Raw genomic sequence first — 72089 nt, forward strand, 5'->3', positions numbered from 1 at the left:
GGTGGTGGCAATGGCATCTATGAAGCCATTTACCATGGGATTCCCATGGTGGGACTCCCCATGTTTGTTGATCAACCTCATAACATTGCTCACATGGAGGCCAAGGGAGCAGCTATTAGATTGGACTTTAACACAATGTCAAGTATAGATTTTTCTCAATGCACTGAAGACTGTCATTAATGACCCTTCATGAGTGCAGCATTTTTTTTTAACTAGGTAGTGTTTATAGATAGGTTCTCTTTTCAGCAGTGAGTGTAAGTGTTGTCTTATTGTTAAGAGGCTAATTTTGAAATCATTAAAATGGTATAACCAATCGAAAATTCACTTTTACATCCAACCAGACCGTTTTTTCAAAGATGCATTTTAATCCTATAGATGTCATGGGCAACCAATTAGTGCAACAATCTTCTATGTAAAAAATTTTAAAAGTTATGTAGTTTACTGTAAGAAGCACAAATTTTAAAAATGTGACTCAATTCACAGAAATAAAACTGATGAATGTGAAAGAAATATCAGAAAATATTTCAATTCGTTACTTAAAATTTCTAAAACTATAAAAATATTTTTGCTAAAAAAATTATTTTTTACTAATATAATTATTTTAATAGATTATGTAGTGAGATAAAATTTACTTACCATAACGTTTATCTCTTTAAAGTGTAAAATTCAAATATATTCGGTTTAGAGAGTTATGAAACCTTCACCACATCATCAGAATCTAATTTTAGAACATTTTAATTACCCCAAAAAGAAAACTTATACCCCTTAATCACTCTCCATAGCTTCATACACCTAAGCAAGATAGACAGATGATTGATGGATAGATAGATAGACAGACAGATAGAGATAGATAGATAGATAACTGCGAATACACATTTTTCAAAAGCATATGTAATAAAATACCAGAATTGACCATATATTTGTCCATAAACCAAGACTCAGCAAATCTGAAAAGATTCAATTCATACAGTGTGTTCCCCAGGTCATACTGGAATTTAGTTAGAGATCACCAAAACAATTTTTTTCATCTAAATTTTTGAAATTAAGAAATTTTCTTCTAATAATTCAAAGTCAATGAAAGATTCATAACGGAAATTTTAATATATCTAACTAAATGAGAATGAAAATTAAACATACCAAGGTTTGTGGAATGCTGCAAAAGCTGTACTTAAATAGAAATTTAGATCCTAAAATGCACATGTATTACAAAAGTAAAAAGTCTAATAAGCAATGATCTAAGCTTACATTTCAAAATCTGAGAAAAACAACAGCAAATTAAACCAATGTAGAGGGAAGAAATGAACACAATAGGAAAATTAATTAATATAACACAAACATACAATGACGATGATCAATGAGTACAAAAATTGGCTCTTTAAACAGACCAACAAAATTTATGAACTCCTGGCAAGTTGAATCAAGAATGAAATAAAGCAAGTACAAATTACCAATATCAGGAATAAAGAAATGACATTAATACAGAGCCATCAGACATTAAAATTTTTCATAACAGTGTATTAGGTGCAGCTATATAAACAATATTCTATATGATGAAAAAAAATAGTATAAAACACAATAGCATAAAAAGTGATGCCAGGAGAAATCGAAAATTTGATTTGCCTAATATCCATTAAAGAAATTGAATCTTTGTTAAAACTATGAAAACTTGCAAGTGAGTCTTTGTTAGAACTTCCAACAAAGGAAATTCCTATCCCAGATCCCTTCACCAGTGACTATTTCCAAATATTTAAGAATGAAATACCATCAATTTTACACAAACTCTTCTAGATAACGTCAAACATATTAACACTTTTCAAGTCATTTTATGAGGCCATAATATCCTTATGGCCATAATATCAAAATAAGACAAGGACATCACAGGAAAAGAAAATTTGAAAACAATTCCTTTTCTAAATCAAATATTAGGTCACTAAATAGAGTACCTTTAAAAAAGAATAAAACATCATTACCAAAATAGGTTTATTCCAGGATTGAAAGTTTGCTTAAATGTTTGAAAATCAATTAATTTAATACAATAAATTGTCAACATGAAAGAGAAAAATATTATGACCATTTCAATGGTTAAAGAAAAATTTGGTAAAAGTCAATATCTGTTCATTATATTCAAAAAAACCCAAAAACCTTTTGCAAACTAGAAATAGAAAGAAACTTCCTTAATCTGATAATGATTATTAACAGCAACAACAAAAAAACTATGCAAAATATTACACTTACTGGCAAAAAATATACAGCTTTATCCTCTTCCTCAGTCATCAGGATATGTAAGTTAAAACCTCACTATTAATTCATCAGAAGAGCTAAAATTTAAAAAGACTAACACAACCAAGTCTTGACAAGGATGTGGAGAAACAGAGACTCTCGCACACTTCTGGTGGGAACACAAATTAATAAACCACTTTAGAAAACTGTTTAGTAACATCAATGAGACCCAAACATACATGGACTTTTCTCTCAGCAATTCCACTCCTAGATATACGACTAACAAAAATGTGCAAATATGTAAACCAAAAGACATATGCAAGAATTATAACCACATTACTAGTAATGGCCAGAAAACTGTTAACATCCCAAATTTCCATGGATTAAAGAATGAATAAATAATTTGTGGTATTGTCATACAAAAGAATACTATACAACAATGGAATTAACGAACATCTGTTACATAAAAGACAGACACAAATGAGTACACACTATATGATTTCAGTATATGTACAAACAAATCTACTCTATGATATTAGAAAAAGGCTAGTATTTAATTTGGGGAAGAGAGTAGTGGCTGGAAGTGTCCACAAAGAAAGAGTGCTTCTGGGGAGCTTCTGATTCTGTATATCGTGATCTGGATAGTATTAGACTAGTCTTTTACCTTGTGATAATTTTCTAGCTAATTTTGAATTTCAATAGGTTTGGAATTTATTCTAAATGGGATGAGAAGCCAGATGGAAATCTTGAGCAAAGGGGTGTAATAATCTGATATGTGTTTGAAAAAAATCCTTCTGGCTACCAGTGGAAAAAAGACAGTAGAAGGTAGAAGAGTAAAAAGCACAGGGACCAGTGAGGAGGCATTTCATCCTCCAGGACACTATTCCCCATTAAAAACTTCAAAAGCATCATGCTAAAATTGCATTTCCACCATCTGACCTACAGTGCTTATAACGGCTTGTATCATTCCCTCTGCTAGAAAAGATTTAACTTTCCTAACCTGGTCTTCTTTTTCATTTTTTAACGTTTGTCAATCAGAAAATTCCAATTTAACAGCCAAACCCTCTATGAGACCCAAATAAAAATATACTATTGCTTCTGCAATTCTATGACATTTGAATTATTTGTATGATACTTTTCAAAAACCATTAATGGAATTGATATGCTTAGACAAGTTAACTTCCTTTCAATGTTGCTATCTCTGTGTTTCTCCTTTAGATATAAAGAAAATGCTATGAAATTATCAAGAATTCACCATGATCAGCCAACGAAGCCTCTAGATCGAGCTGTCTTCTGGATAGTTTGTCATGCGCCACAAAGGAGCCAAACACCTTCGAGTTGCAGCCCATGACCTCACCTGGTTCCAGTACCACTCTTTGGATGTGGTTGGGTTCCTAATGGCCTGTGTAGCAACTGCTATATTTGTCATCGCAAAATGCTGTCTGTTTTGTTGCCAGAAGTTTAGTAAAACAGGAAAGGAAAAAAGGGAATAGTTGTATCTGAGGCCTGAAGCTGGTGTGCGTCATAGATAAGGTTCCTCCAGTTTATTCCAGCAAGAAGTTGTGATGTAAATCTCCCTTCCTCAGGTAACAAAATGACTTTTCACAATTTAGCTTCTCAGATAGAAATTTGTTTTCAAGGGATTTAATACCCATTTAAGAGTTAGAAATATTTCATAACAAAAGAAAGAAAACTGGGGAAAAATAAAAGTCAAAGACAACCATATGGGCTTATATTGGAATTTACAGTTCTAATTCACAATTTATACTAAAAAATATGTATTGAACTTAACTATGTTTCTAACATCGTGCATGGACACAAGAACATTTGCAAATTCTCAGAATATTTTAACTTCATGTTGGTGCAGAAATTTGTAGCTTTGTCTTTTGCTCAAGAAATGATTCAATAATTACAATTCTGTAGAAAGACTCACCCTTCCATTTCCTTTTGGGAGACCACTAATGCTGCTTGGCTTTTACTGTGTGTCCAGCCTCAGCATCACTCCTTACCTAAAGACATGGCAAGGCGTTGTTTCTTTTCTTTACTTTTTTTTTTTTTTTTTGTGAGGAAGATCAACCCTGAGCTAACATCCATGCCAATCCTCCTCTTTTTGCTGAGGAAGACTGGCCCTGGGCTAACATTCGTGCCAATCTTCCTCCACTTTATGTGGGACGCCGCCACAGCATGGCCTGACAAGCGGTGCATCTGTGCGCACCCGGGATCTGAACCCGGGCCGCCAGCAGTGGAGCGCACACACTTAACTGCTATGCTACCTGGCCGGCCCCAAGGCATTGCTTTCATTCAGCTTAAATCATTTCCCAGTAGAATGTATGTGGATATAGAAATATATCCACTGCCGACTGCTTCCTACTATAAATTTGAGCTGTTTGGGAAAGTCTTTGGTTTCACTAGTTTATTCTCCTTACCTCACAGCCCTTTAAAAACATTCATCTGGTTGCTTTCACTCTCATTTTCGACCTTGGATAATGGACATAAGGTCCCAGTTGAAGGTTTGATAATATAGAGACTGTACTCTAAAGGGATTTATTAAATTTTCATTCTCTTCAAATGTGTATGTACATACATATATCCACTGCTTTCAATAAAAGACACAGAATCACTTAGTTACTTACAGATATGTTACAAATTCATTGTGTAAATTCATTGCGTTTGCTGAAGACAATTAATGATTGTTGTACTATAAAACCATACTAGATCAGCATGTCTCATTTCTTTCTCTCTTTTCTCAGAAGGCTGTTATCCTATCCCTCCCATTACCATAATATAAAAACATTAAATCATTTGGTATGACAAAAAATAATACAATTACAATTTTCTTTTAAACCTAGGCATGATATGACTGACCATAATTGATAGCAATGCAAAGAATACAAAATTCTGCAATTTGGGGAGGAAATAGGTAAATCAAACCAGAAGGATTCTCAAGGCCCTCCCAAAACCAGCACGTCAGAGAATCACTTTATGATCGAAGTGATCCAGGTTGAGAAAAACATATCTGTCTTTATTGACCAAGAAGACCATCATCAAAGTATCATAACAAACAGCCTAAAATATCTGAATTTATTTTTAGAAAGAATTAAAACTTTGATGTTAAGGGAATTATAGGAAAAGTTTACAGCAGAATTTTCCACAGAATTCATCTAGATAACTGACATATTTTTAAAGAAATATACAACCAATATTGTGCTATAGTATATAATAATGTTAAAACATACATATAGGCTTGAATTAATTTTCTTCAAATCTATCCTGCAACACATGTAACAGAAAAAGGATTGGTATTCACTGCATAGTGAGAAATCCTACACATCCCAAACAAAAAGATAGTCCAAAATGAAAAGAGATGAAGGATTTGAAGAGGAAATTCACAGAAGTAAAAATGGCCTATAACATATGAAAAGATGATAAATCACTGATGGTTAGGGAAATGAAAATTAAATCAATTAATTATTTTCCCATGGAAGATTTGTCAAACAAGAATCTGAGAAAACTATTTTCGAGGGAGTATCGTGGGAATAACACTTTCAAATAAAATTTAAACACACTACTTAATGCTGCAATTCTACAAGTAGAAATTTGTCATGCAGAAATACTTATACATGTACATATTTATGTGCGGCACTTAAATGGCTGTCAGTAAATGAACACGTTTACTTCCAATGAAAGTCATAAGATATACAGCAATCACAGAAAACAGGTAGATTATGGGCAATATTGTTGAATGCTCCTTGTGTCACAATGCTAAATAAACAATAAGTTCCATGAAAAAATACTCTTCTTTTGAAATAAAACAAAATGTGTGTAAATTTGTATAAATACAGAGGAAATCTTCTGGAAGAAAACACTGCATTTCCAATGATAGGAATTTAAATTTTTACTGTGTCTTCATTGTTTGACCTTTAACAATACTGTTTTTGTGTATTAATTGTGTGATTTAAAAATTTTTTAGTTGACTGGAGGGTGGGATGGAGAGCTAGGAGGTGCCACCATTCATCTCCCCCACAAAAACAACAAAAATAATCACTAAAAAACTACTAACTGGCAAAAACAGCTCAGGCAAAGCTCTGAACTACAATATGTAAGCAGCACAAGCCCTGCAGAGCTCAGAAAATGAGGATGACTGCATAGAAAAACGTAGGAAGCATTTTCCTGCATCACCCCACATCCCAGTCCAGAGAATCTCTACACCAGGAGGGATCCCCTGAGAGGAATCTCATCCCATGGGAGAAAAGAGATCAGGAGAACATCAGCAAGCCTCACTGTTGCAGCTTCTGCTACCTAGGACTCCCACAGTGTTTACCAGTGCTTATCCTAGCTGACAGAGCTACTCAAAGTCCCCGTCACTGCATCTCCTCCCAGAACTGACACTGCAGTGAGACCGGCCCCCAGGGGTGCCTATCACTGATGTCGCCCACTCTCTGGGATTGGAACACAATGCCTTGCTATATAAAGGACCAGATCTGCTGCTTCTCTAAGCTCCACTCCCAGTCCCAGGTCATGGCTTTGTCCCACCATTACCATTACTGGGATGGACACTGCTGCTCTGAACCTCTAGGTTCCAAGTCATGCTTTGAGTGCCATTACTGAGGCCACAGTGCCACTGCTCTGAGCCCCACCCTGTGGTTCCCAGGTCACAGCTCCGGCCCATCCTTGCTGGGGCTATGCTGCCACTGATCTGAAACTTGCCCCTGGATCCCAACAGATGACTTTAACTGGCCACCACTGGGGATATGATGCTGCTATTCTGAACTGCCTGCTGGAGCCAGAGTTGCGACTTTGACCCGCAACCCCCAGGCTGTACTGTTACTGCACCCTACACATGGGCCCAAGACACTGCTGCACCATGTCATTCCAGAACTTATGCTGCCTCTGCATTCCATCTTCTCACCACCGGCACAAGTTACTGTGATGAGCCCCAGACCCAGGCGGTGGTTCCACAAGAGATCTGCACATGCCAGCACCTTTAGACACCAGTGTCACCACTACAGAAAGTGCACCTGTGCCTCAGGACCCAGGTGCAGTGGTGGTTCTGCTCGCACCTGATCCCAGGACCCTGGCTCTGCTACTGCTCTGAGTACCAGTGCCCCAGAGCAGGTGACAAGAAGGATCCCCTAGACTAGAACTTCCTACCACAGGCAAAAAAAGAGAATAGGATGACTCCAGCAGCCTTCATCTCTAAGGATCTCAATAGCCCTAGTTATCACTACCACCTCCAGGACGTCCACATCTTTGGCCACAGAAGACCCCTGCAGTCTGCATCAATGTTGGCCTCAGCTGACAGAGTTTCACAGAGACTATGCTGCTGTTCCCTCCCAGGAGCCAAAACACTGCGCCCCTCACTGCCAGTACCCTCACAGCCACCTTCAGGTGAAAGTCTTCCCACACTGAAGCCAGTCTGAAAAGGCTGGAAAAGGTGACTACTCTTTCAAATGCACAGAAATCAATGCAATGCCATCAGAAACATAAAAGAAAACAAGGAAACAGGACACCATCAAAGGAACACAATAATTTTCCAGTAATTGATCCCAAAGAAGTGCAGATCTGTAAGTCACCAGAAAAAGAATTCAAAATAATTATTTTAAGGAAGCTCAGTGAAATTTAAGAGAACACAGACTAACAATTTAACGAAATCAGGAAAACAATGCATGAACAAAAGGAGAAGTACAAAAAAGAGATAGAAATTGTAAAAAAGAACCAAACAGAAATTCTAGAACTGAAGAATACAATGAATGATGAAAAGATGTTCAATATCACTAATTATCCGGGAAATGAAAACAAAACTGCAATGGAATATCACCTCATACCTGTCAGAAAGGCTATAAATGACAAGACAGGAAATAACAAGTGTTGGAGAGGATATGGAGAAAAGGGAACTCTCATAGACTATTGGTGGGAGTGCAAACTGGAAAACAGTATGGAGATTCCTCAAAAAATTATGTATAGAACTGCCATTCAATCCAGCTATTCCACTACTGGATATTTATCCAAGGAACAGGAAAACACAAAAGTGTAAAGATACATGCACCCCTATGTTCATTGTAGCATGCATTGTAGCATGATTCACAACAGTCAATACTTGGAAGCAACCTAAGTGCCCATCAAAGGACAAATTGATAAAGAAGATGTGGTATATACTCACAATGGAATACTACTCAGCCATAAAAAAGGATGATATCTTGTCATTTGTGATCACATGGATAGACCTTGAGGGTATTATGCTAAGCAAAATAAGTCAGAGGGAGAAGGTCAAATACCATATTATTTCACTCATAAATAGAAGAGAAAAACAACAAAAAACAAACCCATAGAGACAGAGATTGGATTGGTGGTTACCAGAGGGGAAGGGGGAGGGACAGGGCAAAACGGGTGATTAGGCACATGTGTATGGTGATGTATTGTTATTAGTATTTGAGTGGTGAACATGATGTAATCTACACAGAAATTGAAGTATAATGATGTAAACCCAAAATTTGTATAATGTTATAAACCAATGTTACTGCAGTAAATAAATAAATAAATAAATAAATAAAATAACAGCTACTGCAAAAAAAAAAAGGAAAATAGAACTTCTGTTCTAAGGGAAGATATGCAAATTAGGATAGTGCTTAATTATAGACAATTGATAAAAATTTGAATGCTCATGGGTAGTTGTTTCTGGAGAGAGAAAGAAAAATCTAGTGTTGGAATAGATTGCCAAAATGTATACAGTTATCTGTGACTTCTTCTCAGTGTGTTCCTTTACAATGAGACTTTGTAGCTCCTCCCATCCAGATGAGGCCTATTTCTCTAGGCTTTGTGACTTTCTTTGGCTAGCAGTCACACATAGGACTTGGAGTGTGTGGCAGCTCATGGGTATTCATATGACCCCATCTAGATGCAAAAGAAATAGATAACTTTATAGTATGCAAAGTAAAGATGATTTTACCACATTCCTCCGTATAGCATCTACTCATCTGTTGAAATTCAATTTCACTGTTTTTCTGGTGGAAAATCCTGCCCATTCATAGCAAGTTTGTATTTAAGTTGTCTTTTGGAGCTACTTATGCTTTTCCAAGATCTTTTTTCTTAATATCAGCCTTTTAAAAACTATAATGCTACTTTATGACCTATATGCTTTCTCTCATAAAGAAAAATAAGTTAGGAAAACTCATAATTTATCTCCATAATTAGACTTTTCAGTCTATCTCGATGTGGTTGGCTTCATCATCCTAGTGAAAGTAAATCAGCAACTCTTATACCATGTGAATGTGATACCCGTGGTGAACATATACAATCTCATAATCTTGAAGGATCCTATTAAACATGTTCCAATGAGAACTATGATTCCCTGAAATTAATAAAGATTTGGAGAAAGTATGATTCTCTGAACTTGCTCTGTGCTTTGAACAAATTTATAAGCAATATGGCAAGTTTCTCAGGTCCCCAGTTAAGAGGAATAGAGTGGTTCCATTGACTGTCCTTTTGGAGATGGAAATCGCTGATTCATTCACTCGATTGCATCAAGATGCATATCACACACTGCCGATGCCCCCCCACACCTCCTTGGTCCACTCAAGTTCACTTGCATCTGTAAAGCAAGAAGACTTTCCAGTGTACTGGCATCTATACACACCCCAGGTATGGGTGTCTCTTCTCAGCCTGAGGCTTTCTTGGATCCACATGAACCTGCATGACTGCACATAGAGAGTTACCAAGGTTATGGAAATGAAAATTTCTGAGGGTATCCCTAAAATAATAGGGCATGGGAGTTGGTGGGTAAATGGGCTTTCTCACATACTCAACTGGGCTGATTCTGAGTGTTCCACACAGCTTCTCAGAGATTCCCCCAGGGGGAGTGAGCATAAACTTGCTCATTAATGTCACTGTGTGTGGCTTTCCTAACTTCCTTGTTTCATTTCCCCACTTTCTCATTTCTGTTTCTTGGGACTGTCTTCCAAATAAACCATGTCATTTAAAAAAAATAATAAAAAATAAAATAAAATGGCCATCCTTAGTCTTGGGGTCCATCAGGTTTTCATAAACTCCTAGCTGGATCCTATAGCTCCCACAAAACCACTTTTGTCTGTGGATGGCGGCCAAATTATTGTTACTATGGGTGGACTTGAGTGAGAGACCTCCTATTCTGCAATCTTGCCGACATGTCTTGCCTAGCTATGCACATTTTGATAATTATAAAATTTGAATCAAGGCTCTTAGATCACTCCCTAATATAGCAAACAATAACCCATCCTATTCTGTATTGAGCAAACTACATTTCCAGAATCACGTTCACATTCTAAATGCTGCAATCAAGAATTACATTTAAAAACAGAATTCTTGGGGCCGGCCCCGTGACTTAGTGGTTAAGTGCTCGTGCTCCGCTACTGGCGGCCCGGCTTCGGATCCCGGGAGCACACCGACGCACTGCTTCTCCGGCCATGCTGAGGCCGTGTCCCACATACGGTAACTAGAAGTATGCAACTATGACACACAACTATCTACTGGGGATTTGGGGAAAAAAAGGAGGAGGATTGGCAATAGGTGTTAGCTCAGAGCCGATCTTCCTCAGCAAAAAGAGGAGGATTAGCACAGATGTTAGCTCAGGGCTGATCTTCCTCACACACACAAAAAACAAATAAATAAATAAATAAAAACAGAATTCTTTGCAGACCAGAATTTCTGGCAGCAAAGAATAGTGGGACTGAGAATTTACCTCAGATGAAAAATATTAGTGGAGCTATATGAGACTTTATCATGAAGAAAATAAGTGTTGGTGTTTGAAGTTTGACACTTATCTGTCATGAGGATATGTTATAGAATGTATTTAGAGAAAAGTTGCCAACCAGCGTAGGTGTACTTTATTCTCAAGCAATGTTTGTGATATTTGCAGTTGGAAAAAATAAAATTAATCTTTGAGAATTTGATGGCAGTAGTAGTCACTGGGTATGGAAATATGGTTTGCAAACAGATCTCTGTTTAAGACTTGTCAGGGAAGACAATTTTATTGTTTTATTTTTCTTTTGAAGAGTAAAATTATTGCTACAGTATAAATCTATTCATTTCTCTGGACTTTAATGAATGAGAAATATTTGTGATCCAGTAATAACCAACAATGTGAAAGTAATTATAAAAATTGAGGTTTTTGGATCTTTCTCCTGTGGTTTGATATTGATATAATGTAACATATTATACTTATATTATTATAATTATTTTAAAACACTTATGTATATACATCCTGTCATAATGACTATATAAGTGTATATGAGTGTGTGTGTGAGTATATATGTGTGTGTTTCCTTTAATGGACACTCTAGCAGGAGTTATCTAACATATGGCACGCCCTAATTAGATTACTTACATCCCAGGGGAAATTCCTAAAGAAACTCTTGCTCTTACTAAACCTGGGCTCAAACCAAACATAGGAATATCACAGTGCAGAGTCACCATCAACTTCTCATCCAGTTGATTGTGAATGGGGCTGAACTTTGGACAGCCTGCCCATAACAATAGGTGAAATTGAATGTAGCTGCTCTGATGCAAAAGGCCAATAAAATTGAGCAACGTAGCTCAAACTTCCAAAAGCTTCCTAAAAGCTACATTTAGAGGATAGGAATTCAAGGGCTTAAAATTGAACATAAATCAAAGTAATTTCTAATTTCTAATTGAATCTAAAAAAAGTCCACCATCATGCCTTGCCTGTTAAAATATGATGGTTTGGGCTTTTTTCTTAAGATTCATTTGAATGTTCATTTGAGCAGAATATTTTATCCATCTCTTGTATTTTCTTAATATTGGGGAGATGCTAGGTGTATACTTTGAGGACTCATACTTTAATTTACTACTGTTTTTTTGGTCAAAATGTTTAATTTATTTTGAAATTTTAAATGTGGTTGTTATAGGCTGAAGTATGTTCCCCTCCAAAATGTCCTAACCGCCAGTACTTCAGAATGTAAATTTATTGGGAGATAGGGCATTTAAAGAGGAAATTAAGATAAAACGAGGTCATATATGGCCCACCCTATGTGGAGATTAGGACATAGACACATTCCTGGAGACCATGTGAAGACATCAGTGGAAGATAACCATCTGTAGCCCAAAAGAGAGGTCTTAGAAGAAACCAACTTTGTTGACACCTTGATCTTGGACTTGTAGCCTCCAGAATTGTGAGAAAATAAATTCCTGTTGTTTAAGCTACCCTGCTTGTGGTACTTTGTTATTGCAGCCCTAGCACACTTATACAGTGGTATATACGAATAAATTTGAATCTTGAATGTTGATGTGGTATATGCAATGAATTTTGAGAGTGTCAGGTTTGTATTAACATATGAAAGGTGGATTATGCACCATTTAGAAGATGATTCAGATATAACAAGCTAGATATGTTTATCAAACTTGTCATTTGAAAAAAGACCATCAATAATCTCTGGCATACTCAATCTTTATTTTCTGAGAAATCATCTGTATATCGAGTTGTTGCATCCCAGATTCTTGCTTAGCTTTCATAAATTTATAGTAGTAATAACCAAGAACTTCAAATTTATAAATATATTAGTTTCTCAATAATAAGAACAAGACATTGTGTATTTGGGAATATAGATACAGATGATTAAGATTAGGATAATCATCTTTTGCTAGAACAAACATCAAAGTTCAGAGTGGGTGAGTAATTAGGAGAGAAGGCAAATATATCTAGAGTTAATTAAGGAATAAAAACAGGTTAGATGTTTTTACATCTTTATACCACACACACCAACTTGAAGGAAACGGTTATTTTTGAAGTTTTAGTGGAATTTAAACAAGATAATATAGCAAGAATATTTCCATTTTTTTGGTGCTTATTTATTTATTTGTTTATTGATTGATTGATTGTGGTGAAAAACATAACATAAAATTTACCATCTTAAACATTTTTCAGTTTACATTTCAGCAGTATTAATTATATTCACATTATTGTGCAAAAAAGTTCTAGAACTTTTTCATCTTAGGTAACTGAAACTATACCATTGAACAACTTCCCATTTCCCCCATCTCCCCAGCCCTGGAAACCATCATTATATTTGATGTTTCTATGAATTTGACTAATCTACGTACCTCATATAAGTGGAATTATTTTTCTTTGTCTTTTTAGGACAGGCTTATTTCACTGAGTATAATGTCTTCCAGGGTCATCCATGTTATGTGAAGTGACATGATTTCCTTCTCTTTTTTTTAAATTATTTTATTGAGGTCATATTGGCTTATAACATTGTGTAAATTTCAGGTGTACATTACCATATATCAGTTTTTGTATAGACTGTATCAAGTTCACCACCACTAGTCTGGTTTATGTCTGTCACCATACATATGTGCGTCTTTTTTTTCTTTTTTAACTCTTTTTTTTTTTTTTGTGAGGAAGATCAGCCCTGAGCTAACATCCCTGCTAATCCTCCTCTTTTTGCTGAGGAAGACCGGCTCTGAGCTAACATCTATTGCCAATTCTCCTCCTTTCCCTCCCCGCCCCAAAGCCCCAGTAGATAGTTGTACGTCATAGCTGCACATCCTTCTAGTTGCTGTATGTGGGACACGGACTCAGCATGGCCTGAGACGCGGTGCCTCGGTGCGCGCCCGGGATCCGAACCCAGGCCGCCAGTAGCGGAGCGCGCGCATTTAACCTCTAAGCCACAGGGCCGGCCCCATATGTGCCTCTTTACCTCCTTTTCCTTCCCCTCATTCCCTTCCCCTCTGGTGACTGCTAATCAGTTCTCCTTATCCATGTATTTGTTTGTCTTCCCCATATGAGTGAAATCATATGGTATTTGTCTTTCTCAGTCTGGCTTATTTCGCTTAGCATAATACCCTCGAGGTCCACTTTTGTTGCAAATGGCACAATTTTGTCTTTTTTTTTCAAAGCTGAGTAGTATTTAATTGTATACATATACAACATTTACTTTATCCATTCATCTAATGATGGGCACTTGGGTTGCTTACACACCTTGGCTATTGTGAATAATTTTGCAATGAACAGAGTGATGCATAAATCTTTTTGAATTATTGATTTCATGTTCTTTAGGTAAATATCCAGTAGTAGGATAGCTGGATCATATAGTAATTCTACTTTTACTTTTTTGAGGAATCTCCATGCTGTTTTCCAGAATGGCTGCATCAATTTGCATCTCTTTAATACCCCTAACTGAATTATATTGCAAAGGGCCTTTCTCCATATAAAATCATCTTGATAGGTTTTGGGGGATAGGACTTGGACATATTATGGAGAGGGGCACTATTCAAGCTACTATATCCTTCCAATAGCTTCATTTAAAGATCTTAAATATTTAAAGGATACAGGAGGATAGACTTTATTATATCTCCAATAATTAATAGTCTGGCCACTGCAAAACTGACAGATCCTGGAGACTGATAATAGACTACTGAAAACTACTAAGCAGTCACATCCCTCTCTGCCTCTGTGCCAGATGTGGTATCTCTGCTAGAACAGATTAACTCAGTTTGATGTACATACATGGTACGAGGCCATTGCTTTGGTAAATGTGTTCTCCTCCATCACTATCTGAAAGGAGAATCAAAAAGAGTTCTCATTCTCTTGGAACAAACGTTGACATATATTTACAGAGTTTTGCCTCAGGACTACATAAAATAAATTTCCCTCATAAGATATCCCAAAGACATATAGATTCTCTGGACATCCTTCAGAAAACTGCCCTAGCACACCATATTGATGATATTATGCAAATAAGAAAAGACGGGCAAGAAGTGGCTAGTATTTCGGAGGTCTGTGAAGATACATTAGTACCAGAAAGTGAGAGATAAACTCTATGAATGTTAAAGTATCTGCCACATTAATAAAATTGTGATCCAGAGGTCAGGGACATTTGAGATCATCAATTCCAAATAAAGAATAGATTTTAACGTTTTCCTTTCTCTCCACAAAGAAAGAAGACAGTGAATTGTAGACCTTTTCTGGAATTGAAAGAAGTATGTTCCATACTCTGTCTCATATACCAGGTAACACAAAAGACTACCAGCCTTGAATGGGCCTAGAGCAAGAAAGGACTCTGCAGTAGTTTTAGCCTGTGAAGGACTGTATGACTAGGTGGGCCTTAACGGTATTAAAAATGTCAGTGGTGAGAGAAGATTCTGTGTGGAATTTATGACAAGCATAATAAGAGAATCACAACTCAACGAGACAATGGCATCTGGACTGAAGAATTACATGCATTTGGAAAACAAATTCTGGCATGCTATGGGGTCCTGTTAGATATGAAACAGTCATGGGGCACCATGTTAATGTTCACAAGAGAACATCCATCACAGAATAGGAGATAAACAATAAAGTAGAAAATAACAATAATCTGACTCAGCCAGTTTACATTAGCCAGCCTCTATCATCAACCATCCCAGTTCTGACCCCAAGAGCAAATTTTCAAAGTGGCCATGGTTGCAGAGAGTGAGGCTTCACAGGGCCTAGGTGAACAGACTCCCATTTACCAAAGCTGATCTAATTACTCCCAACCCCAAGTATCCAGAGTATCAAATCTGCTAGCAATAGAATCACACACTGAGTCCTTGATATGACACCATTGTTCGGGTAGACCAACTAGATACTTGGAGGCAAGATTTCTAAATTGGATCCCTTTCACTCTGGTTATTTCCCCTGATTGGAATAACCACTTTTACTGGGAATAACTTTATCTTATCTGCATGGCTTCTGTGAAAAGGTCACATTACTGGAATTTTAGCAGTTGACAAGGATGAAAGACATAAAAACAATATTAAAGAGAAGATACTTTAAGGCCACGTGTGAAAATTGACTTTAGCATGTCAAAACAAAGCCCTCTCTGAGTAGCTAATTTTTCATTAGAAAATAGGCTATTTTGAATTCCTAAATTATGCAGATCCTATTACAGATTCCTAGTCTCCTCAAACTCCATTTCATTTGCCTCATGCAGTGATACCCCCAGCTTCTGATGGAGATTCTATTCCTTGCAATAAAATCTGAAAAGTGGCTCTGGTGAGAAAGCTGGAGTGATGTTAGGCTTCACCTCATTAGTTCCTTTCTCTTAGTTGTCGTATTTCTGTGATGTCTAGTGTTCATTATGTGAAAATAATTGTTATATATATCTTTCCAGTTTTCTAGTTGTTTATGGCAGAGGATTAGTCTGTCTCTAGTTACATGATCATGGCCAGAAATGGAAGTCAAAACCTTAATTCTTAAGCACTCCAAACAACTTGAAACATTCTTTGAGTAGACAAATTAAAGAGGAAACTGGGGCCGGCCTGACGGCATAGTCGTTAAGTTCCGTGTGCTCCACTTTGGCAGCCCAGGTTCACAGGTTCAGATCCCAGGCATGGTAATACACCACTCATCAGCCATGCTGTGGCAGCGACCAACATACAAAATAGGGGAAGTTTGGCACAGATATTTCCTCTGGGCTTGTCTTCCTCAAGTGAAAAAAGAGGAAGATTGGCAACAGATGTTAGCTCAGGGTGAATCTTCCTCATCAAAAAAAAAGAAAAGCAGAAACTGAAGAAGCTTTGTAAAAAGAAAGGAATTTTCATAAGGTAGACCTGTAGCGACTATTAAACTCATATCTAAGAGACTGTAAATCCTCTTATATTTCCAGACTTGCTAAAATTATGAGAACAAAAATAAGCACTCTTTTTTTTTTCTGATAAAGAACCAATGGTTAACACCCAGGCCAGAATGTAACCACTAAAAGAAAGAGTAATACTGACAATGGATGAATTCACTGTTGTGGGTCAAAAGTCTTTAGCCCTTCTGTGGTGTATAACAAATATAATTCAGAAAAATGCTTGATTTGGGGAATTTTTATATAATCTAGCATTATTTTAAAATCTCAAATTTTTTCCAGCTTTATTGAAATATAATTACAAATAGCATTTTTTTTATTTTGAGGTTATTTGATACACTTATATATTGCAAATCATTACCACCTTATCATTAGTTAACATCTCTATTATGTCACATAAATAACATTTCTTTTTTGAGAAAGAGAAGCAAGAAAATCTAAAATCTATTCACTTAACAACTTGCAAGTATAATACAGTATTGTTAACAATAATCATTATGCTGTACATTAGATCACCAGAATTTATTCATTTTATAACTGAAAGTTTGTACCCTTTGACCAACATCTCATTTCCACCAAACTCCAGTAACTGGCAACCACTACTGTATTCTCTGTTTCTATGAGTTTGGCTTTTTTAGATTCCACGTATATGTGAGATCATACAGTATTTGTCTTTCTTTCTCTTATTTATTTCACTTACCATAATGCCCTCAAGGTCCATCTATGTTGTGGCAAATGGCAAAATTTTCATCTTTCTCATCGCTGATTACTATTCTCTTATACACATATACCACACCAACTTTACCCATTCATGTGTTGATGGACACTTATGTTGGTTCCGTATCTTGGCCATAGAGAATAATGCTGCAGTGAACATGGGAGTGCAGTTATCTCTTCTATGTCCTGTTTTAATTTCCTTTGGATAAATACTCAGACGTGGGATTGCTGGATAGTCGTTCTATTTCTAATTTTTTGAGGAAACTCCATATTGAACCAATTTATATTCCCAACAACAGTTCATAAGTGTTCCCTTTTCTCCACATCCACACTAACACTTGTCATATCCTGTTTCTGATGATAGCAATGTTAACAGGTGTGAGGTAACATATCATTGTGATTTTGACAACATTTCTGCGGTGATTAGTGATTTCAACCACTTTTTCATGCATCTGTTGGCCATTTTTACATATTCTTTGAAAAACGTCTATTCAATTCCTCAGACCATTTTTTAATCAGATTTTTTTTTTTGCTATTGAGTTGTATGAGATTCTTATATATTTTGAGTATTAATACCTTATCAGATATATGATTTGCAAAAATTTCCTCCACTCCATAGGTTGTCTTTTCATTTTGTTGCTTATTTCTTTTGCTGAGCAGAACTTATTAGTTTGATGTATTTCCACTTGTTTCTTTTTGCTTCTGTCGCTTGTGCTTTTAGTGTCATATTCAAAAAATCATTGGCAAGATAAATGTCAAAAAGCTTTTTTCTATGTTTTCTCTAGGAGGTTCACAGTTTTTGATGTTACATTTAAGTCTTTATTCATTTTGTGTTAATTTTTGCAAGTGGTGCAGTTTAGGGTCCAGTTTCTTTCTTCAGTATGTGGTTATCCAGTATTCCAACCCCATTTATTAAAGATACTATTCTATCCCGATTGAATATTCTTTGTTCCCTTGTCAAATATTAGTTGATCGTACATTCGAAGATTTTTTTCTGGACTCTATGTTCTGTTCCATTGATTTATGTGCATATTTTTATGCCAGTTCCATACTTTTTGATCACTATAGTTTCGTAGTATAGTTTGAAATCAGATATTTTCAACTTTGTTCTTGTTTCTCAGGATTTCTATGCCTATTTGAGGTGTTTTGTTCCTATAACAATTTCAGCAATGTTTTTTCTATTTCTGTGAAAACTCCTTGGAATTTTTATTGGGATAAAATCCCCAATTTGGGGAGCATGGACATTCTAACAATATTAATTCTACTGCTCCGTGTATACAGAATATCATTTCATCTTTTGTATCTTCTGCCATCTCTTTCATCAAAGTTTTCTATTTTTCAGTATAGTTTGCATTGCTTAAGGATGGGGATTAGTTCAGAGAAATGCATAATGGGGTGATTTTGTCATTGCACAAACATCGTAGAGTGTACTTGCACAAACCTAGACGGTATAGCGAACTACACACCTAGGCTATATGGTACTAATCTTATGGGATCATTGTTGTATATGTGGTCCATCATTGATGTACCATCAAAATGTTGTTATATGGTGCATGACTGTATACAGATATTTCATGTCCCTTGTCAAATTTACCCCTAAGCATTTTATTGTTTTTGACGCTATTGTGAATGGGAATGTTTTCCTTCCTTCTTTTGTAGCTGTTTCATTTTTAGTGTACAGAAGCACAACTCATTTCTGTATGTTGATTTTTGTATCCTGAAAAGTTACTGAATTCACTGATTAGTTCTAACAAGTTTTTTGGTGGAGACTTTAGGATTTTCTGAATGTAACACACATCATTTGCAAACAAAAATAATTTTACTTCTTCCTTTCCAATTTGGATGTCTATTATTTCTTTCCCTTGCCTGTTAGCCCTGACTAGGTCTTCCTACACTATGTTGAATAAAGTGGCAAGAGTGGGCAGAAGACTTGTTCTTGATTTTAGAGAAAAAGCTTTCAGCTTTTCACCATTGAGTGTGATGTTAGCTGTGGGCTTGTCATAGATGACCTTTATTATGTTGAGTATGTTCTGTTAATACCCAGTTTGTTGAGCATTTTTATCATGAAAGGATGTTTTATTTTTCAATTGTTTTTTCTGCATGTATAGAGATGATCATACGATTCTTGACTTTCATTCTAATAATGTAGAGTATCAAATTTATTGATTTGCTTATGTTAAACCATCTTTGTATCTCAGGAACAAATCTCCCTGATCATAGCGTATGATCCTTTTAATATGCTGTTAAATTTGGTTTGCTAATATTTTGTTGAGAATTTTGCTTCTAAATACATCAGGGGTATTGGTCTGAAGTATTCTTTTCTCCACTGACGAGATAATTTCAAATGACTATCCTTTGAGTTCCCAGATTCTTTCTCCTGCTTGATTGAGTCTGCTGTTGATGATCCGTATTCATTTCCTATTCCATTCATTGTACTCTTTAGCTCCAAGATTTCTGTGTTTTTTTGTTTGTCCTCATCTAAACAAATAATCTCTTTAATGTTTTTCAGCTTTATGTTTGATTCATTTTATGATTTCTGTGTGTGTTGAACCTCCTATTTTGTATGTATAGTGTTTTCCTGATTTCATTGAGTCGTCTCTGTGTTCTTTTATAGCTCACTCAGCTTCCTTAAGCAATTTAACTTAAATTCATCTGAAGCAATTCATAGATTTTCATATTTTTGCTGTATGTCACTGGGAAATTATTGTGTTCCTTTGGAGGTGTCATATTTCCTCGATTTTTCATGTCTCTTGAAGTCTTACATTGGTATTCACATTTGATGAAGGAGTTGCTTCCTCCAGTCTTTATGGACTGGCTTCAGGAGAGAGATACCTTTCCTTATGAGTCTGACTAGAAATTCTGAGGTGTTCTCAGAACTTGTCTATGGATACCCTTGCTCTATACTTCTTGTTCTAACCTGAGGGTGATTTATTCAGATGATATGACTTTTCTCGATCCCACAGAGCCAGAACAAGTTTTGAGAGCCTCCCATTTGATTTCCCTAGGGCAGAAGCTTGATATACTCAAGGTTATGAGAACACTCCTCAGCTCACATATTTGGGCTGACCTTCTGCACTTGCTTACTAGCTGTCTACAAAGGCTCACTCTCACCATCAATGGATGCACACACCTGGAGACATCGGGGTAATGGGAGTGAAGTGTATGGAATGTGGGGGGCCAGTTAGGGGTGGTCTGCAGGTGAGGTGTCCTCAGTGGTTTGTGGGCAGACTTTCTAATGGAGTCAGCAAATTCTTTAGTAGAAAGGACCACAAAGTGGTTTGTAGCATCCCTTTGATGAGTTCTGAGCTCTGGCTTTGATGCCAGCCTCTTTTAGCCCCTCAGCCTTGCAGATTTCCTCAGTAATCTAAGTAAGGCAAGAAAGAAGTGGGGCTCTTGCAAAGCATCCTGAATGACTAGGGAAGCTAAGTACTCACTCACATGATCACATTTTCTGCAGTAGTAGAAATCAAAGGTCACACTCTTCTCTCTTGGCACTGAGTCATGCTGCATTTGGGGAGGAGGAATACAGACAAAGTGCAAATGTTCTTTTTACCATCTTCATCTATTCTTGGAATGTTTTGTTCCATGGTGAGTTGAAATTTCCCCATTGGACTCCTGGATTCCAACGGGTACTCTCATCCCTGGATGGCTGTCAAAATCACTTTTCTGTCGTGGGGATGACAGTAGAGAACTCCTATTCTCCAATCTTTTGATGTCACTCCAGAAAAGACCTTCTTATAATCGAAAAGCTCAAAGGAAGTTGATATGGTTTACAGGAGGAAAGTGGAACAACATTTGATTAGAAAACTAGTCAGAATCTTGGGGGCTATTTCAGACAATGTAGTTTTTTTTTAATTTAATTTAATTTTTTTCCTCCAAAGCCCCAGTGGATAGTTGTATGTCATAGCTGCACATCCTTCTAGTTGCTGTACGTGGGACGCGGCCTCAGCATGGCTGGAGAAGCAGTGCTTTGGTGCGTGCCCGGGATCCGAACCTGGGCTGCCAACAGGGGAGCACGCACACTTAACCGCTAAGCCACGGGGCCGGCCCGACAATGTAGATTTTAACATATACAAAAAAGAAAATTATTAAAATATTTTGCTCAAAAATGACATTCTCTGAAAGAGAATTTTTTGAAAATCAGAAAAGTTTCAGGGTAGAAAGTGGGATTCAGGTGTGCAAAAGTGAAAGCAAGAATATCAGAAAACTATTGCCATGAGTCTAGGTTAGATATGAAAACGGCAAGGATTAGATTGATGATAGTGAAGACTGATAAAGGAGAATAGATTGATATATAATTTGGGGTAGAATTTATAGATATAATGATCAATTGAATAATTACTGAATCTTATTTCTTATTAGCCAATTATTCTTATAATAATAAAAATGATAGTGTTATTATCATTACATATTCCTATTGATTAATTGCTTGAGGAAAAATCAACTTTTTAAGCAAAAAATTATAGATGAAGTTATTGTCCTAAATACCATTGGACCAATTTCTACTTGGTGTAGTGGCTTCCAGGTGTGAGGATCCAAGCAAAAAAATGGAATTTTACATTATAAAATGTCTCTTAGATTGAAAAAGCAAATAGAATGAATGTGCTGGAAGGAGGGATAAGATTATTGTTCTCCTCTTCATGACTTGCCTTTTCAACTCCAAGATATCTCTTCTCAATATAACATTAATCTAACCTAGAATCAGAACTTAAACTTACATCTGCAGTAACAGTAAAAAAAAAAATTATTGTTTTTCTCTTAAAGTTCAACGTGATTTAGCAGAAACAGCACTAAATTTAGCATTAGAATATTTGGATTTAAGTCTTCTCACTGCATTAATGCCTCTTACAGTGCACATATTCTCTCCTTCTGGCATTAGATGATAGCCTTCTTCCTGTCTAGAATATCTAGCAGAGTTATCACTAAGAGAAATACTAGAGAGATGATTCTGTTCAAATGCACATCAAATGAAACCAGAGAAAAAGATACAAAAAAATCCAATCTTTATTGAATATGCATCACATGGTGGTGGATTTTCTTAACATTATTTAGAAATTATTTTAGATTTGTGTTTAACTTTAAGCCTTGTTTTTTTCATGTCCTCTAAAAGTTTTGAAACTCTGATTATGAGTATTTTCTTCCTTACTCGTGTTATTGACATGACTTTGTTTTATCAAAGCAGTTGCATTTAATTTTAATCAATAATATAAAGTTCACCGCGACCTACTATAAATTGGCTGAGAGGGTCAGAGAAGAGTTCTTTGGATCATGAACTTTATGCCCTTGGTTTAAGCCCAGGTTTTGTTCCAGCAGGAGCTAATCATGAAGACTGTGAAAACCTTCTGTGTCCTTTTCATGTTGCATCTGTGCTTCTTCGACTCTGGAAGGTCTGGGAAAGTACTTGTATGGCCCACGGATTTTAGTCATTGGATTAATTTAAAAGTTATCCTGGAAGAACTCCATCTTCGTGGGCATGAAATAACCATCCTGGTACCTTCACCTAGCCTTACGATTGATCATACCAAGATTCCCTTTAATGTAGAGATCCTTCAACTTTCAGAAACTAAAGAAACTCTCATGGAAGAGCTCAATACAATTCTCTATACAAGTATTTTTGAAGTGCCAAGTCTTTCATGGTGGGACATGCAAGTAAAACTGTCAAAAATAATCAAGAGGTTTTTGAGGACATTTAGAAGAGTATGTGACAGTGCTATCACAAATAAGGAGTTACTCAGCAGGCTACAGGCAGCTAAGTTTGACATCTGCGTTGCTGATCCTTTAAGCTTTTGTGGGGAGTTGTTGGCTGAGCTTCTCAATATTCCATTTATATACTCTTTACGGTTTTCTTACGGGAGTTTCATTGAAAGAGTGTGTGGTGGGCTTCCCACCTCTTCTTCTTATGTTCCTGGCAGCACATCAGGACTGACAGACCACATGACTTTTGTACAGAGGCTGGAGAATTGGTTATTGTATGCAATGAGTGGTGTTACGTATTTATATTTCATACTTCCAGAATGGGATGAGTATTACAGCAAGGTTTTAGGTAAGAGAAATTTGCATGTGATAAGGATTCTTCTTTCATATGCAAAATGTAAATATTTACCTAACTGTATGAAAACTTTAAAAAGGTGTTTTTAAGTCAAGACCCAAGCTCCTGAGGCTCTTAGAGTAGAAAAACTCTGGCTAAACAGTGGCTAAGCTGTTTTAAGAGAAAAAAATGATTCTTTTGTATGTTTGTTTGTTTTAGACGATTGAGTCCTTACAACATATCAGAGAAGGAATATGCTTTATACAAAAATCCTGCTTGCTACTAATGTTTTTGACTATCTGGAAAATCCGCATCTAACACTGTGCTTGAATTTCAACACCTTGGACTCTTTCTCTCTTGTTTACTTCTTCCTTTATACATCCTGTTTTCTTTGTGATTAACTTGCTATTTCTTAAATTTTTTGTTTGCGTCCCATCTAGGCTTAGTTGCTTGGTTGCAGGGCTTGTCACTTGGTGAGCACAAAACTAGAAAATAAATATATGTATCTTGGTTTCATCTGCTCTTGTCTCTCATAGGGGAACAACTGGAAGATTTTTCTCTGAAGGACCATATATTCAGATTCTTTAACTTATCTCACTATTTTGTTGTTCTTGTTCTATTCAAAAATGCACTAGACGTCAACTTAGTGAGCTTTGACCCTGAGCACGTTTCTCTCTATTTCAGCAAGTCCACTTACTCCTTCTTTTTCCCTTTTGCATAACTGATTTTTTAATTTAAAAATCTGTTCCTATAATTGTCCTAATAACGATTTTGCATAAGATATTAGTTATCTTTGAGGAATCGGTTCCCTGCTTACATTATTTAGGGTTTTTTTCTTGAGATATAATTGACATATAACATTATATTAATTTCAGGTGTACAACATAATAATTTGATATTTGTATATATTGTGAAATGATCACCACTACAAATCTAGTTAACATTCATCACCACACGTAGTTACAAATTATTTTTTCTTGAGATGAGAAATTTTAAGATCGATTTTCTTAGCAACTTTCAAATATAAAATATAGCGTTAATAACTATAGTCACTATGCTGTATGTTATATCCCCAGGACTTACTTATTTTAGAACTGAAAGTTTGTGCCTTTTGAACACCTTAACCTATTGTGTCCACCCTCCAACCCCGTCGTCTGGCAAACACCAATCTATACTCTGCATCTATAAGGATTTTTTTTTGTTTTTTATTTTTATATTCCACATATATGTGGACAGTATTTGTCTTTCTCTGTCTGACTTACTGCACTTATCAAAATTCCCTCTAAGTTCATCCTTATTGAGGCAAACGACAGGGTTTCCTTTTTTCTCATGGCTGAATAATATTCCATTGTGTATATAACCACATTTTCTTTATCCATTCATCCATCAGTATACACTTAGGTTGTTTCCTTGTCTTGCCTATTGTAAATAATGCTGTAAGGAACATGGGAGTGCTGACATCGCTTCCGGATAGTGATTTCCTTTTCTTCGTATATATACCCAGAAGTGGAAACGCTGCATGATAAGGTAGTTCTTTTTTAATTTTTTGAGGAACCTCCATACTGTTTTCCGCAGTGATCACACCAACTTACATTCCCACCAACAGTGCACAAGAGTTCCTTTTTCTCCACATTCTTGCCATCATTTATCTCTTGTCTTTTTGATGATAGCCAGCCTAACAGGTGTGAGATGATATCTCACTGTGGTTTTGATTTGCTTTTCCCTGATGATTAGTAATGTTGAGCATCTTTTCTTATATTTGTCGGTCATTTGAATATTTCTTTGGATAAATATCCATTCAGGTCTTTTGTTCATTTTTTTATTGGATTATTTGTTTTTTTGCTATTGAGTTGTATGAGTTTCTCATGTATTTTGGATATTAACCCCTTATTGGATATATGGTTTGCAAATATTTTCTTCCATTTTGTAGGTTGTCTTTTCCTCTTGATCGTTTCTTTTCCTATGCGGAAGCTTTTTAGTTTGATGTAGTCCCACTTGTTTCTTTTTTAATTTTGTCGTTTCTGCTTTAGGCATCGTTTCCCAAAAGTTATTGTCAAGACAATGTGAAGAAGGTTTTTCCCTATGATTTCTTCTAGGAGTTTTACACTTTCAGGTCATACATTTAAGTCTTTAATCTATTTTGAGCTAATTTTTGTGAATGGAGTAAGAATGGGGTCTAGTTTCATTCTTTTGCATGTGAATATCCAATTTTCCTACCACTGTTTACTGAAGAGACCGTGTTTTTTCTAGTGAGTATTCTTGGTTCCCCTGTGAATTATTAGTTTACTGTATATGTGTGGATTTATTTAGGGGCTCTTGATGCTGTTCATTGGTCTATGTGTCTATTTTTATGCCAGTTCACATGGTTTTGATTACTATAGTTTTATAATACAGTTTGAAATCAGGAAGTGTGATTTCCCCAGCTTTGTTTCTCTTTCTCAGGCTTGCTTTGGCTATTCAGTGCCTTTTGTGTGTTTCCATAAGAATTTTAGGATTGTTTTCCTTGTTATTAATTTTAACAGAAATATTTCTAATTACTTATCATTACCAAAGTTTAAGTTTATTCCTAAAAAGAAGTAAAATATTCCTTTACACTTGCTATCTCTTACTTTATAACGCAGCACAGCTTTTCCTTTCTTCTGCTATCTGTTCTAAATTTTCCCTGAGAAATTATTTCCTCTGCACCTCACAAAAGATATGAACATGTGTCTAATGAAATACACTTCCCATTCATATGCCATATGTTCAGGGAGGCATGTGACCTAATCAAGGCCAACACATTGCATTGAGACTTTTTCTGGGAATTCTGTGACAGAAGCAGGTTCTTATTTCTTCTAGACTTGACCCTAAAAACATTGTGGGCAGAGGCTGCTGAACCCATCACTTATCCATGGTCAGAGTTCAAGCAGCAAAAGACAAAACTGAGAAAATATAACTTAGAATCTCATCCTGGAGACATTCTCTGAGTCATGGATTAGGCAGTGACTGATCTGCTGCTGGATCTAAATTATTTATGTACTTCTGATTCCAGCAGTTTGATACTCAGTTTTGGAACCTCTTACACAGTGAAGCATTAGTGATAGGGTATGACTCTGTCTCTGATTCTTTCCGAACTCCTGGTCCTCTAGAATATTCATTTTGGGATTATATCAATAATATGAGAAAGAAGAATGAAACCTTGATAAACAGAAAGAATATATTTTTTTAACTCTCATAAATTTAAAATTCTGTTATTTATAGATTGTCATTTGGCTATTCAGAATTTAGGATCTTCGTTTTATATGTATTGTAAGTATATTTTTCAAAGTTTTAAAAATATAACTCAAAACTCTTATAGAATTATTAAATGAATCATGCCATAGATATATTCAAATAATCAAGGAGGAAATCAATAAGATGGCAGTCTGGTTCAAAAAATATTTTGAGTAACTATTTATAAACATTTGGGGGAAAAATAAGGAATGCTAAGATAATACTACTAGGTTAGACAAAAAACTGGTTAATGTCCTGTAAGCAGTAAAATCATAATTTTGGGTGTGATCTTCTCTACCAGATAAAAATATGTAAGTTAACATTTAATGTCACTGTATCTGGACTCAAAAGTCCACTGAAAACCAATAATAAATAACAAAGTAAAACATAGACACATTCTCCTAAAGAATTCAATAAATCTTCATCCATTGTTCAACTATGCCCCAGCATAGTATCAAAACGAAATGCTGTAGTTTCTTTTGATTTCCAAATTTGGAACATTCTCTCATAGTCTCTTTATCTAAATCCATTATTTTTCACTCCTCTTGTGCTATATTGTCTTCCTTTCAATAAGATGCATTAAGCACACTGGATTATTAACTAAGGAGTAATATTTAATAGGAAAAAGATATTATCTTGTTATGAAAGAGAGCAAATCAAACATATGACTCAGCAATTCTACTCCTAGGTATATATCCAAGTTAACTGAAAACATATGCCCACACAAATATATACATGAATTCTCATAGGAGCGGTATTCGTAGTAGCCAAAAATGGAAACCCAAAAGTTCATCAACTGATGAATGGATAAACAAAATGAAGTATATCCATACAAAGAAATATTATTCAGTAACAAAAAGTAATGAAGTACTGGTAGATACTAGGACATGAATGAAATTTGAAAATATTATGTTAAGTGAAAGAGAGTAGCACATAAGGCTACATAGTGTATGATTTCATTTATATGAAACAAAGTAAGATTATTCTGGAATAGGCAAACAGAAACAGAAAGTAGATAGTGGTTGTCAGGGGCTGGGAAGAGGGGGAAATGGAGAATGACTGCCAATGGATATGGGATTTCTTCTGGGGGTAATGAAAATATTCTAACAGTAAATAGTGGTGATGGTTGCACAACTTTATGAATATACTGAAAACGTATCAATTGTGTACTTAAAAGGAAGACTTGTATGGTATATAAATAATGTCTCAATAAAGTTGTCATAAAAAGGGTGAGGGGTGAAGGATTACACAAAAAGAGAACAAGATTATGCCCATGGCCAACACCAATAAGGCACCAAAATGGGATAAATACTAAATATAAAACTGGATTTTGAATACCATTGTTGTTACCAGACTCAAATTCAGAAAGTATTGATATTTGCATGTGATCTCTTATACAGATAAATTGTTCACATCAGTTCAAAATCCCTCATATTTTCTGATCAAAACTTTAGTGCACTTAGAACATCAAGGAGAATATTCAAAAAGCCATATGATGGGAAACCATATAGTGATTATGATTTCCTCACGTTAGTAATACTGAATATATATTCAAAATGACACCAAACCGCTGGGTAAGTTTTCTTATACCACAATAACTGAATGGAATTTAGAAATGGAACTCTGGCTCCAAACCAAGGAAAAAGATTTAATTCAAAGTCACTAACTTGAGTTCTTATTCTGTTAATGTTTAATGGCTACCATTTCAGTTGAAAAGTATTCTTTTGTACTGCTTGCCAACTAAATATGTCAGAATAGCAAATATTTTGCCACTAGAGTATTATGCAGTACTATGTCTTCACCAAAGAGGACAAAGTCTTGTGAAACAGGAACTTTCATTTTGTATAGCAAAGGAGATAATCACTTTCAAAACTATATTAAAAGGTTTCCGTTTGTGGTAGGATATAATTAGTTGTGGCAGCACACTAACAAACACTAGAAAAAGATGGATAAATTACAAAAGTCATTTCTCAAAAATATCAGAATGCTTTTGGAGCAACAATGTTGAGATAATGTGGAATTCCAGAAGAGGAGGAGACACTCTACCATCGTGAGCTGAGGATCACTGCCTGAGTTTCTTGTTCCTGCTGGGAGCACTTGCCAATTCTGAGCATGGACTAGGGCCTCACGCTTAGCTCAAGTAGAAAGAGTCTATTTTCAGCGGGGCTTTGGCCTTGTTCTAGACTTCTATCTTTGGTTGGTTATTCAGAATCTCACTGTGGTATACTCTTCATGGGGGAGAGACTAATTGATTTCACACGGGTTACATAGGCCCAATGTTGCTTCTTTAAGGATTTTTCTTAGAAAAGCTGATGGTAAAACATTTCCCAGATAACATATCAGTTTGTTTTTCCACTATCACCCTTCATTTTTATTCAGGAAAACCTACCACATTATGTGAGATTATGGGGAAAGCTGAAATGTGGTTGATTCGAACTTCCTGGGATTTTGAATTTCCTTATCCTTATTTACCTAATTTTGAATTTGTTGGAGGACTACACTGCAAGCCAGCAAAGCCTCTACCTAAGGTAATTAATTGTCCTTATTTTTGCTTGTTTGAGTATGCGTCTTTTGGAATGATTTCCGGTTTATTATTCATAATACTTTACCACCAAAGTATTACTGTTCTCTCTAGAGTTTTCATTGTAGGTATTTCTGCATTACTTACTTGATCAGTAAATTATATGGCTACCTCATTCCTAAATGTGTTTATGGAAGTTTATATAAAGTACAAATGGAATCAAATTAACAGAAAATTTAAATTAAAAAAGTAGGGGGCTGGCGGTTAAGTGCACGCGCTCCTCTGTGGCAGCCCAGAATTCGCTGGTTCGGATCCCGGGCGCACACCAACGCACTGCTTGGCAAGCCATGCTATGGCGGCATCCCATATAAAGTGGAGGAAGATGGACACGGATGTTAGCCCAGGGCCAGTATTCCTCAGCAGAAAAAGAGGAGGATTGCAGATGTTAGCACAGGGCTGGTATCCTCACAAAAAAAAAAAAAAAAAAAAATGCAGAAAAAAGTAAACATACCCTTAGCATGTCATTATATTGACTGATTCAGCATAAAGTTAATGATTATCTTCTCAGTCTCCAAGGCTAAATATGAAGCGAACTACCAGAACTATTTATCTTATAGTAGGCGTCTTCATTTGGAGTATTGTAGAGAGAGTTGGAAGGCAGTAGAGAGTTGAATGTTGTCATTGGCTTTACAATCAACAAGCTTATCTTAGAAATTTGGCTCTGTCACCTACTGTTGCATAACCTTCTACAAAGTACTTAATCTCTCTGAGACAGCTTTCTCATCTGCATATGTATACATATCTATTAAGATCACCATATATTTAAGTTAAATGAAACATGTAAAGAGCTCAACTCATGGCAGAATATAACAAGTAGTCAACAATTTGTAAATGCAAACACACATACCTCAAAAATGTTTAGAACATGCTGGATGGAAACATTCAATTTACATCATTTTCTATTTGCCTAATAACCAGTGATTCAGGTCATCTTTCCTACTCTAAAATAGTTAATATCTGAAAAGGCAGAACTGATTTTATAGTTTAGACAGGTTTAGAAAAGTGTGTGACTATTTTATTCTCATTAACTATAGACTTTCATATTACAAAGGCTGTTTTCTTTACAGGAGTTGGAAGAGTTTGTCCAGAGCTCTGGAGAAGAGGGAGTTGTGGTATTTACTCTGGGGTCAATGGTCCAAAACCTCACAGAAGAAAAGTCTAACATGATTGCATCAGCCCTTGCCCAGATTCCACAGAAGGTCAGATAATCTTATTTTTTGAGGGGTAGCTATTTTAAAATCCATGAAGTTCTCCCTAAAAGTGTACTTCACAAATGCAGGAAAAGATATTGGAATTGTTAATATCAATTTGACTGAGCCTTAAAGAAAAAGTATTAAATGTTAGAAGAGAGTTGCTAAAAACATTTGACTCCTCTCTTGCTTTAAAAGTGGTGTTACCATGACGAAAACACATTGCAGTATTTTTTTTAAATAATAGACTAAAACTCAATTGTTGACTAGTCTTAAAAATATGTCAGCTTTATGATTTTAAGCTTTTCCAGCTTTTAGATTTTAAGGTTTCCAGGTAATCTATCTTGTAATCTAATCTTGTTTTGTTGTTCATGTTTGTTTTTTATTTTTATTTAGTTACTCATTTATTTTTTGGTGTGGAAGATTGACCCTGACCTAATCTGTTGCCAATCCTCCACTTTTTGCTGAGGAAGATTGTTCCTGAGCTAACATCTGTGCCCATCTTCCTCTATTTTGTATGTGGGACATCACGACAACATGGCTTGTGGAGTGATGCATAGGTCCGTGCTCAGGATCCGAAACAGCGAACCCTGGGCCACCAAAGCAGAGCATGAAAACTTAACCACTAAGGCACTGGGCTGGTCCCAATGTTTGTTTTTCAAATCTGAGATATACGTACAAAGTACAACTAACATAACAGAGAGTAAAGGAAAAGATATTCAGGGCTGGCCCCGTGACTTAGCAGTTAAGTGCACGTGCTCCGCTAGTGGCCGCCGGGGTTTGCATCCCGGGCGCCCACCGACGCACCGCTTCTCCGGCCAGGCTGAGGCCGCGTCCCACATACAGCAACTAGAAGGATGTGCAACTATGACATACAACTATCTACTGGGGCTTTGGGGGAAAAAAAGGAGGAGGATTGACAATAGATGTTAGTTCAGAGCCAGTCTTCCTCAGCAAAAAGAGGAGGATTAGCATGGATTTTAGCTCAGGGCTGATCTTCCTAACAAAAAAAAAAAATAAAAACATTTCTAAAAAAAAAGAAAAAAAAGGAAAAGATATTCAAAACCATGGCCTCAATTCACAAGGTTCCTTGGAACTATATTTCTTTATAATTAATGGTTTTGGACCAGGCCCTGGTTGAGCCTGGAACTGAGAGTTTAGATCCTTGGAGTACTCCTAAATAATGATTCTTTTATTTAATCAGTTAAAAATTTTTAGTAGTATACTAAAAGATTTGTGCAGTTCACTCTATGATGTTCCCACACAATATGATGTTTTTCATTAACATCATTCTAGATTATAACTGAATAATGTTGTTCTTATACTACCAGGGATAATTTTCCTTCCTAGATTTAGTTAATATAGACAAATAAATGTCACTTTAAGTTCTAAATGATCATAACAATACTCATTCTTATAAGCAAATTTCTTTCAAAAGTTGTTATTGGAAGCAGTACTCATTTAAATATTTAATCTAAAAAGGATCTTCATAAAAATAGTGAATTTTCTATTGCATTAAAATACAATGCTTAGAGGTGACATCAGTGCAGAGTAAGAAGCACCAAGGAGCTGTCTCTTAACATAAACAACAATTATGTGGGCAGAAACTGTTTGAAGTAACTAGATCGAGCACTGAAGTCTATTTGAGCACTTGCAACTTCCGGGGAAAATGTGGCTGGTAAACAGTGATTAACTAAACTTGGTCAATTTCAGCCTTTAGCATAGCGGTATCTTCAAATCCTCCATGACCCAGCCCCAGGGCAGGGAAATGCCTGTATTTCTGGTATGATTTGGTGCAGCCTGGTTGGTAATAAGGATCGTATCCTGCAAATATTGGGGTTCTGTATTTTGATTGTTAATTGCTGCTTTTAATCAACTAGGTAGAGGCATGGAAGTAAAGCCACGGTTGTTTGAACCCCCACTAGGTGAAGCAGGTTTCAGGACATTTAAAAAAGCAGCACTATTTTTTTTCTTTTCTCCATTTTTCTCTATTTGGGACCCAGACATTAAAGAATTAGGCCATTCTAAAACAACTACACCTACGGTGGAATTCAGAAAGCCATGCTCCTGTTCAGGGAGAGACACAGGCTCAGAAAAGATCAGAGAAGGTGTAGAGCTTTCACCTCAGGCTGAATCCTGGCAAAGAGACACCCTTCAATAACCAAAAAAAAAAAAACAAAAAAAGAAAAATGAAACCATAAGAAAAGGGGAGAATCTGATTTCCAGAATGAAAACATTATAAGAATGAAATGTCCACGTCTCAACAGAAGTCACAAGGCATACAAAGACATATGAAAGTATGACTCACTCAAAGGACCAAACTGAATTGAGAGAAAGTATCCCTGAGGAAGGTTAGATTTTGTAATTACTAGAGAAAACCTTAAAACAACTGTCTTAAAGATGCTCAAAGAACTGAAGGAAGACACTGAAAAGAGAAGACACAATATAAGAACAAAATGATAATATCAATAAAGAGAAAGAAATTACATAAAGAACCAAGAAGAAATGCTGGAGCTGAAAAGTACAATAACTAAAATGAAAAATTCATGTCGGGGATTGAAAAGCAGATATGAGCAGGTGGAAGAAAGAATTGGCAAACTTGAAGAAAGGATGATTGAAATTATTGTCAGAGGAACAGAAAGAAAAATAAAGAAAGAAAAGTGAACAAAGCCTAAGGTACTGCTGAGACACCATCAAGTGGACGGACATACATGTTGTGGAAGTCCCAGAAACAGAGAAATGTGCAAAAACAATATTTGAAATAATAATGGCTAAAAATGTCCCAAATATATAGAAAGACAGGAATCTAGAAATCCAAGACTAACAAACTTCAAGTAGGATAAACTCAGAGAGCCTCACAAAGACACATTATAATCAAGCCCTTGAAAGGCAAAGACAATGAGATAGTCTTGAAAGCAGCAAGAGAGAAACAACTCATCACATAGATGATCTTCAATAAGATGCTCAGCCCATTACTCATAAGAAATCTCAAAGCCCAGAAGGCTGTGGGTTGATATCCTCAAAATGCTGAAAGAAATAATAGTCAACCAAGAATTCTATACCAGACAAAATTTTCTTCAAAAATGAAGCAGAAATAAGACATTCCCTGATAAACAAAAATTTGGGGAGATCATTACCGCTAGACCTACTCTGCAGGAAATGCAAAAGGGAGTCTTCCAGGCTGAAATGAAAGGTTCCTAGAAAATAACACAAAACCGTCTAAAGAACCAAAGATCTGCAGTAAAGACAATTACAAAGGCAATTATAAACGCTAGTATTATTGAACTTTTGGATGTAACTCCACTTTAACTTTCTCAGTGATAGAAAAGAAAAATGCATAAAAAAACATTATTAATCTTTGTTATTAAGAATACAATGTATAAATATGTAATTTGTGACATCATTAACCAAAAGGGGTTGGAAGTATAAAGGAGTAGAGTTTTTGTATGCTATTGATGTTAATAACCAAAGAGTCAAAGAATAAATCACAGGGATAATTTAAAAAAAACTTTAAAATGAATGAAAACACAGCAAACCAAAACTTATGTGATATAGTGAAAGCAGTTCTCAGAAGGAAACTTATTGCCATAAATGTCTATATTGAAAAGAAAAAAGATATAAAATCAATAATCTAATTTTATATCTTAAAGAATTAGGAAATGAAGGCAAACTATACCCAAAGTGAGCAGAAGAAAGGAAATAATGAAGACTAGAGCAAAGATAAAGTAAACAGAGAATAGAAAACAATAGAGAAAATTAATGAATCCAAAAGTTGTTTCTTTGAAAAGATCAACAAAATTATCAAAACTTTAGCTAAACTGGTAAACAGAAAAAAAGAAAAAAATGCAAATAACCAAAATTAGAATGAACATGGGGAAAACACCACTGACTTTACAGAGATAAAAAGGACTATAAGGAGGATATTAAGAACTGTGCTCCAACAAATTAGACAAAACTTAGAAGAAAGAGATAAGTTCCTTGAGACATACAAGTTGTTTAAACTGACCAAAGAGGAAATAGAACATTTCAACAGACCTATAACAAATTAAGAGTTTGAATTAGTAATCAAAAACCTCACAAAAGGAAATGTCACTTGTAAATTGTATCAAACATTTAAAGAACAATTAAAGAATTAAACAAATCCTTTTCAAAGTCTTCCAAAAACTTGTAGATGAAGGCACACTTCCTAAATGGTTCTGTGAGGCCAAAAATATACCCTGATACCGAAGCCAGATGAGGACATCACAAGAAAATAAAATTACAGACCAAGACCCCTTGTAAATATAGATGTAAAAATCCTCATCAAATATTAGAAAATCAAATTCAACAGAGTACTGAAAGGAGTATTCACCATGATGAAATGGAATTCATTCCAGGAATTCAAGAATTCTTATGGGTCAACATAAGAAATCAATGTCATATATTAAATTAATAGAATGCAGGAAAAAAAACGCACAATCATTTCAACTTACACAAAAAAAGGAATTTGACAAAATCCAATTTTCTTTCACTATAGAAACTCTCAGAAAACTAAGAATAGAGGGAAAATTCCTCGATATGATAAAAGATGCTTTTGTAAAACCCACAGCTAGCATCTTATTCAATGGTGGAAACTGAAAGCTTTCCCCCTAACATAAGGAACAACACAAGGACGCCTGCTTTTACTGCTGCTGTTTAACATTGTACCAGAAGTTCTAGCCTAGGATGTTACACAACAAAAAGAAAAAAAAGCATCCAAATTGGAGAGGAAAATGTAAAACTATTTCTATTCACAGATGACATCATCCTATGTATAGAAAATCTCTAAGAATCTACAAAAAGCTGCTAGAACTAATAAGCAAATTCAACAAATTTGCAGGATATGAGATCAACACACAAAAATCAGTTGTGTTTATATACACCATCAATGAACATCTGAACATGAAATTAAGAAAGTAATTCCATGGCCCAGCCCGGTGGCATAGGGGTTAAGTTCGCGTGCTCCCCTTTGGCAGCCCGAGGTTCGCAGGTATGGATTCCAGGTGTGGACCGATGCACTGCTTGTCAAGCCAAGCTGTGGTGGCATCCCATCTAAAGTAGAGGCAGGTGGGCAAGGATGTCAGCCCAGGATCACTGTTCCTCAGCAAAAAAAAGAAAGCCATTCCATTTACAAGAGCAACTAATTGAATTTAAAGCTTAAGAATAAATCTAACCAAAGAGGTGAAACATTTGTGTGTTGAAACTACAAAACGCTATAACTGCAAGAAATTAAAGAAGACCTAAATAAAAGTCATTCCACATTCATGGATAGGATGACTTAACGCAATTAACTTATCAACAATATCCAAAGGAATCTACAGACTCAATGCAATGCCTATCAAAATTCTAACAGCCGTTTTTGTAAAAATAGAAAATCCAGTTCTCAACTTCATATGGAGCTGCAAGAACCACAAATAGACAAAACAATCTTGAAAAAGAATAAAGTTAGAGGACTCACATTTTCCAACTTTGAAATTTGCTGTAAAGCCACAGTAAACTAAACTGCGTGGTACTGGCAGAAGAACAGACATAAAAACCAGGGGAATAGAAGACAGAGTCAGAAATTAACCCTCACATCTATGGTCAATTGATTTTCAACAAAAGTTTAAGACCATTCAATGGAGAAAGGACAGTTTATTCAACAAACTGTGCTGGTAAAATCTTGCTAGCCACATGGAAAAGAATGTAGTGGGACCCTTATCTTACGCTATACACAAAAATTAACTCAAAATGGGTCAAAAGCCTAAATTTTAGAGGTAAAAGTATAAAACTTGCAAAGAAAATACTGAAGCAAATCTTTCTCACATTGGATTTGGCCATGATTTCATAGATAATGACACCAAAAGCACAGGCAACAAAAGAAAAAAACAGATAAATTGGACTTCATCAAATGAAGACCTTTGTGCATTGACAGATACTATATTAAGAAAGTAAAATACAATGTCTACAGATTGGGAAAGATATTCGGAAGTCATGTATCTGATAAGGGATTAATATCCATAATATATAAAGAATTCCTATCACTCAAAAAAGAAAACAAAAACCCAATTCAAAAATGGGAAATGACTTGAATAGACACTTCTCCAAATAAGATATACAAATAGCCAATAAAAACATAAAAAGATACTCAACATCATTAATCATTAGAGAAATGCAAGTCAAAAGCACTATGAGATACCACTCCACACTCATTACGATGATTGTGATCAAAACATGGAAAACAACATGTGTTGGTAGGATTTGGAGAAATTGGAACTTTTGTGCAATGCTGGTAGGAGTGCTAAATGATGTAGCCTCTGTGGAAACAGTTTTGTGGTTCCTCAAAAAGTTAAACATAGAACTACCATACGACCCAATAACACCTGTCTCAGCCATGTATTAAAAAGAATTGATGTAGGAACTTAAACAGATTATGTACACAATGGTCATATCAGCATCATTCACAATAGCCAAATGAATGGATACACAAAATGCAATATGTACACACAATGGAATATTATTTAACCTTAAAAAGGAAGGAAAATCTAATATGTTCAACATGATGAACCTTGAGGACACAACGCGAAGTGAAATAAGCCAGTCAGGACAAGACAAACACTATATGATTTCACTTATATGAGGTACTAGATTAGTCAATTTCATAGAGACAGAAAGTAGAATAGAGGTTGCCAGGGACTGGGGAGTAGGGGAATAGGGAGTTATTGTTTAATCATAGAGAATTTATGTTTGGGATGATGAAATATTTGAGGTGTAAATAGTGGTGATTGTTAAACAACATTGTGGATGTATTTAATGCCACCAAATGGTTTATTTACAATAGATTAAAATAATAGATATCATTATGTATAGATCACCATAATTAAAAAAAGAGAATGCTTGCTTCTACATTACTGCCAAATATGTAACAAAAGTTCAAAACACTAACAAATTCTTAAAGTGAATATAAGCAACCTCCCTCCCCTTTGTTTCTGAAAACTACATTTAAAAATTCCCTTTACGAGAATGGCTTAATAACACCCATATTTAGTTATTTCAGATATATATTGTCTTTTTTTTAATCTACTAAATGATAATTATCCTGATGATGACAGCCTGTCATGATTATTGCAAGCATTTAAAAACATAGTTGTAGATTCAATGCTTTAAAAACACGCATTACCTAACCACTTAGGGCCTCAGTTTGCTCCTCTGTTACGGGGACACTTTGAGCTAGATTAATTCTAAGTAACTGATTCATGTGATTCTAATAAATTAAAGGCATTTATCTTAACAGGTTCTGTGGAGATACGCAGGAAAGAAACCAGATACATTAGGACCCAATACACGGCTATATGAATGGATTCCACAGAATGATCTTCTTGGTAAGGCTAAAGAGAAGCAAAACTAAACAAAGTTGAATGAGGGATAATCTGAATGATTACTCAATCACAAGTAAATGCAACAAATTTGTATTCCAAACAAGCCAAAAAAATCCCTTAATGTCTTCTTCACATTTTTTCTGGAGCTTGTTAAAGAAAATATTATTCATGACACTTATTAAGGACTAAAAGGCACATTATATTCAAGACCATCATGATAATTACAGGTACTAGTGCAATGGACTTTTGCAGTGAGGCAGAGAAATTGGACTCAGCTCTGAATACAACAAGCAAAAGCAGGGATTTTTCTGGGGCCAGCCTAGCTGCGTAGTGATTAAGTTCTTGCACTCCTCTTTGGTGGCCCAGGGTTCGTGGGTCCGGATCCTGGGCGTGGACCAACATACGACTCACTAAACCACGATGTTGTGGTGTTCCACTTACAAAATAGAGGAAGTTTGGCACAGATGTTAGCTTGAGGCTAATCTTCCTCACCAAAATAAAAGTATGGATTTTATAGTGAAGGAGCAGAGGAGGCAGGGTCACTGGATGGAAAATTATTAACAGGAAACCTGAGGGGCAAGAGGAGACTCTGGGTAAACTGATCTAATCAGATTCTTGCTGAAGGCAGGCCAGGGTGATCAGGCATCACCTGGAGGATGGTGAAGGATGAGGAAACTGATCAGATATAAAGGGTGAGCAGATATGGAGGGGGGGACAGTCCAGCTAAACTGACTTAGTAGGATTCTTGCTAAAATTAGATGATGCAGAGACAAACACAGAAGCCTAAAAATCAAAGCCTAGTTGAGAACAAAGTTCAAAGGAGTCTGACTAGAATTTGATCAAGGGGAGGATCTTTGTCAAGCTCTAAGATGAATATGGAATCCATAAAACTCCAATTTATGGTACAGTCTCTCTCTCCTCAGAATCTTAATCAATGTACCTTTTGATCATGCTCTCATTAACTTTGGCATAGAATATTGCAGCATCTCCTGAGGCTCTGTATCCGTTTTCTCCCTCAACTCTTCTCTCTTCACCACTACAACTACTTGAAAATAAAAATATGATAATTCTATTCATCATTTCTAATATTATAAATGGTTCCTTATTACAATACAATCAAGTGAAGAATCCCATTTTCTTAAACAGAGTACTTCCTGAACTTGCCCTAGATTACCTTTCTATCCTGTTATGCCAACATTCTCCCACTAAAACCCTGAGCATCCTACCTTCCCTTCCCCATCCACACAAGAGTTTCGTTTCTTCAATCCCTCCATTCTTTTTTATTAATGTATTCCTTACCCCAACAACTTGTCCACCTGGCAACCACCCTCCATCATTTCAACTCCACACAAACCTTCTCAGAAGTTTGTGGAATGATGTAATTGCTGGAATAAGTTAATTGCTGCTTTCTTGAGAGTTTATAGGACTTTACATATTCCCTCATGGCACAGAATTGTATAGAAGATGCTGCCTAATTGAATCAATGGTTTGTAGAGGTGTCATGCTTTTCTGTTTCTGAAACTCTCACAACTTCGAATAATCATATATTTTTTTCCTGTTAGGTCATCCCAAAACCAGAGCTTTTATTACTCACTGTGGAACCAATGGGATCTATGAAGCTATTTACCATGGGGTCCCTATGGTGGGAATTCCTATGTTTGGTGATCAGACTGATAATATTGCTCGTATGAAGGCCAAAGGGGTAGCTGTTGAAGTAGACTTGCGTACAATGACGAGTTCTGATCTGCTTGATGCTTTGAAGGTGGTTATAAACAACCCTTCGTGAGTATAGAATATATTCTTTACTGAGAAACAACTAGTATTTTAAAAGAAATAGATTGTTTCATTAAATTCTAAATTGATTACATTTAAATAATCACCAACACGTAACTAATATCAAATACAATTTTCTTTTAGTTCTCTAATTCTATGGAAGCATTTTAATTCACCTACTGTTAGTTGGCAATAGATTACAACCCAATAGAAACACTAAATTTATTTAAAGAAAATAAGCTATTGTTAAGGAGACACAAATCTTTAACTTTTATTAATAATAATTATTTATTTCTTAAAATTTGCAGATGTTACCATTATAAAGAATTTAAGCAATATAACAAAAAAATAGAGAAACAAAAATGAAAAATCACTTAACTCTCCTCATGCAGCTATAACCATTTGCCAATAGAGAAACACTACTTCAGATATTTCCTTTTGCTATTTTATAAATAAATAAAGAAAAAGATAATTTTATAAAAATTGGATCATGCTACTTTTTAATAAAAAAAGATTCTATATTGCTATATATTTTAATTTAAAACAAGAGAAAGAAAAAAAAAGTAAAATTGAGAGGTCCAAATGGTGATATAAAAGTCCCAGCCTCTCTGTCCCCCGACAAAGATCAATAATTATAGAGCTATCCATGAACAAAATCAGCTCCGGGACAGCTCTAGAGTCCACTCAGGAAATTCTAGCAACACAGTGAAACAAGAAAAACTGAGAGCAATCTCTTGAGAAGGAAGACAGCTTCATTTCGCCTGAGTCCTTCCACCCCCAAGCCAGCATTGTTTGGTGCCAAGAGGGATGGTCCCAGCTAGAAAGAGTTCCTCATCAGGAAAGGAAGAGCAGATTGAGTGACCAGCTTCTCAAGCGTTTTAGTGCACAGAAACAGAAAAAAACAATCTTACATTTATGGAGCCACAAAAGACCCCAAATAGCCAAAAAGTTCCAAGAAAGAACAAAGCTAGAGGTATCACAGTTCCTGACTTCAAACTATACTACAACATTATAGTAATAAAAAAAGTAATAGTAAAGACAAAAAAAGACACATAGACCAATGAACAGAATTGAGATCCCAGAAATAAACCCTTGTATACAACAGTCAACTAATTTTTACAAGCTAGTCAAGAATATTCAACGGCAGAAGAATAGTCTCCTCACTAAATGGTGCTGGAAAACTGGATATCACATGCAGGAGAATGAAACTGTACCCCTATCTTACAACACTCACAATCATTGATGAGAATGAATTAAAGACTTAAATGTAATACCCTCCTCACTAAATGGTGCTGGAAAACTGGATATCACATGCAGGAGAATGAAACTGTACCTCTATCTTACAACACTCACAATCATTGATGAGAATGAATTAAAGACTTAAATGTAATACCCAAAACCATAAAACGCCTAGAAGAAAATATAGAGGAAAAGTTCCGTGATGTGAGTCTTCGCAATGATGTTTTGGGTATGACACAAACAGCACAAGGAACAAAAGCAAAAATCAACAAGTGGGAATACATCAAACATAAAGGCTTCTGTACAGCAAAAGAAATGATCACCAAAATGAAAGGCAACCTATGGAATGGGAGAAAATATTTGCAAATTATATATCTGATAAGGGGTTAATATTCAAATATATCAATAATTCATATAACTCAATAGCAAAGCAAATCAGCAAAAAACCAAGTAGACAGAAAAATGAGCAGGAGTACTCAATAGACATTTTTTGAAAGAAGACATATAAATGGCCAAGAAGTACATGAAAGGGGCCTCAACATCACTAATTATCAGGAAATGCAAATCAAAACCACAATGAGATATCAACTTTCACCTGTTAGAAAGGCTGTCATGAAAAAACAGGGTGTAAAAAGTGCTGGTGAGGATGTTGACAAAGGGAACACATTCTCACCTTTGCTGAGAATGCAAATTGGTACATTACTGTGGAAAACGTATTTGAGGAGTTTCCTCAAAAAATTAAAAATAAAACTTATATGATTCAGCAATCTCACATTGGGGTATATATCCAAAGAGAATGAAAACAGGATATGGAAGAGACAACCACAATTGCATGTTCATTGTAGCATTATTCACAATAGCCAAGATAGGGATACAACCTAAGTGTCTATCAATGGATGAATGGATAAAGAAGATATGGCGTATGTATGCAATGAATTATTATTCAACCATGAGAAAAAAGGAAATCCTGGCATTTGAGACAACATGGATGACCTTAAAGGCATTATGCTAAGTGAAATAAGTCAGAAAGAGAAAGAAATACTTTATGATATCACTTGTATGTGTAATTTAAAAAGGCAAACTCACAGAAACAGAAAGTTGACCCTGGTGGTTACAGTAGCTAGGGGTTCAGGGAATGGAGAGATATTGGTCAAAGACTGCAAACTTACAGGTATAAGATAAGTAAGTTCTAGGGATCTTTGTACAGCATTGTGATTATAGTTAATAATGCTTTATTATATACTTGAAAGATGCTAATTGAGTAGATCCTAAATGTTCTCACCGCAAGAAAGAAATGGTAATTACATGATATGTTGGAAGTATTAGCTAGTGTTACAGTGGTAATCACATTGCAATACATATGTGTATCAAATCGACACATTGTATACCTTAAAACATACACGGTGTTATATTTCAATTATATTTCAGTAAAGCTGGAAAAAATTCTTTCATTTTGATGTACTTGGTAATAATATTTCATTTCAAATAAAAATAACTGATCATAAATAAATGACAAATTCTGAAATATAAATGATAACTTTAATTATGTTATTTAACTTCAAATCAATCAAATAAACATATTCAGGGAAAGAAAGAAACTATAGTCGAATTAAAAGAATTGCCAGACTTTGGATACATATTTCTTTAATAGATACATCACTTACCAAAAATTACATACACATCCGTGAACAAATATTGACAGAGATTAGAATAATTATTCCTTAAGCATTTACAATTTTGGTCAATATAGATTGACTTTTCAGTATAAAGTTATTTCTCAAACTACCATCCATGTCTCTTAAACCTCATATCTAATTTTTGTTTGACATATTATTATTATTGTTAAGGCATATAACATACGCATCTTGTCAATGACCACAATTTCCAGTACAGTTTAGCCTTAGTTCCGTATTCATACGGATTTAATGATGCCATTTGTGTTTTACCTCAGTCTTTCTATTCCTGAGGGATTTTGTTTTTGTTAATTTGTTCTCTGACAAATATTTTGTTGTGTGTCTTGGAGCTTTTGTTTTTGTTGTTTCCTTGTTTTCCTGAGATATCCAGAGCTACTTATCCCTTAAATTCTTGCATGTTAAGTAAAGCCCGCCTTGTTTTTTCTTAAAAGCAAAGGGCAACAGTGATTTGTGTAAGTTTTTTGACACACAATTCTCTTCCTCAGAACTTTCCATAGATTGTTCCACTATTGTCTACAATTTAATGTTCTATATTCTCCTCAAGTGATGATTGCACTTTAGTGTAAAAGAAAAAAATTCCCTCCTTCCCAAATCCAAGGAAATCCTTCTTCTAGATCAGCCATGCAAAACCTTAAACCGAAACCCCTGCCTGGGCTTTTGTTCCTCGAATGAAGTTAGAAGAGTTAGCGATCTTGCTATTGTCATTGTCCCTTCTCACCACTGGCACTTGCATCCCTCTGTAGCTTGAAGCAAAGATTCCAGTATCTACTCTTTCTCAGCCCCTACTTTTTGCCTCTAGGCTCACATTAAGCTTTTTGTTTTGGTTTGAAATGTCAGAGCCATGAAGACCACAGACAGAAACCATTACCTGCTACTGTTGAAGACTAGCTTATGAACTCGAACACTCCAGACCAAATCTGGGGGAAAGTGAGGGGTTTCTTTATCATAGACCTGCACCTCAAAGCTGCTTGCTGTCACTATCTTCTTCCTAAAACCACACTTAGCAAATGGGATCAAAAATCTGTATTCTCAACCTACGTAATCTACATTTCTATTTCTGAACTTTTTAAATGTTGTTTCTGATTAGAAAATATATGTCCCCACCTCCAATTATTACTTAGACTAAGACATATCCAACAAATTCCAGCTGATAGGCCACCATCTCTGGAAATATCTTATGAGGAAATAAACTGTCATAGGTCTTCTGTGCTCTTGGTGATATCATCTATGACATATTTATTACATAATTATGTAATATACTTTTAATAATACATAACATAATTTTAGGAACACATTCTTAATGAACTTTTCAAGTTACTGTCTGTGTATCCAATCTTTAGCTATAAAGAGAGTGCTATGATTTTATCAAGAATTCACCACGATCAGCCTGTGACGCCCCTGGACCGAGCAGTCTTCTGGATTGAGTTTGTGATGCGCCACAAAGGAGCCAAACACCTGCGGCCAGCCTCACACAATCTCACCTGGTACCAGTACCATTCTTTGGATGTGATTGGGTTCCTGCTAGCATGTGTGGCAGCTATTATGTTTCTGGTCACAAAATGTTGCCTGTTCTGTTGCTGGAAGTTTGGTAAGACAGGACAGAAGAAAAAGAGAGAGTAGTTTTCTTTAAGTTTGGCTGTAAATCTTGATAGGACCATCCAAATTAACTCAGACACTGGTTTGAACAGATTTCTCTCCTACTCTTCCCAGTTCTTGTCCATTCCTCAGCTTATCCAGTCAGAGATTAGAGACTCTTCCAAAGAGTTGGCCACATGATTTAGAATTAAGGTTTTAAGTAATCTAGTCTTTAAAGAGAGAAGATAAACGTGTAAACACCTGGAAGTTGTTACCATTGAAATCTTAGTGCTTTACTTTATTCGTTTGTTTCAGTTCAACAAATTGAGATGCTGTTTGAGGCCTTAGGAACATAATGTTAAATTTTATATTCAGTATCAATCATATTGAACATTTTCTAAATATTTAACATCATTTTGGTTCCCATATGTTATAATTATCGCATATTCTCTAAATCAGCTAGACAAGAAGTAAGAAAGAGCACGCGATAGCCAAGGCTTCCATTCCAATTAGACATATCAGGAGACTGTCAGGATTTCTACGTGCTGTGAAGCACGTTTTACACCACCAATTTACTTTCATCTGACACATCTGACTTTGTCCTCCTTGTAATATAAAACACTATTTTTTGTCTTTGATTTGAAGGTTGCCTTTGATTTGGAAACTAATAATGATAGTACTTGATTTATATTGTAACACTTTGTGGCTTCAGAGAAGTAGTTGATTTTGATGACATGGCATGATTGATGGTATGGTGAGGCAAAAATAAATGATTAGAATTCGAAACCTACTCTTTTGAGTAACTTAAAATTAAAAAAAATTCTTTCCTACATTGATTTTACTTATCATATTTTGGAAGAAAAGGCAAAACTACCTAGCTACATTGCAGAAACTTTGGGAGTAAAATGCATTCCTCAGAAATGCTATTTGCTGTGGCGATAATTTCTCCATCTAATCAGAAACTCAGTGAGTTTACACATTTATTCCTCTTCCTTTCCCCCATCATTTCTCCTGCACTTCTCATAAACTCTACTGTGACCAGTAGACCAGGCACAAGTACTTAGGCTTCCTGTTAACTAGCATTAGCCAGAAATCTGAAGTCAACTTGGAGACATAATTTGAATTTTACCAGAAGTAAGGCTTTCTCTTCCTTTCTTTTGTAAAAAGTCTCTCCAAATATATTTGCCAATTCCTTGTCCTTGGGGTCAAAGAATCATTCAATCTAACTGTGATAACAATGTCTATGAAGCATGTTCAGTAAGTGATTCAGCACAGATTTGATATCTATAACCCAAGCTTAATAGACATAAAATTAAAGCTCTGTCTCAGAACAATATAAATCATTAGGGGAATATCTGTTTTTTATAGAAATAGTGACACAAATAAGAGAAAGATAATTTATTCTTAGGAGGGAAGTTAACTATAAAGAAATGTAGAAGAAAAAAGATCTTTTCTCAATTTTATGAGGTTTTGAAATAATTATAAAGTTTTCAAGTATAGAGTTTAAAAAGTTTAAACCCTACTGTTATTTGGTTTAATATCTCCTTAATATAATCAAAGCAATAATTTACAGTGGTGCTGAATTACTAATTCTGGCAATAAGATAATGTTCTTTAATATACTAGTCTTTAAAATCACCGTTTAACCTTTAGGCATTCTATGTCAAAGTCTAGACGTCTCTTCACATTTTCATTACTATAAAATGATGTAACATAAAAGAATTAAAAGAAACTCAAGATTTGGATACTTTGTTAGCAATTTCTGAGTTTATTCAAAAGAACTACCCTGACAATTAGATGAATATATTCTATCTTGTAGAGACAAAAGTTTTTCTTAAAAACAAATATTTAACTATTTAAATCATCTCTATATAATTTTGTTAAATATATTATCATTCTGGTAATAAATTTTGGTATACAGAGGCTAAACCTTAGTAACACGTTATATTTTTTTTCCATTTTTTTCACTTTTTTTAGGCGTTTGGTGACTTCTGGCATTTCTAGTTAGTTAAAATAACATTTTAAAATACTTTATTTTTGAACTATTTACAATTCATATGTGACTATATTATAAAACTCTACTCAAGTTTCTTCTGTATCATAACTTAATTGAAAATCTAATAGGTAGATACAAATATTTTGTGCACATTCACATGCATATACATGTGAACAAAAAGTCATGTTATACAAGTTATGAATAAAAAGTGATTCATAATGTTGTACGTTTTGATTTTTGAACTTCATTGCCTTTTGTGATGAGGGAAATCACTGCCTACCTTCTACTTCTCACTTTCATTTTCTCCCTGGGTTCTTGGCTTCTAAATCCCACTTTAGTTCTGCCATTGATCTGGATTTTGGATCCAAACCTAAACAAAGAGGCTGAGATCCTAATCTTTCACTATCAGTTCCTGCCAATAATTTCCCACAGAGATGGTCCTTTCATCCATTCAGATGAAATCCCCTCATATGTGATATCACTAATCCACATGACACCATGAAATGCAGGCACCTTTCACCCTTAAAGCGACTGTCAGATTATAAAATCACGATCATTCCATGAAGCAAAGCTACCCCACTGTTCTATAGATCCTTTGTGCTAATTAACATGCCTCATTGTGTTCCTCTTTTCCTGGAACACATGGACATAAGATCTCATCACACACGTAATGATGGAGTGGGCGGGTGGTCCTAAAAGTCCTAGAGAGTTTGGAATAAACTAGATCTTTCTTCCTTTCTTGATATAAAATGGGTATTTCATCAATAACTAGTAGGAACCAAAGGATTCATTTTCCAGGTGTCATGATGGTGTCATATTACTTGTGTGAGAAGTAGAAGAAACCCCTCTGTTAGTATTACTCCTGCACCATCCCTTTGCAGTTAGTCATGAATTTCCATTCTGGATGTTCATAAAACCCAGCCAAACATCTGGAGAATCTTAAAATTTTAAATGTGAATTCATCCACTACTTTTATATGTTTACAAGAACAGATGATGAAGATGCTGGTCCCCAAGTAATTACTACTCTTAGGCCTCAAAGACATAAGTTGAGTACATTATCTGCTACAGTTTGTTGCAGATCAATGGTCCCACTGCCCAATCATGCCCATCTCAGAAATATTGTGAATGTGGACTTGATCATGGACCTGTCCCTCATTCTTGGGTCCATAATAGATTGTTATGAGGTATTACTCATTTTTTTTCTTCTTACTGGAAAATATAATGCAATATGACCCACATGTCCAAGATTTTCCTCTGAGCATTTTTCATGACATCTTTCTTCTAATTGCTTAGCTGCTTTGTGGTGCAGAATTTATCTCAACATAGATCAGAAGTTGATTCCAATTATAATCCCAGATAAAATGTCTTTAGTAGATTAAAATGCACAGAGTCTATTTACAATTGTGCTTACATTCTGGAGAAAGAGAAATATCTAGATCATAGAGGTTTTTCGATAATCACTTTGAATTGACAGTAATCTCTGGAGACCCAAAACACCACGATGGTAAAAAAGGAAGACTGAGAGTTCATCAAGTTCAAGTGATAAGTAAAGATTTGCCTGCACTTCTTTTTACAATGGATTCAGTAGTATCATGGAATCATCTTATGTTATTTCTCTGATCTCAGAATGTAGATACACTTGGTACCTGACAGATTCTTCATTTGAGTCACCTCACCTGGATGGTGACAGTCCCCTGGTTATCTTCATGGAGGTCTAGAGTCTAGTAATAACTTTGGGTCAAGATAAGGATGAGTGACTAACTAATGATTTATGATTTGGTGTTTAAGTTTGAAAGTCTTCTCTTCTTTTTCCCATTAGCCCCTGAGGCCATTTTGTTTATTGATGGCTTACAGCAACTGATGCAACCCATGAGTCAGGCTGGCTTGGTAAAAGGACTAGGAGCACTCTACTCTCTTTCTCCTACTATAACCCGGCGAGCTCTAATTTTCTTGTATTCAATTCATTATATGAGTAAGCTCTGTGGAGTCCTGTGAGTCCTTCCAATTACTTAAGCTAGAGATGGTCACGAAAGGCCATGTGGAGGCCACTGGAGTTGCCTGCTCCTGACCATCCATCAAGATAATACATCACAAGCACTGCCATAACTCTGGGGAGTTTTCAGATATTCGTGCTTCCGTCAAAGTCAGGGAAGATACAGAGGTGATGATCCTTGTCACAACCTCATTTAACACACTTGTTTGGAGTATGAAAAGTTAGATGGGATGTGGAAATGACTCTAGTTGATAACAAACCTGTTTACTTAGTGATGCCAATCATAGGTGCAAGTTCAGATGTGATATTTTTATTGAAGCAAATCAACACAGCCCCTGGCATCAGGTACTCAGCTATTAATCTGGAAAATGCTTTTCTCCCCTATCCCTAGCAACTGAGATAATAAGTGTCTGGATTGAATGTGGCAATATACACCAGTATACAGTATTCAAAGAGTGAAGATATTTGTGACCCATGTAAATCCTTATCAGAGGGCATTCACTACAAAAGAAATGGTGACTAGACAGACATGATGACCTATCCTGGGGATTTCAGTCAGCTTCTTTCTCCAGCCTCCTTGCTTCTTGCAAATAGGCCCAATTACAAAATGGCCATGGGATCCTAGGCTACAATAACATGTGCATCCCTTTTTTAGAACTGAACTAGCTGCTCCCATTGCATATGTCTACCATTACAATAGTTAAGACCAATATTGAGCACCCAATGTTGAGCATCATTTCCTGAGGGGACCAGCCATGTAGTGAGTATTAAAATGATACATTTGGCTCCTTCCAGCATGGAAGGGGCAATTTTTGGCCCTCACAGGGTAATACACATATTCAGGATACATATATGCCCTTTCCTACCTTCAGCTTTTCTTCCAGGAACACTGTTCATGAATTTAGTGACTGCCTTTTCCCTTGTGATGGTGTACCACACATTACCTCTGATAATGGAGCACATTTTACAACAAAGGCAACATGAAAACAGACTAACTGGTCTTAATATTTGTTTTGCATTGAGTTTTCGATTTTAATTTTACTAGGCTTGTATTAAAACTCAATTAATTGAGATGTAGCATAAAGCAGTATATCTAAGAAACCACACAAACCAAATAGTAAGCACTTACTTACAGTTTAAGAATTTATTTCCTTAGAATGTTATGTTGCTAAATAAACAAAAAAGAGGGGACTGGGATGAAAGACCCAAATCTCCTAATTGGTCTCACTGCCATGGTGAGAGCAGGTGTCCTCTGCTTGCTGATGTTTCTTAGAGAGACGCAGAGAGAGTTTAGTATGTGGATTCCTCAAAGAGAATAGCTTCATCATGTTGTCACAGGTTGGGCTTTTGTACTAGCTAGGCACTGGATGTTGTTCTGACATCTCACATTTTTTGGTTCAAAATTTTTTAGTTGGGTTACTTTGTTAGAGTTGCATCATTATTCTTAAATACACCTGTGCTTGCCATATTCTTAACTTTCCAGTGAGAGGTGGTCATTTATTTATCAGGACAGTCAGATTCACTTGAAGTAATATAAATCAATAAATTAACTTAGGGCTAAATTAAGTTCACTTCTAAGCAATATTCCATGTAAGGCAATTATAAATAAATGACACAAGTAAACAGAATGAATCGTCCTTTGCAAAATCTTGAAATACGCTCAACATAATATGTCCAATCATTTAAAACAATTAACTCCGTATATTGGAAACTGGTCAATTAAAAGTGAAAAGATCAGGGCTGGTCTGGCGGCATAATGTTTAAGTTCTCGTGCTCTGCTTTGGTGGCCAGGGGTTCGTGGGATAGGATCCCAGGCGTGGACTTACAAATGGCTCAGATAATGTTGCAGCAGCACCCCACAAACAAAATAGAGGAAGATTGGCAAAGATATTAGCTCAGGGACAGTCCTCCTCACTGAAAAAAAAAAAAAAAAAAAAAGTGTAAAGATGTCTGCTTCTGGAGGCCTGTCATACAGGAAGTGGCGAAGACCTTACTGTGGGGGTCAGTACAGGATGCTATTGCCTCCACAGCCAGAATATAAGTTTGAGACCAAGAGATGGAAGTATTCCCTTTTTATTACAAGAAATAAATCTTTCAGCAATTTTGGTTCCAGTCTCCATGACATTAGGACCCAGTGGGTTTGAAGGTCCTATTGCTTGAAGAAGGAATATATTCATCAAGAAACAGTTCTGAGATTTTAGAACCTGAACCTGGACTCTGACCTCTGCCTGAGCCAACAGACAGAGAAAGGAATTTAGGATGTTGCTAAGCAGTGAACAAAGAGCACTGTTTTGGGAATCCAAGAGATTCACTGGGATGTCTCTTAATACTGCCATGCCCAATTGTACCTAACAACGGGATGCCACAGCACCCAATACGGACACTACCACTAAGAATGCGGTTCTAATAACCATTAAGTTTTCTTGACTTTAGATTTGGGTTGATATCAGCTCTCCCAGTTGCTAGCCCCAAAATTCTGCATTATCTCTTGATGATTCCCCTAAACTCTGACCCCACATCCAGAAATAGCTACATATTAAATATTTAAATTTTTGATTAAACACATTTGCCATCAAACTACTGAAAAGAAGGAAATACTGAAGAAGACAATTAAAATATTTTGTGGGGTTGTGTCCTTTACATAAAATGTGTATCTATAGTTAAAGGCTCCACTATAGATAATCATGTGCCTAGGAGTCTGTTCAGTGACAATGGGACTTAATTATGACTAGTGGATACAACAAGCCCCGAATCCTACCATGAACCACAAATATCTCCTTGTGAGAATAGGGAATATCAAGGCAACATGAACAAGAAAATACATTAAAATAAAAAAGAAAGACCATTAGCTGTGTTTGTACTTATAAACTCAAATGCATAGCTCTCTGGGAAATTGATGAGTGCCTTTGGTCCTGATTTAACTGCTTCTCACACTCCCCAACACACATTCAAAGTTGACTACTGGAGACTAAAGTACTTAGAACATCTGTGGTGTTGGTAAGATCACTGAATGCATTTGTCAATAGTCAATTAACTGTACACATAAAATGGGTGCATTTTATTGTTTGTAAATTATAACTTAAGAAAGATATAAAAAGGAAAAATTCATGCATTAAAAAATTATTACCATGTTTACTTTTATAAAACCCGTCATAGTACTTTAATCTTTTAAATACACAATCTCACATGCCAAACTGGGAACATATAATATTTATAGCCTTTGTGGAGGAAATGTCTAGTTAATTACTAACAAAAAATGCCTATAAAAGTGGATCCTATGTGAAAAATAAGGTGCAGGTTTTCTTTACCTTTGTCATGTAAACTCATATCAGTACAGAAATAAAGTTGGCTAGATGATTCCTACCAAAGTACTAAAATCCACTATCCTGATGATGTATGGACAAAATTTCACAATCATTCAAAAGCATAGCGTTTGGGTTTCATGAAATAATTAGGTCAGCCATAAGATAAATTGTCAAATTATCTTTCTAGTTATCTGGATGATACAAACTACTGAGCTGTTAAAAAATGTTGGTCAAGTGTGAAGCAGTTATTAAACAGCTGGCCCATTTTCTTTCTTTTTTTTTTTTTTTTTTTGCTGAATAAGATTCTCCCTGAGCTAGCATCTGTTGCCAATCTTTCTCTTTTTACTTGAGAAAAATCCACCCTGAGCTAACCTCTGCGCCAATCTTCCTCTATTTTTTGTATGTGGGCCACTGCCACAGCATGGCTGCTGATGTGTGGTGTAGGTCGAAGCCTGGGAACCTAACCTAGGCCACCAAAGTGGAGCGTGCTGGACTTAACCACTAGGCCATGGGGCCAGACCTTGGCAGGCCCATTTTTAACTCTTCCACCTGCATAAAAATCATTGCCAAAATATTACATTTCCGGGGCCGGCCCGGTGGCGCAAGCGGTTGGGTGCGCGCGCTCCGCTGCGGCGGCCCGGGGTTCGCTGGTTCGGATCCCGGGCGCGCACTGACGCACTGCTTTGGCAAGCCATGCTGTGGCGGCGTCCCATATAAAGTGGAGGAAGATGGGCACGGATGTTAGCCCAGGGCCGTCTTCCTCGGCAAAAAAAGAGGAGGATTGGCGGATGTTAGCACAGGGCTGATCTCCTCACAAAAAAAAAAAAAAAAAAAAAAAAAATTAAATTTCCCTGGGGCAATTAATGTATTATCATAGGAAAATAGTTAGTGAGTTGAACTCTTAACATAGACAAGAATTCAGGGTGTTTAATGCACTAGCAATGTGGAAATTTGAAACATCAGGAAGAACATTGTGAATGGAGTTTTTATTTATATACATTAGAGTGATTTAACAAAGCTACTTCTCTTCTTAAAACAAAGCAAAAAGAAGTCAATTCTCTGGGTTTCATTGTTTGGATAGATATGTAACAACTACTCACTAAGAGGGAGTGGTGAAAGCCTACCCAGAAGATAAATAAATCAGTGTAATAACAATTTTATCAGATATAGAAGGGCATACACGTGATCCTGAGGGTCAGATTATGGACAATCTCTTTCTCCTGCTTTGAAGGAAAAAAACTCATCTTTATCAATTCCTGCTGAATATGGTTCATTACCATAACATGTCTACTAACCTTGTTTATCTAGAGTTTAAGAGGTATAGATTTTATATCAGCCATTTCAACTGAAGGTATTTAATGGTTTGGCGTATTAGAAGAAGCAGAAGATATTAATTTATCTCTATTTAGACCTGTATGTAACCATTTATTTAAAAAAGATCCCTATAATGCATTTCTTTCATGGATGAGCAAATTCTTTCTATACAGGAAATGGAAGAATTTGTCCAGAGCTTTAGAGAATATAGTATTGTGGTGTTTTCATTGGGATCAGAGATCAAAAATCTCTCAGAAGAAAATGCAAACATGATCGCAGTGTCCCTTGCCCAGATCCCACAGACGGTCAGATAAACTTTAATCCCTTTATCCTATTTATAAGTTACTTTCAACAAAAGGAGATGATACAATTTCAAAATACATGTATATCCTAATATCTTCTTCTTTCCATTTTTCATTATTTTTACCCATTCACTTAAATTCTGCAAATCTTATTTTGCGTTGCTTTCAGAAAGTTATATGAATATAAATTAAGGATGAGATTTGGATTATTTTGGCCAGGAACAAAAGAACTTCTAGATCCATTCATCAACCAGGCTTCATTCCAATGGATTTTCTACATAATGTGTAGAAACTGCAGGCAGCTTCAGTGACCCTTTTAACAAAAGGAGTTCATTTGGGAAGACGAAGCAAGCAGATGAAAATGTTAAAATCTAGTTGAAACTTTAAGCAGCATCACCAGTATCTAGACTGGAGGGATTCCTTCTATACGTGTATATATCTGAGTGTATACTGGTAAACTCCTGATATTGTTTCCACAAACATTTCTGAATGCACTCTAGCATTTGATCTGATCTTACATGAGATCAAAAACTTCACAGCACAAAACAGAGCAGAGATCATTGTAGCCTGATAACACAGTTGTCAGAAATCAGGGTCACTCTGGAATTAGCTGTAGTGGTGTGTTAAAAATCATTCAGTAGTGTATAAATTAGATATGGTATAATTCCACTTCAAACTTTCAAATTGCCTGATCTCACTAGCTCGCTTGAAAAAAATATAGTAAGTAAGATATCAGAGAGGAAATGCCTGGTTTACTATTAACCTTCACAACAGATCACAGAGTTAGAAATATAAGTGAAAGTTTTCAATAACTATGTCGTAGTCTCCAATTAGTTCATACACACCGATTAGATGTTTTACTGATTAAATCACATTCTCAAAGGGTAAACTCCACCTGAAATAAATATTTTACATGCAAAATTTATCACATTCATTATGAGCCATGGCTTTAGTTCCCTTGAAATATCTGGACCAGGATCAGATAGAATCAAATTTACACTCAAGATTGAAGCATTCTTTATAAAAATAATGTTAACACATATCATTGCATTTTCATTGGGACTTTGAATGGAAATAGGAAGAAACAAACTGCAGAAAGTTTTGAAAAGCTATTTCCTTAATATGAGATGAGATTAGTATAATACACCCAATAGTAGCAGAGCATGTGCCAGAAAGAAAAAGGATATGAGACTTTAAGGAAAGTAAAATTATTTCATAAATTCATAATTCTTTGTTGCTTTCAGTTAATTAATGTAATATTATGAGAAAGATGGTTAATAGATCAGTGTCTCATCTGAGGTTTAATTTAGTCAGCCTTTTGGTAGTAGGAATTTGAAACACCAGGAAAGTTGTGGCTAATAAATTGAGGGTTCTTATTTAGGTACATATAGATGATTTAACAGGAACACTTTCCTTCTTTTATAAAAGCAATTATACGCAACTTCATAATCAGGTCATGTTGTGTGTAGTCTTCATAATCAGGAAAGCCTAAACACCATAAGAGACTTCCTGAAAAACTGCCAAGAAGAAAAGTAGAGCAATTCAGTAAGACATATATTGTCATAGAGTGATATTCAAATTCAAGAAAGCTTTTCACTTTATTCAAGGAATTGTGTTAGGAGTTTAGACCCTTTTAAATTAAGTCCTCTGTTTATTCCTCAAAAGAGCACCAAAAAAAAAAAAAAAAAAACCTGTTGCTAAAACAAAGCTAGGTTTATTTGACTTATTGCAGGAAGAAGGAACAGCACCTTGACAGTGTTTTATTACTGTTCTAGAAAAGGGAAGTAAGAGGAAGGTAATTCTAAGGTGTTGGGGCCTGGATTGGTGATATCAAGGAGAGCTTTGCAAAGTAGAGAACAGGTTGTAACTGAGCACAGTTTATGACATAACTCTGGATTGCTGGACACAGTCAGGTATGGTCTGGAATCTTGTCTTAGTGAGAAAGCTGTGTGTTTTGATCAGTACACTACAAAATATTTGGTCACATCTTGTCATCCTGGGACAAATTACTAAGGTATTTTTGCTGGGTCTAGTATTATCAATTGCAGGACTAGGAAAGAATTCCTGGTCCTGGTATTGTTTGACATATAGAATAGATTATGTGCTCTTCTTAGCATTCATTTAGGAAAATTAAACCTGTGTTGCCACAATGGTGACAGGTTATTCAATGAAGTCTTTCTTTTTACTGTCATCTCTTATTCAGAACTGATAAATGAATCACCACACTTACCAGGTGCTAATTATGCCTCATCTACAAATTTCCAATAGTTTCTTATAGTCTTCTTACCTCCATGCTCTCCTATATTAGACTATCTTCCTCACTTCTGTCTTCATTATTTTTTGTAAGATGATATAGGAAAACATCACTACTTTTCTTTGGTATAGTATCTACCGTATTGAATTGGGCCTTTTCGTAGGACAACTATTTCTTACTTAAAATATGTAAGAATAAATATATTACAATGTTTATTAAAAATTTCAAGTTGTAGAGACGTCAGCAACATAGTGCAGTGAGCTGTTCCCTGTGTCTCTCCCACTTCGAACTACAACAAAAAGGACATTCATCAATCAGCAGAGGATACCCACACAGCACATCATGGTGCCTGAGAGACCCGAGCAGCTGTATATCTGAAGGTGGTTGGACTACCCACCCCGAGGAGGTGGTGGAGATAAGTGAGCACACTCTGGACCCCAGGCAGCCTAGCACATGTCTGTGACTACTTTTCCGTAGAGTGGTAGTGATCATAGCACCGCTGTGGCCCCAAGGGTGGGAGATTGCCTCAGTGCGACTGTGGAAACAGGTGACAGAAGCCCTGAGCCCCCCGTGTGATCACTTCCCCATCTAGTAGGGGAGCCCTCAGAGCCACACAGTCCACAGAGAGTAGCACGGGCTTGGATCCAGTGGGGAAGCCCTGCCCACCAAGCACAAAGGCCAGTGCTACCTAGGAACAGAGGGCTGCTGAGCTGCCGCTCAGATGAACAAGCTCCCGCCTGCTGTGAACACTCATAGTACTGCTGTGGCCCCAAAGGGGGAAAGCGTATCTCGGCAGGACTGTGAGAGCGGGTGGCACTGTCCCTGAGTCCCCTTGTGATCACTCTTTCATCTGGTGGGAGAAACCACAACCCCACCATGGTCCTAGGGAGTGGCTTTGGCTTGGTCCCAGAGGGGACATCCCTCCCACCAAGCACAATGGCTAGTGTGACCTAGGAGCAGAGGGCAGCTGAGATCCCAGTCTGGTCTAAAAAGCTCCCGGTTGGGATAAACACGCATAGTACCACTATAGCCCCAAAGGGGGAAGCATGTCTCCATGGGACTGTGGGAGCTGGCGGCAGTAACCATGAGCACCCATGTGATCACTCTCTCATCTGGTGGAAGAATCCACAACCCTCCCCAGTCCCAGGGAGTGGCTAGGTCAGTCCCAGAGGGGAGCTCCCAACCACCAAGCACAATGGCTGGTGCGACCTAGGAGTAGAGGGTGGCTGAGATCCCAGTCTGGGTACACAAGTGCCTGGCTGCCGTGAACACCCATAGTACTGCTGTGGCCCAGAAGAAGGGAGCACGACCCCCGGGAGCAGGCAGCAGTAGCCCTGATCCCCCCATGTGACTGCATTCCCATTTGGTGGGAAACCCCAAAGGGCCACTGCGATCCCAAGTAGTGATCCAGGCTTAGACAGGCACAGCTGACAGGGATTGTGGCAGTGGGCTCAGATTACACAGCTCCTGCTTCCCTCCTAAGTGGCAGCAAGAGGAACATGCATCCAGAAACTATCGCTATGCACCAGCACAAATCCACTCCATCAAATGGTATAAAGAAATTTATTAATACTCCAGACCAGAAGGAAAAAGACACCCAGAAACCAATCCTGAAGGCATGGAAATCTATGATCTAAATGATAAAGAATTCAAGACAGCCATCGTAAGAAAACTCAATGAGCTACAAGAGAATTCTGAAATACAGTTCAATGAAATCAGGAACCAAATTACTGAACAGAGGGAATTCTTTACAAAAGAGATCAAAACTACAAAGAAAAACCAAATAGAATTGTTAGAGATGAAAAACACAATAGCTGAGATCAAGAAAAATCTGGAGTCCTTAAACTACAGGGCTGATAATTTGGAGGATAGAATTAGCAATCTGGAGGATGTGAACACAAAAATACTTCAGATGGAGGAGGAGAGAGAAGTTAGACTAGAAAGAAATGAAGAAATTCTCCAAGAATTATCTGAATCAATTAGGAAATGCAACATAAAAATTATAGTTATTCCAAAAGAAGAAGAGTGGGAAAAAGGAGTAGAGAGCTTTCTCAAAGAAATAATAACTGAGAACTTTCCAAACCTGGAGACGGAGCTGGAATTACATGTAAAAGAAGTCAACAGGACTCCTAATTACATTAATGTAAAAAGACCTTCTCCAAGTCATACGATAGTAAAGCTGGCAGAAGTCAATGCCAAAGAAAAAATAAAAGGCAGCAAGGCAGAAGAGAACAACCTACAAAGGCAGCCCTTACAGTCTTTCAGCAGGCTTTTCAGCAGATAACTTACAGGCTAAGAGAGAGTGGAATGATATATTGAAAATTTTAAAAGACAAAAACTTTCAGCCAAGAATACTATATCCAGCTAAAATAACCCTCAGATATGATGGAGACATAAAAACTTTCCCAGATAAACAAAAGCTGAGGGAGTTCATTGCCACAAGACCCCCCCTAAAAAATTTGATCAAGAAAGCCCTCATACCTGGAAAAAAAAAAAAGAAAGAAAGGGTTTACAAAGCCTTGAGCAGGTAGATAAATAGGCTGACAAAATCAGATATTGCAACTCTCTATCAGAACAGATTAGCAAACACTTAATTACAACTCTAAAGATTAGGAAAATATCAAAAATAAATATTATCACTTCATTTTAACCACAAATTCATAACACATAATGGAATAAGTTGTGACAACAACTTAGAAGGAGAAGAGGAAAGGGATGAAACCTGCTTAGGCTAAGGGGACAAGAGGCTATCAGGGAATGGACTATCTCATCTATGAGATATTTCATATGAACCACACGGTAACCACCTAACAAAAATCAGAACCAAGACACAAATGATAAATAATGAGAAAACCATCATACAGAGCCACCAAACTGAATTAACAGTCCAAAATACATGGGATGAGAAACATGGGAAATATATAACAACTGAAAAACAAGAGATAAAATGACAGCATTAAGCCCTCATATATCAATAATCACTCTAAAGTTAAATGGACTGAATTCCCCAATCAAAAGATGCAGAGTGGCTGTATTGATTAAAAAACAAGACCCAACAATTTGCTTCCTCCAGGAAACACATCTCTGCTCTAAAGACAAACACAGGCTCTGAGTGAAGGGATGGAAGATGATACTCCAAGCTAATGGCAAACAAAAGAAAGCAGGTGCTGCCATACATACATCAGACAAAATAGACTTCAAAATAAAAAAGGTAACGAGAGACAAAGAGGGGCAACATATAATGATAAAAGGGACACTCCGCCAAGAAGACATAACACTGATAAATATATATTCACCCTATGCAGGAGCACCAAAGTACATAAAGCAACTATTAACAAACCTAAAAGGAGATATCAACAACAACACAGTAATAGTAGGGGACCTTAACACTCCACTTACATCAATGGGTAGATCATCCAGACAGAAAGTCAATAAGGAAATAGAGGACTTAAATGAAAAACTAGACCAGAGGGACTTAATACATGTATATAGAGCACTCCACCCCAAAAGAGCAGATTACACATTCTTTTCAAGCAAGCGTGGAACAGTCTCAAGGATAGTCCATATGTTGGGAAATAAGGCAAACTTCTATAAATTTAAGAAGATTGAAATACTAACAAGCACCTTTTCTGACCATAATGTTATGAAACTAGAAATAAACTACGAGAAAAAAGCTGGGAAAGTGACAAAGACATGGAGACTAAACAACATGCTACTAAACAACCAATGGATCATTGAAGAAATTAAACGAGAAATCAAAGAAAATCTGGCAACAAATGAAAATGAAAATATACCATACCAAATCATACGGGGTGCAGCAAAAGCAGTCCCGAGAGGGAAATTTAACGCAATACAGGCACAACTTAACAAACAAGAAAAATCCCAAACAAGCAATCTTAAACTACACCTAACAGAATTAGAAAAAGAAGAACAAACAATGCCCAAAGGCAGCAGATGGAGGGAAATAATAAAAATTAGAGCAGAAATAAATGATATTGTAACCAAAATAACAGTAGAAAGGATCAATAAAGCAAAAAGCTGGTTTTATGAGATGATAACCAAAATTGACAAACCCTTAGCCAGACTCATTAAGAAAAAAAGGGAGACGCCTCAAACAAATAAAATTAAAAATGAAAGAGGAGAAATCACAACTGACACCACAGAAATACAAAGAATTATGAGAGAATACTATGAAAAACTGTATTTCAACAAACTGGACAATCTAGAAGAAATTTATAAATTCTCAGACTCATACAACCTCCCAAAACTGAATCAAAAAGAAATAGAGAACCTAAATAGACCAATCACCAGTAAAGAGATCGAAACAGTAATCAAAAACCTCCCAAAAAATAAAAGTCCAGGACCAGATGGCTTCTCCAGTGAATTTTACCAAATATTCAAAGAAGACTTAATACCCATCCTTCTCAAACTATTCCAAAAAATAGAGGAAGATGGAATACATCCTAACTCCTTCTATGAGGCCAACATCACCCTGACACCAAAGCCAGAGAAAGACAATAAAAAGAAGGAAAATTACAGGCCAATATTGCTGATGAACATAGATGCAAAAATCCTCAACAAAATATTGGCTAACTGAACACAGCAATACATTTGAAAGATCATACACCACGATCAAGTGGGATTCATACCAGGGACACAGGGATGATTCAACATCTGGAAATCAATCAATACGATACACCACATTAACAAAGTGAGGAATAAAAACCACATGATCATCTCAATAGATGAAGAGAAAGCGTTTCACAAGATCCAACATCCATTTATGATAAAAACTCTCAACAAAATGGATATAGAAGGAAAGTGCCTGAACATGATAAAGGCCATATATGACAAACCCACAGCCAGCATCATACTCAATGGGGAAAAACTGAAAGCCATCCCTCTGAGAACAGGAACAAGACAAGCATGTCCACTCTCACCACTGTTATTCAACATAGTGTTGGAAGTTCTGGCCAGAGCAATTAGGCAAGAAAAAGGAATAAAAGGAATCCAAATAGGCAATGAAGAAGTGAAATTCTTGCTGTTTGCAGATGATCTAAAGAATCCATCAGAAAACTACCAGAAATAGTCAACAACTACAGCAAAGTTGCAGGGTACAAAATCAACTTATAAAAATCAGTTGTATATCTATAGTCTTATGACAAACTAACAGAAAGAGAACTCAAGAATACAATCTCATTTACAATTGAGACAAAAAGAATAAAATATCTAGGAATAAATTTAACCAAGGAGGTGAAAGACCTATTCAATGAAAACTATAAGACATTATTGAAAGAAATTGATGATGACATAAAGAAATGGAAAGATATCCCATGCACATGAATTGGAAGATTAAACATAGTTAGAATGTCCATACTACCTAAAGCAATCTACAGATTCAATGCAATCCCAATCAGAATCCCAATGACATTCTTCACGGAAATAGAACAAAGAATCCTAAAATTCATATGGGGCAAAAAAAGACCCAGAATAACTAAAGCAATCCTGAGAAAAAAGAAAGCTGGAGGCATCACAATGCCTGACTTCAAAACATACTACAAAGTGATAGTAATCAAAACAGCATGGTACTGGTACAAAAACAGACTCACAAATCAATGGAACAGAATTGAAACCCCAGAAATAAAACCTCACATCTACAGGCAGCTAATCTTTGACAAAAGAGCAAAGAACGTACAATGGAGAAAGGAAAATCTCTTCAATAAGTCATGCTGGGAAAACTGGACAGACACTTGCAAAAGAATGAAAATAGATCATCTGCTTTCTCCATACACAAAAATTAACTCAAAATGGATCAAAGACCTGAAGATGAGACCTGAAACTATAAAACTCCTGGAAGAAAATGTAGGCAGTACACTATTCATCACTGGTCATAAAGAGATATTCTCGAATTCCATGTCTACTCGGACAAGGGAAACAAAAGAAAAACTAAAGAAATGGGACTTCATCAGACTAACGAGCTTCTACAAGGCAAATGAAACCAGAATCAAGATGAAAAGACAACCCACCAGCTGGGAGAAAATATTTGCAAACCATATATCTGACAAGTGATTAATCTCAATAACATATTAAGAACTCACACATCAGAACAACAAAAAAACAAATAACCCGATCAAAAAGTAGGCAGAGGATGTGAACAGACATTTTTCCAAGGAAGATATACAGATGGCCAATAGGCATATGAAAATATGTTCAACATCACTAATCATCAGGGAAATACAAATCAAAACTACACATAAATATCACCTTATAGCTGTGAGAATGGCTATAATCACCAAGAGAAAAAATAACAAATGTTGGAGAGGATGTGGAGAAAAGAGAACCCTCATTCACTGCTGATGGAAATGCAAACTGGTGCAGCCTCTATGGAAAACAAAATGGAGATACCTCAAAAAGTTAAAAATAGAAATACCTTATGATCCAGCTATCCCACTTCTGGGTATTTATCCAAAGAACTTGAAATCACAATCCAAAGATGCTTATGCACCCCTATGTTCATTGCATTATTCACTATAGCCAAGACGTGGAAGCAACCCAAGTGTCCATAGACAGATGATTGGATAAAGATGTGGTATATATATACAATGGAATACTACTCAGCCATAAAAAAAGACAAAATCGTCCCATTTGCAACAACATGGATGGACCTGGAGGGCATTATGTTAAGCAAAATAAGCCAGACAGAGAGGGATAAATACTGTATGACCTCTCACATATATGGAATATAAACTAACACACGGACAGAGAGAACAGTTTGGTGGTTACCACGGGGAAGGTAGTTGGGGGGTGGGCACAAGGGGTGAAGGAGCACATTTATATGATGACTGACAAATAGTAATGTACAACTGAAATCTCACAATGTTATAAACTATTATGACATCAATAAAAAAAGAAAAAAAATTCAAGTTGTAAAAATCTAAATTCTTAAAATTCTTAAGAACTTTACTATGTTTTTAATGTCATATTTAGTGATCTTCATAGTAGCTTAGTGACTTCTGCCGGCTTAATGCTATGTGTTATATTTGTGGTAATTTTGCAACCTGAACTACAACTACTTTGACAATCCTCCCATCAGGTCTCCTCCCCTTGAACTTTGGCAGGCCTTGCAGCTGTCTCAGCAAAGAGAACAAAGGGGAAGTGATGCAGCGCAATTTCCAATCTTGGTTAGAAAATGTAATACATTCTGTCGCTGTGTCTTTCTCTCTCATTCTCTTTCCCTCCCTCTCTCTCTTTCTGTCCACTCACTCTGGAGCCCCGTGCCACACTCGATGTACCTGAGACTAAGAGACTATTTGGTGGAGAGATTGCACAAACATGCCTAAGATGTCTGTTGTTGTTTCAGTCCCCAGCAGTTTGAGTCTTCTCAAACCAATCTTAAGGGTTCATTTGCACATACACAGAAAGAAAACTATGCAAGGTGATGGATAAATTAAGTTGATTGTGCTTAATACTTCACAATGTGTTCATATATCAAATCATCACATTGCACACTGTAAATACAGACAATATTATTTATCAATTATATCTCAGTAAAGCTGGGGAAAAAATAAATTCTTCTCTATCTCAGTACCTTTGTAACTGCTTTTTCGTCCTTTGGTCTCTTTCTCATCCCTCCAAATTCATCTTAAATTTCACGTTCTTGGGAAGGTTTTCTTCCACCCTACTATCTAACATGGTTTTCTAGGTAATTATAATTATTATTTTTGGGCTAGGTGCCCTATGTTTATTTACATATGAAATGTGTGTAATATAATTATGATGGAGATAGTGCATAAGAGCTGACAGCAAGAGGACCATTTGAGGAATTAAAAGCTTTCTACATTATACCATACAAGTATCTGTATACATATGAAATAATTTTTTTTAAGTATATAACATTTTTAAGGACAAACACTGCATATAAAATGCAAAATAAAACACACACACACAGATTATAACTCTCCCAGAGAACTACAAATGGAAGATACAGAAGAATATCTTTGCTGCACTTCAATATAGCAGAACAACCAACAAAACATATACTTACTGAAATTACTGAACTAAACCCAGGTGGCTCAGTGCTTAATCTCACAGTCAGTTGCAGTACTCAGACTGCAGCATTGTAGGTCGGTTGTAGAAGGTGTGCGCACCAACTCAAACTACCAGAATGTGTGGCGGTAGCACCCAGAACAGGAGATGCCAACTCTTCCAACACTAAAGGGTTCAGTTGTGATTTTTTTTACTGTCAAGAGTCAGAGAAATACTTGGTATGGCTTATTGTTTCTTTGCAATATTAAGTAAATTACATGACAAAAACCTGCCTATACAAATTTATTGATTAAACTACTTATTTGTAACTTTTACAGTAGTTCCAGCCCTTTCATAACTTTATCTCCTCATGTTCTTTAAACAGCCTTGCAAATTTGCCCAGAAAACAACCAGTCCTCATTTTCCTTCATAATACCATTCTTCCCCATTCCTTGAGATTAAAGGAAGGAAATCTACATTCCTTACAAGATTCTTGGCGTAAGTTTTTATCCACCACTTGCAAGGCTGCTTTAAACACTGTTTTCTGTGGCTTGAAAACAACTGTGATGAACCCATCACCATAGTTGTGTCTCAAACGTGCAAGCTCTGACTTAGAGCAGGCATACTGAGGACAGTGCTAGGAGAATTAAAAGATCCTAGTGTTTTTGAGACGCACAATTACCTACAATTTATGTGGTAAATTCTAAAAATTGAAAATACCAAATAAAGCATTATCTTAACCTGTAATTAGTTAATCCATTAATATTTGTAACATACAAAATGGTTTATTTGAAGTTAGGAACTGCTGCTGTTATTAAGAACTCTGTTGTAAAGAAACAGTAAAAAAATAAATTAACCCTCAAAACTCAAAATATTTTCCACTAAATACTGATATGAAATGTAACAAAGACTATAAAAAAGTTATTCATTTAAATATATGCAAACTCTTTTAAACTCAAATGTTGTTTTAATACTCATCAAGGGCATAAATGAGATGAAGAAGGTACATGGAAAGAGAATGTATTGCAGTAGCCTAGACCATAGTATTAGCTCTATTATGCTGCAAATGTTTTGTAACAAAAATGCCTTTTTCACTCCCATGTGGACAGAGATTTTCCTTGTGGACTTCTGTAGCTATTTCTTAGTGGAGCTCATTCTTTTGGGTTTAATGAAGGCCGTGCCATGTGTCCTCATGTGAATATTTAAGGCAGCTGCAGCTATAAAGAGTTTTGCGCACACGTTGCATTTTCTGTTTGACACCACAGCATCAGATGGGTTGTCCTTGTACCTGGGCTTGTTCTGCTCCTTATCTTCCCCAGACCCATTCTGCTTGGACACTGTTTGAGATTCCTTCAACCTGTGCACAATGAACAGGTGCCTGGGCAGAGAGACACGGGACGTATAAGAGAGGCCACCTTTGGGGTCTGGTAGGAAGAACTATCCTATTTGTGCTGCAGGATGTATTTACAGAGCTGCAGGAGATCTTTTGTGGTGAAGCTGCACACAGCACACCTGTGAACCTTAAAAACATTTCTCTTTAGCTTTTCCAGTGATAGAGCAATAGTTCCTCTGGAAGATCTGAACTCTAAAACTGTTTCCTCTAACTACCTCGTTGGACTGGAAAGCTTGGGATTTTGTTCTGTTTCTGTTTTTCCTCATTGTTGCTACTCTTGGTTATTATTTTTTTAGAGACTCTGTTATTATCTTTTATAGTACTAGTCAAAATTTATAATTATGTAATAGAACGACAAGTTGTGTATTTAAAAATCTTTAACAACAATTATTGAAGGTGTTATATGCTGTAGTATGAGCTGGTGACAGAGAGAGACAAGTCAGAAAGGGCCCCTGCTCCCTTTGAGTTTACAGTCTACAAGAGGAGATAGAAAAAAGCAAACCTGTAAAAACCAAGGAAAAATGATCACAAGTGCTATAAAGGAAACAAACAGGGCTGGAGAGGTGAGAGAAGCTTAGATAAAAATTGTTGAAATGGGAATTTAATATCTGTCATCCTCTCTCCCAAATGACTTTGTCCCCATGAAAAGAGCCCTCCATATCTTGGGTACTGTCTATCCCACTGTAAGGGAGCGATAAGTGAGTTGCATGAATATATGAATGAATGGATGGCTTACAAAATACAACATTTATTGAATGTCTACAAATGTCACTGAACTGAGTTCTTTGTGTACATTATCTCATTTTATACTCATAACAACTCTAAGCTATCTATATTTTATAGGTAATAATAAGTATCTTGCCCCAAATCAGAGATCTTTTCACATGCTGGGCCATTTGATTCCAGACTGGAAATTGTGTTACCAAGATAATTAATAATTAGAAGTAATAGTTCTGTAAAATTATACTTATTCAGCACGAAATAATACTCTTGCTTCAATCCCATTCTATTTATTCTGTGCATTGGCTTCTCGTCCCTTAAATTTTACATTCAAATGTATATAAATAATTGAATTTGTGTCTGTATAATTTCCCCAAAATAAACATTTAAAAAACACTCTTCAATTCACTCACAGTCCTAATATATATTCTGTTATCCAAAGTCCATCTTGTGAGTTAGCCTCTAAGAATTTGTATGTGAAATAAAATGGGAAGGAGAGAGAACTCTTCGAATAGCATATGCATGTGACAAGCAAAGAGAAAATATCTAAGATACTAGAGTCCTCATTTCTGTAGGTTGGTCATGACGTCGTTGATGATATGTATGGATTCCTTCTTTAGTGCCCATCTCATACTTTGCTTGCCTACAAACAAAAATTTCTCTTTACCTGATGGAGTGACCCAAATCTTCATTCTTGAAAGGTCAGAGTCTTTAATCATCTTGCCTTTTTCTGGTTGCTCTTAGTGTTCCATTATTATTTACAATGGAACCAAAACAAGCATTCCAGAGAATCCCTTGCGTTCCGGATATAGTCCTACTTACCACAGTCATGTAGCAGCAACTAAACTTCCCTTTGGTCATTAGAGTGAATCACTCCATGCAGTAGGTTAATCTAGATTAACTGGGTGTTTGTTTTTTTGTTTTGCATATAGTTTCAGGGGCATAAAAAGCCCACAATGGCTAGGTGGTAGCTTTATCTTTCAATTCAACGGGACCATTATTATATCCTCTGGTGGAAACATTCTCCGTTGATGATTAAGATGAGTTGCTGGAATGGGAAGCAAAAATTCTGCAGATATAACAATGTAACCCCACTTTTTTTCTAATCCTTGATTCCCGCACCCATGTATTCTGGGTAGGGGGAAACAGCACCATATCATGTTCTCTAAATCAAAGTACACACTGCCTCCTATAAAACATAACCTCATCCTTTCAGGGTGTTGCATCCCAAGTGTTGCTGTAACTTAGTCATCAGTAAGCCATCCCACCTTTCCATTGGGCCAGGTACTTCTGGGTGATGGAGTATGTGACAAAATCCATTGCAAACTTCTCTGCTCACTTAGCGCCTTGTCTATTCAGTCTTTTCATGATGTCTGTAATGAGTAGAAGTTCTTCATTTTCATGTGCTTAAATTTATCTTTGATTCATTTTTCTACAATTAGTACTGTCACTGTCTTGTTTTTAAAGCCTTTTCCCTATGTCAAGGTCGTGAAAGTGCTGTTCTATAATATGTTTTAAAAATAGTTGATAGTTTTGCCTTTCACATTTAGGTCTTCAATACCTTGGGATAGATTTTTTTGTATACTGTGAGATAAGGAGCCAGTCTCTCTCCTGCTCATTTATTTTTTTCTATAAAGATAAGTAATTGTCCCAATGCGATATAGTGAAAAGTATAGCCTTCCACTTTGAGGTCTCTAACCATCTCTATCTAATAGAAAATATTCATAAATGCAAAATGTTTTTCTGGGCCCTGTATTAGGCTCTGTTGCTCAATCTGCTTGTCTCTGCTCTGATACCATATTGACCTAATTATTATAGTTTTCTAACATGTCTGCAGTTTGGTCCACATACAGCAGGCCCGTTACCAGGTACTTGCACAGGCTTCGCTCTCTCCAGGTCCCTGGCAGGACTGTCACTGGGTCACTGGGCAGGTCCCTGAGCAGGCAGGACTGGAACTGGACCACAGCTGAGTGGGGCTGGAACCAAGTCGTAGAAGTGCTTTAAGATCCATGCTGGGTCCTAGCTCTGTAGGCTTGCCTCTAGGGACATGAACGGGTGTCTCTCCTGCTGGGTCCCTGGGCAGACATGATAGTACTTGGACTGTGACTAGGAGGAGTTGGGGCTGAATCAAAGTATTGCTTCAGGACCCGCAGTTGGGGTGAGGCCACTGGACCTGCCTCCAGGGCACAGATGGGCGTGTCTCCCACTGGGTCCCTGTGCTGGCAGGAATGCTCTGGGACCACAGCTGAGACAGGATGGAGCTGAGGTGCAGGGCTGCTTTGGGATCTGCAGTGGGGACTAAGATTGGTGGGCCTGTTACTCGAGGTATGTGCAGGTGTGTCTCCTCCTCAGAGGTCCCCTGGATAGGTGGTGTTGGTGGCAGGACCAAGGCAAATCAGGGCTCTAGCCAAGTCCACAGCGGTATACACTCATTTCTGGGTCTGTAGCTGGGACTACAGTCAGCTGGCAGGTGGCAACCTAGGTGTGAGCCTTTTTAAAATGGCCATGCTTAGTCTCGGGCTCCATCAGGATGTCACAACCTCCTACCTGGATCCCAAAGCTCCCACAAAAGCACTTTTTTCCCTGGGTGGCTACAAATTATTGTTACTTTGGTTGGACATGAGTGAGAGACCTCCTATTCTGCCATAATGCCAACATCACTTGCCTAGCTATGCGTATTTTGATAACTATAAAATTTGAACCAAGTATCTTAGATAGATCATGCCTTAATACAGCAAACAATAGCCCCCTCCACGCTGTATTGAGTAAACTATATCTCCAGAATCATATTCACAAGCTAAATGCTACAATCAAGAATTATGTTGAAAAACAGAATTTTTTGCAGATCAGAATTTCTTGCAGAAGAGAATGTGTAGAGTGTGAATTTATCTCAGATGAAAAACATCGGTGAAGCCATGTGAGACTTTAACATGAAGAAAAGAAAACAAGTCTTGATGATTGAAGTCTGAAGCTTGTCTGTCATGAGGAAATGTTATAGAATGCATTTAGAGAAAAGTTGCCAACCAGCATAGGTATAGTTTTTCTCAAGCAATTTTTGTGATATTTCTGGCTTGAAATAAGATTAATCTTTAAGTACACAATGGCAGTAGTAGTTGCTGCATACGGAAATATGGGTTAAAAACAGATCTCTGTTTAAGATCTGTCAGGGCAGGCAATTTTATTGTTTTATTTTTCTTTTGAAGGGTAAAGTTATTGCCACAATATAGATCTATTCATTCCTCTGGACCTTAATGAACGAGAAATATTTTGGATCCAGAAATGACCAATGATGTGAAAGTAATTATAAATATTGAGGTTTTCAGATCTTTCTCCTGTGGTTTGGTATTGATATAATGCAATATATTATACTTATATTACTATAATTATTTTAAAACACTTAAGTATAGACATTCTGTCATTATCAGTATATTTATGTGTGTGAGTATGTATGTGTGTTTCCTTTAACAGACACTGGAGCAGGAGTTTACTAACATATGGCATGCCCTAATTAGGTTACTTACCTCTCAGGGGTAACTCCTAAAGTCACTTTAATTTTTCATTTGAAAGGCTTTTGCTCTAAATAACCTGGGCTCAAACCAAGCACAAGAAGTTCATAATCCAGAGATACGATAAATGTTTTCCATACTTTAACTTCTCATCCAGTTGATGGTGAATGGGGCTGAACTTTGGACAGCCTGCCCATGCCAATGATGAAATTGAATGTACCTGTCGTGGTACAAAAGGCCAATAAAATTGAGTCACATAGGTCAAACTACCAAAAGCTTCCTAAAAGCTATATTTAGAGGATAGGAATTCAAGTGCTTAAAATTGAACATAAAGTAATTCCTAATTAAGTCTAAAATAAGTCCACTGTCATGCTTTGTCTGTTAAAATATGATGGTTGGGGTATTATCTTTAGATTCATTTGTATGTTCATTTGAGCAGAATATCTTCTCTCTCTGTTGTGTTTCTTAATATTGGGGTGATGATAGGTATATACTTGGAGGACTCATACTCTACTACTGGATTTCTTTGTCAAAACATATAATTTATTGTAATACTTTAAATTGTGGTTCTTATTAGCTGAACTGTGTCCTCTCCAGAAACGTCCTAATAGCCAGTACCTCAGATGTGAATTTATTTGGAGATAGGACATTTAAAGAGGTAATTAAGATAAAATGAGGTCATACAGTACCCACCCTATATGAAGACTAGAATATCGACACATGCCAGGAGAACATGTGAAGACACCAGAGGAAGACAACCATCTATAACACAAGGAGAGAGTTCTTAGAAGAAACCAAATTTGTTGACACTTTGATCTTGGACTTCTAGCCTCCAGAATTGAGGGAAAATAAATTTCTGTTGTTTAAGCTACCCAACTTGTAGTACTTTGCCATGGCAGCCCTGGCAAACTTATACAGTGGTATATAGGAATAAATTTGAATCTTGAATGTTGATGCATTGCATGAAATGAATTTTGAGAGTGTCAAGTTTGTATTCGTATATGAAAAGAGGATTATGTACCATTTGGAAGTTGATTCAAATATAACATTAGATATATTTATCAAACTTGTCATTTGAAGAAAGACTATCAATAATTTCTGACATACTCAATCTTTATGTTCTGGGAAATCATTTGTCTATTGAATACTTGCATCCCAGTTTCTTCTTTAGCTTTCATAAATTTATAGTAGTAATAACCATTAACTTAAAATGTATAAATATATCAGTTTTTCAATAATAAGAACAAGATATTGTTATGCTTTTGGGAATATAGATACAGGCAGTTAAGTTTAGGATAATCATTATTTGCTTGAACAATCATCAGAGCCCAGAGTGGGTGATTAATTAGGAGACAAGGCAAAATATATGGTGTTAATAAAGAATAAAAATAGGTTAAATGGTATACACACCAACTTGAAGGAAATACTGATTTTTGAAGTTTTAGTGGAATTTAAAGTAGATAATAGGGCAAGAATATTTCTGTTATTTATGTATTTATTTATTGTGGTAAAAAACACATATAAAAGTTACCATCTTAACCATTTTTCAGTTTACATTTCAACAGTATTATTATACTCACGTTATTGTGCAATGGAGCTCTAGAACTTTTTCATCTTGGAAAACTGAAATGGCACTATTGAACAACTCCACATTTCCCCCGTCCACCCCACCCTGGCAACCACCATTATATTTGATGTTTCTATGAATTTGACTACTATAGATACCTCATATAAGTGGCATTATTTGTCTTTGTCTTTTTAGGACAGGCTCATTTCACTTAGTATAATGTCCTCAAGGTTCATTTTTATTGTAGCAAGTGACATGCTTTCCTTCTTCTTCTTCTTCTTTTTTTTTTTTTGGTGAGGAAGATTGGCCCGGAGCAAACATCTGTGCCCACCTTACTCTACTTTATATGTGGGACGCCTGCCACAGCATGGCTTGATAAGCGGTGTGTAGGTCTGCACCCAGGATCTCAACCTGCAAACGCTGGGCTGTGGAAGCGGAGGTTGGGAACTTAGCCACTATACCACTAGACCAGACCCTCATATTGGCTTGTAACATTGTGTAAATGTCAAGTGTACATATCTCTATATCAGTTTTTGTATAGATTGCATGATGTTCACAACCAAGTGTCCGGTTTTTATCTGTCACCATACATATGTGCCCCTTTACTCCCATTTCCCTTCCCCAATCCCCTCCCCCTCTGGTAAACACTAATATGTTCTCCTTATCTATCGTATTTGTCTTTCTCTGTCTGGCTTATTTTGCTTAGCATAACACCCTCAAGGGCTGTCTGTGTTGTCCCAAATGGCACAATTTTGTCTTTATTTATGGCTGAGTAGTATTCCATTGTGTGTATTTACTATTTTTTTTAATCCATTCATCTGTTGATGGGCACTTGAGTTGCTTCCACATCTTGGCTATTGTGAGTAATTCTGCAATGAACAGAGGGATGCATAAATCTTTTTGAAGTATTGATTTCATGTTCTTTGGATAAATACCCAGTAGTGGGATAGCTGAATCATCTGGTATTTCTATTGAGAGTCTATTGAGTGTTTTGAGAAACCTCCATACTGTTTTCCAGAGTGGCTGCACCAGTTTGCATTCCCACCAGCAGTGTATGAGGGTTCCCTTTTCTCTACATCTTCTCCAACACTTCTTTTATTTTTTTGTAAAGAAGATTAGCCCTGAGCTAACATCCGATGACAATCTTCCTCTTTTTTTCTTAGGAAGATTGGCCCTGGGCTAACATCCATGCCCATCTTCCTCTACTTTATATGGGATACCACCACAGCATGGCTTGACAAACGGTGCTTTGGTGCATGCCTGGGATCCGAACTTGCGATCCCCGGGCTGCCACAGCGGAGCACGTGCACTGAACCACTACAACATGGTGCTTGGCCCATCCAGCACTTCTTAATTCTTGTTTTGTTCATTATAGCCCTTCTGACGGGTGTGAGGTGGTATCTCATTGTAGTATTGATTTGCATTTCCCTAATAATTAGTGATGTTGAACATCTTTTCATGTGCCTCTTGGTCACCTGTA

At 36.3% G+C, this 72089-nt stretch overlaps 1 protein-coding gene and 1 pseudogene across 2 annotated transcripts; both read left to right on the plus strand.

Moving 5' to 3' along the window:
- Positions 1 to 3943, plus strand: part of LOC131409666 (UDP-glucuronosyltransferase 2B31-like) — a 21469-nt pseudogene extending 17526 nt beyond the window's left edge.
- Positions 3944 to 22847: 18904 nt separating this feature from the next.
- LOC131409663 (UDP-glucuronosyltransferase 2C1-like) lies at positions 22848 to 44278 on the plus strand. 2 transcript variants are annotated; one of them, XM_058547209.1, is made up of 7 exons: positions 22881 to 23182; positions 23219 to 23568; positions 29185 to 29333; positions 30454 to 30585; positions 37868 to 37955; positions 39515 to 39734; positions 43999 to 44278. In XM_058547209.1, the coding sequence occupies exons 1-7, from the start codon at positions 22881 to 22883 to the stop codon at positions 44276 to 44278; spliced, it is 1521 nt and encodes a 506-aa protein (XP_058403192.1). The 2 variants fall into 2 exon arrangements, with proteins under 2 accessions (XP_058403191.1, XP_058403192.1); XM_058547208.1 differs by having other exon boundaries at positions 22848 to 23568.
- Positions 44279 to 72089: the final 27811 nt, after the last annotated feature.

Source organism: Diceros bicornis, chromosome 8, assembly GCF_020826845.1.
Source record: "Diceros bicornis minor isolate mBicDic1 chromosome 8, mDicBic1.mat.cur, whole genome shotgun sequence".
Taxonomy (NCBI): domain Eukaryota; kingdom Metazoa; phylum Chordata; class Mammalia; order Perissodactyla; family Rhinocerotidae; genus Diceros; species Diceros bicornis.

What these genes read in the sequence shown, in the direction of transcription:
- LOC131409663 (XM_058547208.1), top strand. Translation starts at nt 22,848, where the DNA reads ATGAAGACTGTGAAAACCTTCTGTGTCCTTTTCATGTTGCATCTGTGC. An exon ending in GTATTACAGCAAGGTTTTAG is followed by an intron (nt 23,569 to 29,184) that starts GTAAGAGAAATT and finishes ATTTTTATTCAG; the next exon opens with GAAAACCTACCACATTATGT. An exon ending in TTGCCCAGATTCCACAGAAG is followed by an intron (nt 30,586 to 37,867) that starts GTCAGATAATCT and finishes TTATCTTAACAG; the next exon opens with GTTCTGTGGAGATACGCAGG.